At 40.3% G+C, this 72,089-nt stretch overlaps 3 protein-coding genes across 4 annotated transcripts; 2 read left to right on the top strand and 1 right to left on the bottom strand.

Moving 5' to 3' along the window:
* Positions 1 to 26,013: 26,013 nt before the first annotated feature.
* On the top strand, positions 26,014 to 27,680 carry ankrd34c (ankyrin repeat domain 34C). Its single transcript, XM_067390483.1, has one exon. The coding sequence runs from the start codon at positions 26,014 to 26,016 to the stop codon at positions 27,595 to 27,597; it is 1,584 nt and encodes a 527-aa protein (XP_067246584.1). The 3' UTR covers positions 27,598 to 27,680.
* An 8,577-nt stretch (positions 27,681 to 36,257) lies between these two features.
* idh2 (isocitrate dehydrogenase (NADP(+)) 2) lies at positions 36,258 to 52,911 on the top strand. Its single transcript, XM_067390484.1, has 11 exons — positions 36,258 to 36,466; positions 45,492 to 45,583; positions 46,884 to 47,049; positions 47,426 to 47,586; positions 47,679 to 47,822; positions 49,286 to 49,422; positions 49,628 to 49,779; positions 50,080 to 50,192; positions 52,056 to 52,153; positions 52,289 to 52,381; positions 52,541 to 52,911. The coding sequence occupies exons 1-11, from the start codon at positions 36,355 to 36,357 to the stop codon at positions 52,623 to 52,625; spliced, it is 1,353 nt and encodes a 450-aa protein (XP_067246585.1). The 5' UTR covers positions 36,258 to 36,354; the 3' UTR covers positions 52,626 to 52,911.
* Positions 52,912 to 53,001: 90 nt separating this feature from the next.
* znf710a (zinc finger protein 710a) lies at positions 53,002 to 61,335 on the bottom strand. 2 transcript variants are annotated; one of them, XM_067390480.1, is made up of 5 exons: positions 61,242 to 61,335; positions 57,677 to 59,242; positions 56,101 to 56,292; positions 55,792 to 55,966; positions 53,002 to 54,755 (listed from the first exon to the last, which is right to left on the bottom strand). In XM_067390480.1, exons 1-5 carry the CDS (start codon positions 61,284 to 61,286, stop codon positions 54,592 to 54,594), a joined length of 2,142 nt encoding a protein of 713 aa, XP_067246581.1. In that variant the 5' UTR covers positions 61,287 to 61,335; the 3' UTR covers positions 53,002 to 54,591. The 2 variants fall into 2 exon arrangements, with proteins under 2 accessions (XP_067246581.1, XP_067246582.1); XM_067390481.1 differs by having other exon boundaries at positions 57,707 to 59,242.
* Positions 61,336 to 72,089: the final 10,754 nt, after the last annotated feature.

Raw genomic sequence — 72,089 nt, 5'->3', positions numbered from 1 at the left:
CCAACAAACTCGTCTGTTGGAGTTTGTTGGATCGGTGTGAAACCCCTGTTGGCATTTGTTGGCGTTGGTCGGAGTCGGTTTTCACCTGACTGAACATGTTTAATCGGCGTTTGTCGGGTTGTGGAATGTCTGCGCGATGTGAACAGTTTTCCAACAGACGGCAACAAACTCTGACGTGATCTGACCTGGCTATGAACCGTTGCCATGACGATGAGGCAAGTCCCCTGCAAAGGCGGCTGTTTGATCGCGCCCGCGCCTCACACACAACAAAGTACTGGAAACGTGATATCGCAGCTTGTTCGTTATAAAAAAATAAAATCAGTTAAAAAATAAAAATATACAAAAGGTACAATAGTCCATAGTGCAATCCGTGCCATTCAGCGAGAGCAGCTGCTCCACTTCACCGAAAGAGAGAGGTAACGTTAACCAGAGCAACGCAGGTTTACCTTCGGTTTCGTTCTTAATAATTAGTTTTGGCTTGTTTAGCTACATGGTTGTATATGGTTATGGGTCTCGTTGATAAAAAGGGTCGCGCAAAAAAAAAAACGGTATATACCAACCAATATGTTACGATCGGATCGATGGCTATAGCGCTTCGGATTTCAGGTATTTTTGTTTTGCCTCAATACTTTAATACAATGAAAATATATATGATACTATATTATTAATATAATAAACTTGCCTGACAATATTTTTAACATGGTTTAATGTATGTAGTTGTGGAATTTTCCCAGTCAGACGTCACTCGTTGGTCGGTGTTTGTTGGGGCGGTGTGAACATGACAGTTTTTTCTCATAGAATTCTAAATCCAACGGCCAACTTGTTTGTTGGTGTTTGTTGGCGTTTGTCGGTGCGGTGTGAATTGGCCTTAAAGCCATTTGAAGCTGCACTGGAACTGTAATTTTGACCTTCAACCATTTGGGGTCTATTGAAGTCCACTATAAGGAGAATAATCCTTTTTCATCAAAAACCTTAATTTCTTTTCGACTGAAGAAAGAAGGATATAACCATCTTAGATGACATGGGGGTGAGTAAATTATCAGGAAGTTTTAATTTGAAAGTGAACTAATCCTTTAACCGATTCGAATGAGGTTGAGTGGAAATGACTGTCTGTTTTTCCTACAACCTTTCTAGTGTCCAAAGGGTGCAAATCTAAATCTGAAAATCTGATTACTGCACTCCTATCAGGGCTCTACGCTAACTTTTTTTGCACACAGCACTGGTGCTATAGAGGTTGAAAATTTTGTAGCACAGGCCACACAATTGACTGTTCGCAAAGACCCGCCCCCTTTAGTTACTGTTACAAGCCATGCCATTACAAGCAGGTTACTTTTGATATGAAACAGAGTCTCAAATTTTGTATTTTTTAAAGAAATGTAAACAATAGATACTGTTTTGTGTCATGACAGATCACTGTAGCGGCTCGTGAACCGATCATCTCTTCCTACTAGTTAATTTATAGCATCAAATAAACGTGAATGAACATCAGAAAGAATGTTGTTTCAACCGCAGAAAGTTCACTGACGGTAATTTACGAACTCCCGTGTCTGCTTGGTCAGCTTTATGATTGGTTAGATCGCCTGTCAATCAAACTCCCGCTATCGAACTGATCAATCTGCTCTGATCTCAGTGCTGCACATATACTTGATTATTTATTTTTATTTTTTTATTGTAGGTTAATCGTGCAGTTCTAGATTAACCTCATGTACAAACAAAAACACAACAAACGCTCACTCAATTCACACAAACAAAACAAATCTTTCTCACACACATGCAAAACACGTGTGCTACTATGTTATTCATCGCACAGATCGTTTTTTCGTAGCACGTGCAACATACAGTATACGACAGCCCTGCTTGTTGTGTCTTATATGTGTTTACATGCTCCTTTCAAATTAACAATGTGCCATCTGCATTAATAGCACTGAAATCATGCTCTTGGACTGCATCCACATCCATCTGTTGTGCACACTCTGGAACACAAACCAATGCTATGTAAAAATGTTTCTGTGTCAGATGCCAGGCATAAAATAGCAAGAAGCAGAAAAATATGTTTCTCGTGCACCCGCTTCTACAGTTGACATGTTGACATTACATGTGTCAACGTTCTTGCACAATATGGATAGGCTAAATCATGTAGGTCTGTTACCAAATCACATGAAAACAGCTGAGGAAGTTCATAAGAACACAGATAAAAGAAACCAAGGCATGTCATTATACTTATTCGTTGTGTTTGTGTGTGTGGATCAAGCTTGTTTTGAGGAGACATCACAGGGGATATTATAATACAGATGACTCATCCTTTTGTGATATTGAGATTGCTGTATGCAGAGTGTTCCATAGCTGTGTTTGCGACATGCACACATGCTCCTCCTCCTAACAATATGCTTCTTTCTCTATAGGCACACTGGAAGCAGAATGTGTGATACCATGTTGGTGCTGCTTCTAGTTCTCTGTCGAAAGGCAGCATTCTTAGAGAAGATTTCAAGCTTGACCTGTTAATGGATATCCGGCCTCCCTTTCATCCATGGTTTCGCTGCTTTAGGATAATTAAAACAAGATTGGATTTGAAGAGACCATCGGCTCGCTCCTGCATCTGTTTAGGAAACCAGATATTAATAAGCTAATAAAATAACATTCGGCTTCCCTTCTGAGAAATGAAGCTCAGTTTTATTTCCTGTGCTAATATATTTTCTATTAAGGGAATGTTTACACGACAGAGATGTACTAAAAATGGATACATTTTTACTTTGCGTTTTACGTGTACAGACAACAACATTGTCGAAATGAACCCCATTCACATTGATCCACAAAAACGACTAAAAACGCTGTATTATGCTGCCAGGCCAATAGTTGGCGACGTCACTTTGTAAAGAAACACTACACGCCTATAGACTGAACACGTAATACGCATGCACGTGACGTCACCGTTATCACAATTTCACGTTTTTGTAGTTTACATGTAGGTGGTAGTTTTCAAAAACCTGCCTGTTTTCAGGCCCCCGATATGGGGTTGTCATTTAAATGAATGGCCAAAATGCATAAAAAGTTTTAGTTCATTTTAGTTTATTTTGTGTGAATGGCCCCTAAAACAGGAAGTTTGGGTGGGGCATATAACATAATTCACTTGTAAATGTTTCTATGTGTGCGCAGCGCAATCTCTAATCTCTGTATGTGTGCGCTGCAGTCACTTCAATTAAAATATTAATATAGAATGGTGATTAAACTGACTGGAACTACTTGTCCATTAATAAAGCACTAAGCCCCAAGAAGCCGTGTGCTACATCCCAATTCGCCTACTTATACTACGCCCTAAAAGTATGTACTGATTTTGTGAAGAAAAAGTACATACTTTTGAGTGTGTAGCAGTATAGTATGCAAGCTTTGGGACATACTACCTTGTCATAATTGCGTTTTTAACAGACGTTCCCATTCAGTCAGTCACGTTTGACGTTACGTCGATACTGACGTAATGGGGTCTCGCTAGGGAGCCCCATCACCTCCAAGGATACAAAACAAGCCAATGGGAATTGGCCTGTGAGATTTACATGCCGGGCCCCTCCCCCGGCATCCGGGTATAAATAGGGCCGGCATACTCACCTTCATTCATACTTTTGCTTCGGAGCCGATCGGCTGATCATCCTTTCACCTCCTCAAAGAGTGAATTTCTGAACTAAGAGAGCAAACAGCAATTTTAATTGCTAAGGACTCGGTCCTGAAAACAGCAATTTTAATTGCTTTTACTGTCTGTTCTCTGGTGGCTGCTTGTATCTCTCCAGCTGGTTGGGAAGGCACGCTCAGCGGTGGGTGTGACGGTGCGCTGCCCACAGGACGGTGCTGCACTCATCCCTGTGTGCTTCGGTTGGTGAGGTATTCTAAAAGAGCAAGCATGGGCGATCAGCGTCTTTTTCAAGATGTCTTTTCGTCCGTGTGTTTCTGGATGCGGACGTTTCCTGACTTCCTCTGACGGCCACGATCACTGTCTCACGTGTTTGGGGAAACCCCACGCTGAGGCAGCGCTCGTGGATGGTACATGCCCTCATTGCGAGAGCATGTCCATGTTGGCATTGAGATCGCGACTCTCTTTCTTTAACAGAAATGAGAGTCCCCTCTGTTACTACCCCAGTGCCAGCGGCTGTAGCGGCCGCTGGCCAGGTTAGTACTCTGGGAGATCTGAGGGTTACAGTGGGAGCTACTTTGTCGGGTCCGTCCCCACAAACCTCCCACTCCTCTGCAATGCCATGTGCCGTCGAGCTGCCGGCTGCTGCCGCGGGGCCCTCCTCGGGGGTGCCTCGTGTCACTTTCGGCGCTCCGGAGGAGGATCAGATGTCGCTCGCTGCATCGGGGAGTGGGTTTGCTGGTTCAGAGGAAGACGAAGACTTCGAGCTTCCGCCCTCAGGGGCGGTCGCTCAGTCTGAGGCGGACTCTGAATTGGCGGCCATGCTTGCCCGGGCCGCCGCAGGCGTCGGTCTCGTGTGGAACCCTCCACCGTGTCCTGAGCGCTCGCGGTTGGATGATTGGTTTCTGGGCTAGGGGCGCGGTTCTCAGCCGCGTCCCGCCCCAGTGCCTTTCTTCCCGGAAGGGCATGAGGAGCTCCAGAAGACGTGGATGGCCCCTCACACGGCCAGAAACCGTTCTTCTGCCTCCTCCACTCTCACTACCCTCGATGGTGGGGCTGCCAAGGGGTACGCGGAGGTCCCGCAGTTGGAACGTGCGATTGCGGTGCACTTGTGCCCGCAGTCCGCGGCCACCTGGCGGAACCGTCCGCGTCTCCCGTCCAAGGCGGGTAAGACCACGGCCGCTCTCGCGGCCGAGGCTTACTCAGCTGCTGGACAGGCAGCCTCCGCCCTGCACGCCATGGCCATCTTGCAGGTCCATCAGGCGAAAGCTCTTAAGGAGCTGCACGAGGGTAGTGCTGATCCAGGGTTGCTGCAAGAGCTACGCACGGCGACCGACCTCGCCCTCCGGGCGACGAAGGTCACGGCGCGCGCCCTGGGTCAAACGATGTCCACCCTGGTGGTCCAGGAACGACATCTTTGGTTGGACCTGGCTGAGATGAGGGAGGTCGACAAAGCTCGCTTTCTTGACGCCCCCATCCTCCAGGCCGGCCTCTTCGGCGACACTGTCGAGGACTTCGCTCAGCAGTTCTCGGCAGTGCAAAGGCAGACAGAGGCCATAAAACACATCCTGCCCCGGCGTGATGATGCCACCAATCCGCCACGGGCTGCGCCTCCGTCTGCTCCTCGCCGAGGGCGTCCTCCTGCGGCTAAGGCTTCCGGGAGATCGGACTCGTCCCTTCCTCCCCGAGCTTCCTGCAGGAAGACCACGCCCCCCGCCCAGACCGCCAAGCCTTCTTCTAAGAAGAAGAAAGGCGAGAAGCGGCCCTGAGACGGGAGACCCGGTGGTTTTTGGAGACTGCTCTGTGGGAGACGGTGACCGCACCGCTCCTTCCCCCGGGAGAGGGCCCGGGGGAGAATCCTGTGTTCTGTTCCGCCGCTGGCCCCAGTGCCAGCGGTACCCACATTTTCACAAGAGCAATTTCCAAAAACCTCTGGGTCATATAAGAAGGTCTGCGCTGGGCTCCCGAGTCAGGCCACAGTGCTCCATGCTGCCCCCCCGTGGGTACTTCTGTTGTCCGGATGGTTCCACTCGTACGGTGCTTGGAGGCGTGGCTACGCCTTCCCAACCCGTCCCGTTGGCTCATTCGGACAGTCAGACTCGGCTACGCGATTCAGTTCGCCAGGCGTCCACCCAGGTTCAGCGGCGTTCTGTTCACCTCAGTGACAGGTCCCAATGCTTCTGTCCTGCGGGCGGAAATTGCGGTTCTTTTGGCGAAGGACGCAATAGAGCCTGTCCCTCCAGCCGAGATGAAGTCTGGGTTTTACAGCCCTTACTTCATAGTACCCAAGAAAGGCGGGGGGTTACGGCCAATCCTGGACTTGCGCGTCTTGAACCGGGCCCTTCACAGGCTCCCGTTCAAGATGCTCACGGTGAAACGCATTCTCACGTGTGTTCACACCCAGGATTGGTCTGCAGCTATCGACCTGAAGGACGCGTACTTTCATGTCTCGATCCTTCCTCGACACAGACCGTTCTTACGGTTTGCGTTCGAGGGGCGGGCATATCAGTACAGGGTCCTACCCTTCGGGCTGTCCCTGTCTCCTCGCGTCTTTACCAAAGTCGCAGAGGGGACCCTTGCCCCACTCAGGGAAGTGGGCGTTCGCATCCTCAACTATCTCGACGACTGGCTCATTTTGGCCCAGTCACGAGAGCAGTTGTGCGAACACAGGGACCTGGTGCTCAGGCACCTCAGCCAGTTGGGGCTTCGGGTCAACCGGGAGAAGAGCAAGCTCTGCCCCGTGCAGAGCATCTCTTTTCTCGGTGTGGAGCTGGACTCGGTCAATATGACAGCACGTCTCACCAACGAGCGTGCACAGTCGGTGCTGAACTGCCTGAACTCGTTCTCGCGGAAAACAGCGGTCCCACTGAAACAATTTCAGAGGCTCCTGGGGCATATGGCATCCGCAGCCGCGGTCATGCCGCTCGGATTGCTTCATATGAGACCGCTTCAGCACTGGCTGCACGACCGGGTCCCGAGGTAGGCATGGCACCGTGGCTCACTCCGTGTGGTCATCACACCGAGTTGCCGCCACACATTCAGCCCGTGGTCGGACATTGCTTTTCTACGGGCCGGGGTGCCCCTAGTGCAAGTGTCCAGGCATGTTGTTGTCACAACAGATGCCTCTGCCACCGGCTGGGGTGCCATATGCAGTGGCCAGTCGGCGTCGGGGTCCTGGACGGGATCCCATCGCCATTGGCATATCAACTGCCTCGAGTTGCTGGCAGTACTCCTTGCGCTGCGCCGGGTTCGACCGCTGCTGCAGGGCAAGCATGTACTGGTCCGGACGGACAACACATCGGCGGTAGCGTATATCAACCACCAGGGTGGTCTACGCTCCCGTCGCATGTCGCAACTCGCCCGCCATCTCCTTCTGTGGAGTCAGCGCCGACTCAGGTCGCTGCGCACCTCCTACATCCCGGGCGAGCTCAATCGTGCGGCCGACGCGCTCTCACGACAGCTCACGCTCCCGGGGGAATGGAGACTCCACCCCCAGGCGGTCCAGCTGTTATGGAGCCGGTTCGGGGAAGCACAGGTGGACCTGTTCGCTTCTCTGGAATCCGCCCATTTCCAGTTGTTTTATTCGCTGACCGAGGGGACCCTCGGCACGGATGCACTGGCACACAGCTGGCCCCGGGGCCTACGCAAGTATGCGTTTCCCCCAGTGAGCCTCCTTGCACAGACACTGTGCAAGGTCAGGGAGGACGAGGAGCAGGTCTTGCTAGTTGCGCCGTACTGGCCCAACCGGACCTGGTTCCCGGAACTCATGCTCCTCGCGACAGCCCATCCCTGGCGCATTCCCCTGAGGCAGGATCTCCTCTCTCAGGGGCAGGGTACCATATGGCACCCGCGTCCCGACCTGTGGAACCTCCACGTGTGGTTCCTGGACGGGACGCGGCAGACTTGAGTGACCTACCGCCCGCGGTAGTCGACACCATCACTTCGGCCCGAGCCCCCTCGACGAGGCGCGCTTACGCTTTGAAGTGGAGTCTGTTCGCTGAGTGGTGTTCCTCCCGCAGGGAGGACCCCCGGAAATGCCCGGTCGGTGTTGTGCTTTCCTTCCTTCAAGAGGGTTTGGAACGGAGGCTGTCCCCTTCCACCCTGAAGGTCTATGTGGCCGCCATCGCAGCACATCACAATGTGCTCGACGGCAAGTCACTAGGGAAGCACGACCTGATCATCAGGTTCCTCAGAGGCGCCAGGAGGTTGAATCCCCCTAGGCCTCGCCTCATTCCCTCCTGGGATCTCTCCATCGCCCTCTTGGGCCTTCGGGGAGCTCCCTTCGAGCCCCTTGAGTCAGTCGAGCTGAAACATCTGTCTCTTAAGACAGTGCTCCTGACCGCGCTCGCCTCCTTCAAGAGGGTTGGGGACCTGCAAGCATTTTTGGTCAGTGATTCGTGCCTGGAATTCGGGCCGGACTACTCTCGAGTCACCTTGAGACCCCGGCCTGGATATGTGCCCAAGGTTCCCACCACTCCCTTCAGGGACCAGGTGGTGAACCTGCAAGCACTGCCCCCGGAGGAGGCAGACCCAGCCCTTGCGTTGCTGTGTCCCGTTCGTGCTCTGCACGTTTACGTGGACCGCACGCAGAGCTTCAGAAGCTCTGAGCGGCTCTTAGTCTGTTTTGGAGGTCAGCAGAAGGGGAAGGCTGTCTCCAAACAGAGGCTGGCCCACTGGATAGTGGATGCCGTCGCCTTGGCGTACCAGTCCCAAGGCGAGCCGTGCCCTCTCGGGTTGCGAGCTCACTCCACTCGGGGTGTTGCTTCCTCTTGGGCGTTGGCGCACGGCGCCTCTGTTGCAGACATCTGCAGAGCTGCAGGCTGGGCGACACCAAACACATTCGTGAGGTATTATAACCTCCGAGTGGAACCGGTGTCCACCCGTGTGCTTTCTACTCGTAGTTAGCCATGGGTGTTCGCTTGCTGTGCCATTTCCCTCGGGAGAGGGAATGCGAGCACTTTTTCTGCTCCTCAGTTCAGTTCCCCGTAACGGCGAACCCTGTGGAGTTCCTCCTGCATCTTGCGGCGGCCAGACGTGGCGGAGGCGTCCGGCGCTAGGTCCAGTACTCGTGTGTATGCCCAGTTGGTCTGCCCTTGTACTGGGCTAGATGCCCATATGCTGTGATTCCCCTCGGGTAATCCCATATGAGATTGTCCACGGTAAGGTTTCCCTGACGGTAAACCCGTGTCTTTCCCTGGGCGGCTTCGCTTTTGCCCTGTCTCTGATTGCTAGTCGTTCCTCCCGAAAGGTAGGACCTACATCAGAGATCTTCCATATGCGTTACTGTTCTCAGACCAGTCCATATGTGTCTCCACACGTTACCTCCCTTCGGGCAGGGTGTGGTCTCCGTAGCTTTCCCCTCCTCGGGGAACGCTTTCCTGGCGTTTTTGTCGTTGCTGGAAAACGAGGGATTGAGTTCCGAAGCACTCTCCCCCGTGGGGTAGGAACAGCAGCTTCGACTTCTCCACGGTAATGCCCTGTCCTCTCCATCCCACCGGTATGGAAGACATTCCTGGGCTTACTCTGGGCGCTGGAGGGTTGCGAGTATGGGCCGCATTTGCACTTGGCACGCCTCAGCCTGCCAGCACCTGCCTCCCTAACACTCGTAACGTGGTTCAGTTGCTATGGCGTTTTCCACGGGACCCCATTACGTCAGTATCGACGTAACGTTGAACGTGACTGACTGAATGGGAACGTCTAGGTTACTAATGTAACCCCCGTTCCCAGAAGGAGGGAACGGAGACGTTACGTTCCCTTGCCATAGCTTTGTGCCACCGCTGAGCGGCCAGATACCTATCTCGGCTCCTCAGCAAAAATATGAATGAAGGTGAGTATGCCGGCCCTATTTATACCCGGATGCCGGGGGAGGGGCCCGGCATGTAAATCTCACAGGCCAATTCCCATTGGCTTGTTTTGTATCCTTGGAGGTGATTGGGCTCCCTAGCGAGACCCCATTACGTCAGTATCGACATAACGTCTCCGTTCCCTCCTTCTGGGAACGGGGGTTACATTAGTAACCTAGACGTTCTGTCACTTAGTTTTAACACAACCGTTTAAACTGCCCTGTCAATCATCTTGTCACATTTAAAATACTCCACAAATTAATTTAATTTCCTACCGTTTCAGAGAGAAATGTAGTCGTACGCTAATCTGCCAGTCATGGGTCTTTCATGCGGAGAACTCTCCTCATCTTTGCATAATGATGCATTTGAAAGTTACTGACCAAATGCATCATTATAAAAGTTCCCAATACTGTTGCAGATGAAATATAATGTGGATAACATTTAATAAATATCTTTTCATCAGGTTAGATACTGATTATTAATCACTCAAACCCCTTTATCTTAAACACTCTGCTTAACTGTTAGTCTCGCATATCAGTCATATTTGTAGTTTTTTAACACTTTTATGTGTATTTGTAGTTCTAATTGAATCCTCATCCAAAATGCAATATGTTATGGGCAATATTAGCTGTTAGAGTGTGCATGGATCTGCACTTTAGATTCTAACTGGAAAAAGTAGACCATCCGGGTTTCTTTGGAATACTCATTTCAACATACTACAATTTGGGACACACTAATTCGAATTTCGAATACTATTTAGGACGGATAGTATGCAAATTGGGACGCAGCAGTGGTTTACAGTGAATTTATAATGCGGAGCATAGTGCCTAAAACCCCCTTAGCTGTTATAAATTCACAGTAAACCACGGCTTGACAGGGCTTATAAAACGGTTTTTCCATATATACAAATATTAAAGCAAATATATGTATATATCAATGCAACTTTCATGAAGTAAAATCACTAAAAGCCTTCCTTCCGTTGGAAAAAATAGTCCCTGACCGTGAACAGCAACAGCATGCGTTGTCATCGCATGGAGATCAACTAAAAACAGACTAGGAAAAGTCAGATGGTGGCAAAGTCTGTTTGACTGAGTTGGTCAGTAGCGAAGACTTTTATTTTGAAAGGAATGAAACTGTTGTGAACACTAGCGCTGTCAGTGTCAGGGCATGGAAAAACCCTTTAATTGTTAAAAGGACAAGATATCGCAGCTGACATTCAAAATGATTTTTTTTAAATATAAACATAGGACTGACCTGAAGGAAAATGCTATATAGATGCAGGTAATTCAAGTTTCAGTGAACAGGTGAACAATATCAATTAGAACTAACATATGCTTACGTTGCTAAGGGTGTTGTGCAGTGATATATAAGACTGTTGGGTGACCATTCAGAATAAAGGACTGGAACTAACCGTGTTAGAAACTGTTTTATATAACAGTTCTGTCTAGTTCTCAAATCTGATTGGCTGAGAGCCATGCGATATTCTCCCAGTATCAGCACTGTACCATTTCACCTTTTGTATCACTCCACTTGTGGCGACTGTCATGGCGGTCGAGCAAATCTACCATATTTTTTTATAGATACTACTGTTATTATGTCACAGAATATAGTTTAAAGTGTTTTTGAGGTGTTGTTTAGACCTCAAATATGTAACTCATATTTAAACATAGCACCTATTTTACTATTTGTTTTGACGCTTTCGCAGATGCGAGCTCCAGGTCATCAGCGGCCGTTCAGTGCTCACGTACCCACAGAGAGCAGCTTCATCTCGGCCAATCCTTCGGGTATTTGCGGCTGGCTCTTATGTAGATAGTGGTTAAAAATATCATTAATTCGGGGTATATCAAATGGGCAGTCTTTGGTCTTATTAATCTATTACTTGTTCCAGAACAAAACGATTTGGGTTAAGGGGAAAATTAAAGGAACACTCCACTTTTTTGAAAATAGGCTCATTTTCCAACTCCCCTAGAGTTAAACAGTTGAGTTTTACCGTTTTCGAATCCATTCAGCCGATCTCCGGTTCTGGCGGTACCACTTTTAGCATAGCTTAGCATAGTTCATTGAATCTGATTAGACCGTTAGCATCGCGCTTAAAAATGACCAAAGAGTTTTGATATTTTTCCTATTTAAAACTTGACTCTTCTGTAGTTAAATCGTGTACTAAGACTGAAAGAAAATGAAAAGTTGCGATTTTCTAGGCTGATATGGCTAGGAACTATACTCTCATTCAGGCGTAATAATCAAGGAACTTTGCTGCCGTATCATGGCTGCAGCAGGCGCAATGATATTACACAGCGTCTCTCACATACGTCTCCATGGTTGCAAGGCACGTTCCCTGTGCAAGCAGGGGCTCACGGGCGCTGCGTATTATCATTGCACTGCTGCAGCCATGGAACGGCAGCAAAGTTCCTTATTACGCCTGAATGAGTATAGTTCATATCAGCCTAGAAAATCACAACTTTTTATTTTCCGTCGGTCTTAGTACACGATGTAACTACAGAAGAGTCAAGTTTTAAATAGGAAAAATATCAAAACTCTTTGGTCATTTTTAAGCGCGATGCTAACGGTCTAATCAGATTCAATGAACTATGCTAAGCTATGCTAAAAGTGGTACCGCCAGAACCGGAGATCGGCTGAATGGATTCGAAAACGGTAAAACTTAACTGTTTAACTCTAAGGGAGTTGGAAAATGAGCCTATTTTTAAAAAAAAGTGTTCCTTTAAATGTCATAGCTATATTTAGGCTATATTTGGCTATACAGCCAATCAGAATCAAGTATTCAGACAGACCATGGTAGGAAAAAAATAACAACATTTAATCGAAAACAGACAGCAATCGACTGCATCGCAAAAGTGGGAGTATAGCCAAATAAGATGGTGTTGAGTTATTTGACCTGACCGGATGAGAATTGGAGAAGAGCAGAGCTGAATGCTTCAGTCCCCTTTCGCCTCTCATGCTGCTATCTCTGATAGCAGACCTGCTTATTCCTGCTGGGCATGTCAGCAGGTGAGAATCCAGCCAAACTGAACGGTGGTCCTGAGCCTTGTGAATTATCAAAGACCAAACCGTGCTTCTATAACACAGTCATTAGGTATCTGGGTTGGATACTTGCAAGTAAAAAGCTTTTGATAACAAACATGCGTCAGCATCGAGTGTTTCAGGGGGTATTTTAGAATCACTAAAGCACAGATGCATTCACTGTTACACACACCACGCAAATGCACCCTTTGACACGGGAAGAACCGTAGTCTAAAAGGAGCGTGGGCACTGGGAGAAGGAAAGGGGCTTCTTTATGAAGTTTGGGCGCAGTGTAATGGCTCTTATTGTTTGGCCTCCACAGCACCTTACAGCTCAGGGCAACAATTACAGACTTCTCATCTGACTCCGACATGAACAAGGCTGTAGCTGTCATCTTTATCTACTCCTCCAAAGATGAGTTATTCAAAGACGGTTGCAGCAGATGGTTCTGCTTAAAGGGGACCTATAATGCCCCTTTTACAAGATGTAATATAAGTCTCTGGTGTCCTAGAATGTGTCTGTGAAGTTTCAGCTCAAAACACCCCACAGATCATTTATTATCGCTTGTCAAATTTGCCCCTATTTGGGTGTGAGCAAAAACACGCCTTTTTTGTGTGTGTCTCTTTAAATGAGCTGCTGCTCCCGGCCCGCTTTCCAAAAGAGGGTGGAGCTTTAACAGCTCGCGCTTCGGTTGCTCAACAACAACAAAGCTGGAGAATCTCACGCAGACAAAATGAGGATTGTCAGTAACGGTGTCCATTGTTCAAACTGGAGTCGACACTGATGGAGAGACTCAGGAAGAAATACAACTTTTAGAATGAAACTGGACGTTTCTGAATGGTTAGTGGATAAATTTATGTAGTTGCTGTGGAGTTGATTCAACTCATCCACTAGCATGTGCCGTCATGTTAATCTTTTGTGCAAATCCAGCGTTGAATTGACCCTCGTTTGTGAAGCAGTCCGGCGTAAACATTCTCACAACACTTTAACAACTCTTCCTCTTCTCTAAAGCAGCCCAACATGGCCTCACCCCCTTTGTTGCGTGTTCTTGGGGCGGGGTTTATGTACATTTTAGGGTTTGTGATGTCACTAACCCAGGAAGAAGCTTGTTGTAGTCCCTACCAGCCATTTGTTGTAGTCCTTAAACAGAGAATTTTTAAAAAGAAAATATCTCACTTTGCAGTGAACTTTGAGCGTCGCAACTTTGCAGATGTTGTTTATGCTCAAACAGCAACATTACACATTAGCTAAGGTTCCACATTAGTGCTATTCAGTTCAGTAAGATAGCTTTTCTGGATTTAGAAAATGATAAATGCCATATGAGGAAACACTTGATGTTGTTCATATACGTGTTAATGGATTATGAGGGCTTATACTGCACGGAAGATGCAAATGAGCTCTGACATCATCAAAGCCACGTACAAACGGTCTGTTGGTGCCTCAAACAGGAAAAACAGAAGAGAAAAAAATGACACTATACTCACATTCCCACTCTTATCAGCAGAGGAAGTGTGTTTTAGTCAGAGAGCACTTGCGCTGCCTAAGACGTCATAGCAACAGCTAAGGGTGTAAACCAAAGGCAGTGTGATGCTCTCTAACAAGCTGTCACACACACACATGTGCAACACACACAAACACACATGCACAGATTAAACAGCCTCAACTTCTCTTTTGTGAAAAAAGACATAATAAGGATAGTTCATTTATAGTCTTACACCATTTAAAAAAAAAACAGTGAGTTGATATATTTTTAAAAATGTAACAAACAGTAATATTTACAGTAACTTAAGACCTGCTACTTATATCAAAATATCTCACATTACATGTCAGTAATGGCAAATGGGATGGCAGTCAGTAGGACGACAATTAGATTCCAATATTTTTGAATAAAAAAAGGTTTACAAACAGTGACTGTAATAGAGCGTATCCATAATCATCCACTTTTTAGTCACCTTCATTTATATAGCGTTTTTTTACTATGCAGATTGTTTCACAGCAGCTTTACAGTGATAACAGAAACATCATTTTGGCTGTACAGCAGCTCTAGATGAAAATAGTGTAATTGTCCAGCTTAATAAGTTCAGTATTGATTCATTTCCGTTGTAAAAATCATTAGTTATGAATTTAGTTCATTTATCTACAGTCATGTCATCGTTCAGCTCAGTTCAGGTCTCATACAATGGTGTCAATGCAGGCAGATCAGTAATATTGTTGAATATTAAACTTCCCTGACTAAGCAAGCCAGAGGCGACAGCAGCAAGGAACCCAAACTCCATCTGGTGACAGAATGGAGAAGAAAAAAATCTTTGGAGAAACATGGCTCAGTTGGGGGGCCAGTTCTCCTCTCGCCAACGAACGAAGAGTGCATAATTTATGATTCAGGCAGCATTACAGATCAGAAGTCAGAATGGATCAGAACATTCAAAATATTTAATCCAGTTCCATCTGGTTGAAGATCGGATTCATCACACCAGTATGGAAACGGTTTTGTTGGGGATCTGTGCCACTGGCTGTCATGTTGATGAGGACTTAAAAGGGGATGATCTAATTGACACAATCTCTGCTGACACTTCAGGGATGTGTGGTGGTCGTGTTTAAGCACAGGTCCTCCTTCTGATCTGGATATGGCCAGGATCCGGCTGACTACGGTAAACCTTGGGATAAACAAAGAGACTAATATTAGCATAGATTCCATTCTTCAACAAGTGCACCGTGTGTTATAGGAAGTGTTCCCGGTTCTGGCTGACCTAATTTATACAGCCTAATAATCATTTAATCACCTATAATGCCCCTTTTTTCAAGATGTAATATAAGTCTCTGGTGTCCCCAGAAGTTTCAGCTCAAAATCCCCCACAGATCATTTATTATAGCTTGTCAAATTTGCCCCTATTTGGATGTGAACAAAAACATGCCATTTTTGTGTGTGTCCCTTAAAATGCAAATGAGCTGCTGCTCCCGGCCCACTTTCCAGAAAAGGGGCGGAGCTTTAACAGCTCACGCTTCGGTTGCTCAAAAACAACAAATCAGGAGAATCTCACGCAGCCAAAATGAGGATTGTCAGTAACGGTGTTCAGCCTTAAATTGTTCAAACCGGAGTCGACACTGATGGAGAGACTCATCTTTTGTGCAAATCCAGCGTTGAATTGACCCTCGTTTGTGAAGCAGTCCGGCGTAAAATGACGGCATGGCAACAACACTCTACTACAACAACTCTTCCTCTTCTCTAAAGCAGCCCAACATGGCCTCACCCCCTTTGTTTTATGTTCTTGGGGGCGGGGTTTATGTAAATTTTAGGATAAGTGATGTCACCAACCCGGGAAGAAGCTTGTTGTAGTCCTTAAACAGAGAATTCTTTAAAAGAAAATATCTCCCTTTGCACTGAACTTTGAGCATCGTAAATTTGCAGATGTTGTTTATGCTCAAACAGCAACATTACACACTAACTAAAGTTAAAAAAGTGAAATCATAAACAACCACCCCTTTAATGCAATAGAGTAAATGATAACCGTCCTGGTGGAACTTTCTATCTAGTTCATCACCTCAAATTGGCAATTAAATACAAATTTTTAAATGAAGTTGCAATAACGCTTTTCAGATTACTATCAATTTCTTTATGTATAAAACATTTTGTTAACGAGGAAGACATTACTGAGTACACTTTTGATGTTAATTAATCATAATAATAATAATAATAATAATAATTCCTTACATTTACAGTATATAGCGCTTTTCTGGGTACTCAAAGTGTTTTACATATGGAAGGGGGAATCTCCGCAACCACCAACAATGTGCAGCATCCACCTGGATGATGCCACGGCAGCCATATTGCGCCAGAACGCCCACCACACACCAGTTTATTGGTGGAGAGGAGACAAAGTGATGAAGCCAATCAGTATATGGGGATAATTAAGAGGCCTCGATAGACGGAGGTCAATGGGCAAATGTGGCCAGGATGTCGGGGTTACACCCCTACTCTTTTCGAAGGACATCCTGGGATTTTTAACGACCACAGAGAGTCAGGACCTCGGTTTAACGTCACATCCGAAGGACGGTGCTTTTTGACAGTATAGTGTCCCCATCACTATACTGGGGTGTTAGGACCCACACAGACCACAGGGTGAGCACCTCCTGCTGGCCTCACTAACACCTCTTCCAGCAGCACAACCTCGTTTTCCCAGGAGGTCTCCCATCCAGGTACTAACCAGGTTCAGCCCTGCTTAACTTCAGTGGGCAACCAGTCTTGGGTGATATGGCTGCTGGCCATTTGATAATGAAATACATTTATGCAAAGCACCACACATCACATTCAATGTATACATTTTTTTAGTAGCCTAAACTCCTCACATGAAAATCAAACTCATGACCTCCGTTGCTCTACTGTTTGAGCAACAGAATAAATATGTTAAGTCTTTGAGAAGCACTCAAAAGGTAAACAGCAATTAGAATCATTCATATTTACAAGCATTTTAAGTGGACAGTATTGAAACGGGGAAAAGTAGTTGGACCTTCTTCTCACTATGAGGGATCCCACTCTAATTTTCCAATCAAAGGACGCACTATGTTTTCTAATAGCCGGAAATGTCTCATAATCTACACCCTTCAGGCTTCCAGCTTCATTAGGAAGGAAATTGACGTGAATCTGGAAATGCAACAGAAAGACATCAAAGCACCCACTCTGCAAAATGAGCAGCAAACTCCTCATTAGATATTCACAAATCTCCTAGGATACGGCCCGCCACACAATAATCACCAAGCAAGATTGTTGCCTGTATTGTAAATGCATGCAACAGCGGCGAGAGCATCAGTCTGCATAAGAGGATCCGAAACCGTCTCCAAGCTCCAGCAAAGACAATCAGCATTCCTCGAAATAAAATGGCTTGAGGGCTCCATTTGAGGGCACGTACTGTACTTCAAGTACACGTGAAGATATTTTATGCATATCTCTGTATTATATGCGAGCACTGACACAGGGTATGGTCTACATGTGGGAGAGGAGACACAAGAGGAGGGCAAGAGAAGGCGACATAGTGCTGCAGTCAGGTTTGTGCCAGTTCATTGCTGTCACAGCCCACACATTCAGCTGATACAATCGTTGAGACACCAAATGCCATGAGAATGTCAGGCTCGCTTTTTAAAGAGACGCTAAGCTCAGGAGCACGCAATCAAAAGCAACATCCAATATTCTACACCACAACAAGAAGAAGGGGAAAGACCGCATGCTTCCAGCACAAGCATATTCATTTGATTATTTTGGTCTAGAGACGAGTAGAGATTAGTCACAGTGAGTTGGGGGTAAAGATGATTAAAAATTGTGTGATAGAACATATGCACAGCCTTTACTTGCCAGGATACAATCTGTGCAAGAGCAAAAGCCAACATTTTCCTTAGCGATAGACTATGGGGGCTTAAACAAACCTTGAGTAGACTTTCATAGCTGGTAAAATATAATAGCAAAGGTACATTATAGCAGATTTATAATTCAGAAATCAAAAACCACTTCTCCATGCAAAAGTGATGCAAAGCAAATGCATCAGTTGCAAAAGTAATTAAAGAATTGTTTCGCTTTTTACAAAGGAGGTGAAAGCATCAAGAGATGGCATTGTATTGCATTGTATTAACTCTTTCTCTGCACTGACACTGAAATTAATTGTACAGTATATAGTGGCTGATTCATAGATCAAAGATTCTCTAGATAATGTATCACTAAATACCTCGTTTAATCTTTGCGATATTTGTCTTTTTTCTCTATTCACACCAGGATTACATGTTGCCACTGGAGACAAAAATGATCTTTGATTTCCATAATTATATCTGTGGGTCCCTTTGATCATGTTCCACCCATTGCTATTGTTCCCATCACTGTGGTGAAATCAAATGCAACAGAATAGGCCAACATCTGCTACTTACACTATTCTACCAGAAAAAAAAGAATCATTATTTGGTGTTAGGAAAAGCAAAAACCAACATCATGTTACTATTTTAGAGGCTTTTTGTTTGGTGTTTAATTCACAAGCAGACTGCTTTTCAGGTTTATCATGATCTAATTGAAATAATCTTATCACCAAATGTGTTTTCATGATTTACACAAGCAAATGGAGCTCAGTAAATGGTTAGTACAAATGTAAGATGAGAAACAAACCAAAGGCATTATAATATGTAATTTTTTTTTTTTTTTTTTTCTGTGGAATTAGGACATTTTTTATCCTCTTCTGCTCTAATCAAGTGTGGGGTTCCGCAAGGATCGATATTGGGTCCAGTAAATTTTCTATTTACTGTACATGCTTCCATTGGCTGATATTTTTCAGGAACATAATATATATTATCATTTTTATGCTGATGATACTCAGCTTTATCTCCCTATAAAAAATGGGGGATAATTCGGCCGTAGAGTGATTGTTTTAATGATATTAAAAATGTGTGAAAATGTTTAAATGTCATAATCAAGCAAGGAGCCTTGGAGTTCTTTTTGAAGCCGAGTTCAAATTTGATAAACATATGAATTCTGTGGTTAGAAGTGGTTTTCTCCAATTAAGGAATATAACAAAATTTAAACCTTTTTTTGTCTTTTAATTTTTTGGAAGTTGTTATGCATGCTTTTACTACATCCAGATTGGACTATTGTTATGGTGTTTCTCATGCATCACTTTTAACTGGGACTAGGAAATATGCAAGTAACACCTGTACTAGCATCCTTCCATTCCAGTCACATTTAGGATTAAGTATAAAATGTTATTATTTGTTTTTAAGGGCTTAAATGGGCTGGCACCAAGTTACATTAACGAACTTCTTCAGCAACATACATCCTCTAGGCCTTTAAGATCTGTACAAAGGTTTCAGTTAACCATTCCCACACTGTAAAAAAGAATTTTAAAAAAGTAAGTTACCTGGTTGCCTTAAAGAGTTCACTGAAATTTAAAATTTGAGTTAATACAATGAAGGCGATTGGTTTAATCAACAGAAACTCAAAATATTGTGTTATCTGAACCACATTAATTATTTAAGTTGATTTGACAAAAGAAAAAAGAAAAAAATGTTGTGATAACAAATCATAAAATTATTTTAATCAAATCAATTAAATCAAAAGGAGACGGGTTTTTTCTGTTGCAGCTCCTCGTTTATGGAACAGTTTACTCCTCCATGTTAGATCTTGTGCCACCCTTGATGCATTTAAATCTCATTTAAAGACTCATCTCTTCTCTCTTGTAATTGTTTTAATTGTTTTATAATCATCTTAAATTGTATGTTAGGTATGTAAAGCACTTTGTCCAACGTGTGTTGTTTTTAAATGTGCTATATAAATAAATGCGATTGATAATAAACTATAAAGCAGAACTGCCAAGGTGAAAAATAAATAAATAAATTAGGGAAAAAAAAAAAAAATAATTCACAAGATCTATTTCAGGCACTAGACAGGCTTTTCTTCACTCCGCTGTTTGCTCTCTGCTATCGAGTGGTCCCCAATCAATGTTTGCCTGTTTCATTTTTGTTCTAGACACCATACAAGAGTCTAAGCTTGCTATTAGCTATAAATGCTAATTTTGACTGAGATTTGTTTTCTAAATCACTAGGATTTTGCCACTCAAGAATATGTAAATGCAGCAAGGGTTTGAAAATTGGCACACTCTAATTGGGCTTAGCCTCAGAAAGGTCACTCAGAGAGCAGACACTCTGGAACCCGAATCCTGAGATGATTAATTACTTGCAGTGACAAAACATTTGAATAGTGGTAGAAGGGGAGAACTGTTGGAAAAGAAGAATCAGAGAAACACACAAGAGCTAATAGAACTGATATGTACATTTGAAGAGTGTGAACCTGAAAATCACTTACATTTGTGTAGTACATGAAGGAAAACCCAACAATATTAATAAGACCAGATAACCAATGGCCATATAATTGATTAATTCATCTTTCTTATAAAGATGGTAAACATATTTTCAAAAGATTTAAAGGCTTAGTTCACCCAAAAATGAAATTTCTGTCAATAATCACTCACCCTCATGTCGTCAACCTCCAAACCCGCAAGACCTTCGTTCATCTTCGGAACACAAATTAAGATAATTTTGATGAAATCTGAGAGGTTTTTTTTTTAATCTCCCATTGAAAGCAACAAAGTTACCACATTCAAGGTCCAGAGAGTAAATACATCGTTAAAATAGTCAGAGTGACTACAATGGTTCAACCTTAATGTTTTGAAGCGACAAGAATACTTTTTGTGCACAAAAACATAAATAACAACTTTATTCATAAATTTTTCCTTTTCCCTGTCAGACTTGTATGCAGTTGGCGCAGTGAACGCAGTGAACGCAGTGCAGAGCTCCCGTGTTTATGTCCGAACACTGACTCTGTATTGGCCGGCTCCTGCTTCAGGCTCCTGAGTCTGACAGGGAAAAGGAAAAATTGCTTGCTTTCATGGGAGATAAAAAAACCTCTTGGACTTCATCAACATATCTTAATTTGTGTTCTGAAGATGAACGAAAGTCTTACGGGTGTGGAACGACATGAGAGTGAGTAATTAATGACAGAAATGTAATTTTTGGGTGAACTAACCCTTTAAGGTGATGGCTAAATGCATGTCTTATAGACCATTTGGGTGTTTGCAATCAGCGATGATGTTTTTTTTTTTTGTGGGTGGAGCCTACCTGGCAGCAAAAAATGACTAAATATAGATTTGGCCCAGAAAACTTGAAGTTTAAAGTTTTCTAATAGCCCTCAAAATGTTTTATTTTAATATACGTCTCCACTTGTTTAAAAGTGTTTATTTTTCCATTTTCTGTAGCATTTTTTTAAACAAAAATAAAATAAATAGACATCACAATTACGTCATTTGCAGTTGCATCTGCATTGTGGTGGCAGAAAAACAATGGTAACAAGTGTAAAACGAAAAAAAAAAAAAAAAAAACAGAATAAGAGAAAAAAAATGTCTTGTGCCTTTGGATGTCAGAATTGGAAAGCAAAAAAGATCTGTCTAAATTTGTATAGAAAAAAAATATAGTCAAAGACACCCCTTAAAGCTAAATGCAGACGTGTTGCACGCCATTAAACAGACAGACTGGACTGATAAAACCTTGGATAATTTGATGTAAACAATAGATCTACATAATATTCACATATGCAGTTCATATGGGACATAATGTACAGTCAAACCAAAATTTATTCAGACATCTTGAACATTTCATTCAATAATACAGTTTATTCACAATAGTTTAAAAAAACATGGTAATAAAATATGACAAGATCTCAGAGTTGAACTGTGTCAGAAAAAAAATCATCTTTATCATGTCAGATAACACTTAAACAAAACATGGACAGGTCAAAGTGTCTGAATAATTTTTGGTTCCAAATCTTTATCAGATTTACTGGTAGTCCACTCTATGAATTTTTGGGTATAATGTGTCACAGTTTACTTTATTTTGCTATCCTCACTTACATAAATGAACTATAGTGTCCTGCACCCACTAGTAAAAATATATCAAAAATACCAAAAATGTCTATTTTAATTTTTTTTTTCAATAATTTTTGGTTTGACTGCATGTGCCCTACAATTACGGCATAAAATAATTTTTAAACCTATAAAGGTAAAAAAAAAAAGACAAAATAAGCTTGTAGCTCATAATTCAGATTTTTCTTCTCAGAAATGTGAGATATAAACTCGGAATTGTGAGAAGAAAAAAAAAAAAAAAATTGTGAAACAAACTCAAAATTACCTTTTTTATTCTTTTATTCCGTGGCTTCCATATGCTTCTGCAGAACTGCAATGCTTTAACACAGTGTGATTTCGCTTCTTGTGTAAATGAAAGAGTGAGAGAAAGTGAGAAAGTTGGAGAGAGAGAGAGAGAGAGAGAGAGAGAGAGAGAGAGAGAGAGAGAGAGCGATGGGGGTTATATTTAGACAGAGGCAGCGCATCAGGTGCAATGTAAGATTTCTGAAAATGGAAACAGCTCCCAGGGGTGAGAGAGCTGAATCTCGGGCGCTTTCATTATTTATTTTGTATCTAAGGCGTTGCACTGGGAAAAGAAAAAAAAAGAAAAAAAAATTTGCTGGAAGAGTGCTGACGTCCCTGTAGTTCCCAAGTTAATGAACGCGTCTAATCAACAGAGCTCAGGAACCTTTCTGCTCCCCAGTCAGAAAGCGCATGCCTGAGGAAGCCATGCCTCGAAAGCACACTGTGATAGGCAAACTAGCACACTAGGCTCACATAAAACAATGCCAATTCACAGCATGGCACGTCTCTTTGTAAACCAGATAAGTAGTTCATGTACAAATATACCCATTATACTAAAATGCAGATTTATTGTCATTACCAGTGTCATGCCAAAGTAGACAATTTCTCATTTGCACTGCATAAAGCATGTTAAAAACTGGTAACCGACAACAGTGGGCATACTATCGCATCTGTTTTCCACACCACCATCCGCCCTTAATTCTGTTGCTTAACAACACTCATCACATGAGAGCTGCTCTATATGAAATGCTTATATTTTTCCTTACTTCCCTATCAAAACGATGTGACCCTCACGGCAGATATTGAACCCCCAGTTACTGTCCACCTTTCTGCGCTCTGGAAACTTTTGTAAAGATAAATGAAGCGTGGTCATACGGCTGGAGAAGCTCCAAACGACACCATTAGCCAGCAGGATGAACACAAACATGGAGATTGGCAGCTCCCTGCAGTTTCATAACTAGCCTCTGTCTCAGACATGATGGCTGGGTAAATAATAATATTCTCCTAAGTGATCAGAAGTGTCATCATCAGCAGATAAACGTGGGGACAGTGTGTGGGTAAAGTCATTCAAAAACCATTGTTTTGCTCCAGTGGAAAAAAAGGGTTCATGCGAGCAGTTTATCAGAAAGTAAATAGCCACAGGCCTTGTGTGATATTAAAAACATGAGGAAAGGAAAGACAAGGGTCATTCAAAGACAAAAGTCTGCCATTTTTATGAGACTTTATCATAAAAGCGATTTAGCGTCACAATATTACTAGGTGTAATAGTTTCATATTTTAAAAAATATTTATTAATATTTTGAGTTCATGCTCTCACCAGCACCACAGATTATATCGGTCTCAGTCAGAATATGATTCTGTGCTGTCTCATAGCAACCTAAAAATAGAACTGTCCCTATTATGCTATATATGACTGAAATGGCTAGAACAAGTTATGGGTGTTTAATTGCAATTCAAACTAATAGATAGATAGATAGATAGATAGATAGATAGATAGATAGATAGATAGATAGATAGATAGATAGATAGATAGATAGATAGATAGATAGATAGATAGATAGATAGATAGATAGATAGATAGATAGATAGATAGATAGATAGATAGATAGATAGATAGATAGATAGATAGATAGATAGATAGATAGATAGATAGATAGACTACTTGCATAAGAATGGGCATTTGAACAGGTGCACTATTATCAGCCTAATCAGTGCTATATGCAGCTATTGAAATGCTGAATATATTACATCAAAGAATTATTTTCTCTTGTTCATGACACAAGGCAATCTATGTAGTGAACAAGACTGTGGTATGCTTAATTTCAATTTGTGCTGTGACAAAGTTATTTAAATGTAGTAAGGGGTACATTTTTTTTTTGCTACAATTATTATATCATCATTTGTGCAGTATTATTGTAATATGCCAAAACATCAAATCCAGTAATCAGGTGCAATTTACTAAGTTTGACTGGTCAACTGGGTGGAAACGTTATGCCAGAGTCAGTATGGTTTGATGCTGATATTTAAAACAAACCGCTTATCTGTATTATTCTTTGAATGCTGTATGTATAAAAATATTTACATTTCAGATTTAACCATCATCCTCTAACTATGCACCATTACTGATTAGTACTGTATTACATACTGATTAGACTCCTAATCTCGGCGTACAAAACTGAAGATTTTTTTTTTTTTTTTTTTTTAAATGTTTTTGTTTGTTTGTGCTCATCATGACAACACAGGTTCACACCAGAACCGATTTATTTTTGAAGATTCTGACGTCAAACAGATTCACGTTTAATTCACGAAGTGAAAAGGGGGGAAGTTATTTATAACCTCAACGTCTTAGTGTGATCCTTGGGTGCGCAAATAGGAATGTAGCGATTGGACTGGTCTCTTGCGTTTCAGTAACAAAAGCGGTGGGGCTGGAGCGTCGTTGTGCCTCTGCACGGACTGAACCTAAAATAGGACAGTTCTGTTGGGTCTGAACTAAATAACTACACGAGCTGTGCTGAGAAACTATGCCTCTCTATAGCTTCTAGAATATTGGAGACCATTACCGTGGACTTATTCTACAATGGTAAACCTGTGCGTCAACCAGGTAAGGAAATTTAATAAGTTCATCTATTTGGGTGTTTAACTACCTGAGAAACGCATTAAACATTTAGACTATTTTTCATATATTTTGCCTATTTAATGATTATGATGCAATATGTTTGCTATTATTACAATGTTTAACGAAATTAAATTTTAGGGAACTCGTATTCACATGCACACAAATAAATGTAAGATAAAAGAAAATGCAGGTGGACAGACCAAAGTTGTGATTTACAGAGGTGGATGCAACTGGACCTGGAATTATAACTTATAAAATTATGAGACCATGTTTTATCTTCCAAGCGCAAATCGCAGATGTTTACTATTTTTCACACGCTCTCAGGACCATGGACAGTGCCAAATCGAGAACGCAGTGATTACATGAAAACGCAAATATCTGAATAAAACTCTATATGGCACGAAACACGTTTCATTTATTCACACTAAATATATAAAAGCGCATTATCAGTCCTTTCATTCCGTCATACTGTTCCATGTTCAAAAATCACATGCAATCAGCTAACCCTGATTAAAACCCTTCTTGGGTTTTTAATAAATCCATTTAATTTTAAACGATTATCAAATTATTTCAAGTAAGGCTAACTGATCTGAATATATTGTGTGGGTCGAGAACTGGCTACAAGACTATTCAAGACGACTATTCACGCCAAAGCAACTGCTTTTAAAGCAGCCTATCAAATAAATCTAAAAAAAAATACATACAAAATATAGAGGAAAAATAGAAAAACCGCGCAATTCATTTATTTAATAATGTCATTGATTCGATATTTATCCGTATTTTTTATCACCACATCACTATAGCACATTCAGATAAAACATTTATATACATCGAGAGAACACGCACTATTGATATAATTTAAGGATTCATAAGGAAATACATGTTGAAACAACACAAACACATTTTAGAATTTTCACGCAAATTCAAAGTTCCATTCGCACCTGATCCACCTGTCAGTTCGGCGTCTCTTTCAATATCTCATTCCTGCGCATTCAGGCTGCCACCTGGTGGCTCTTCAAAACAAACAGGCTAGTGATTTAATGCAGGGTTAAACACATCAACAGCACCTTTCCTTATTTCCAAAAAATTGAAGTGTTTGTGACATGCAAATATCTCTGAGATCTGCTTGATGGCTGTAGCAGCAGTCTGCTCTTGCCTTGCAGGACTGAGGCTGATTTGGGTCCAGTCTGGGTGATGGCTGACGTGCTGGAGCTCAGGACGGATGGGAACTCTCTGTTGAAAGCAGTATGGCTTCGCCGTTTGCGCCTTACAAGGCTTCTCCTAGAAGGTGGAGCCTACATCAATGAAAGCAATGATCGTGGAGAGACGCCACTCATGGTTGCCTGCATGTCCAAACACTCTGACCAGCAGAGTGTCAGCAAGGCTAAGCTTGTCAAGTACCTTCTGGACAACAAAGCTGACCCTAATATCCAAGACAAAGCTGGAAGGACAGCCCTCATGCATGCATGCAGCCACAGGGCGGGACATGAGGTGGTCTCACTTCTACTGACCAACGGGGCTGATCCAAGTCTGGAGGACCGTCATGGATCTTCTGCTTTAGTCTATGCCGTCAACGCAGATGATAAAGAAACCTTAAAAGTTCTCCTTGATGCCTGCAAAGCCAAAGGCAAGGAGGTCATCATCATTACCACCGATAAATCGCCGTCTGGAACCAAAACTACCAAGCAGTACCTGAATGTTCCTCCGTCTCCTGAGTTGGATGAGAGGACATCTCCTGCACCATGTGCCTCACCGTCTGAGATAGATCTTCATGCGTTGCCATCTCCCAGCAAAGAGGAGGAGAAGGACACCGTATTCAATTTTCAAACAAAGTTTAAGTCAACCTCAAACACAGCAGCCAAACTTCCCAATGGACTTACTTCCCCCAGTAAGAAGCCAGTGAACCCCAAGCGGGCTCGTCTACCCCAGCTGAAGCGACTACAGTCAGAGCCTTGGGGTCTGATTGCCCCATCTGTGTTGGCAGCAGCAAATGAAGAGAGCAAGAGAGCCAACTCAGATGAAGATGTTGTTGCAGGTGTCAACGGTCTGAGCCTGTCTAGAAGAGGCACTCTGTCCCGACATAACAGCGTGGACGGAAAGGACATCTTGTTTCCAATGGTCGGAGATCAGACTGCAAAAATCTCCCAAACATCATCTTCCAAGGCCTCCTACGAGAGATCGCTAGCACAGCACCAACCCCTGGCACGGCGTAGCACTGTCCCCACAGAGCAGGATGGCTCTGGAGGAAACTTGGGGCCAGCTAGCCTTAGAGACACACTGCACCGGAGGCGACTGGGGAATGAACACTACGACTCAGACTCCCAGCTGTACTCAGATTCCAGCATGCTAGACTCTCCTAAGGCACCCCTGGAGAGAAGGAAGCTCAATACATCCCCTCTTGCTATGCTTACAGGCTCACGAGAGTCCTTGGACAGCAATCCCAGTACCTCCTCCCCTAGCACAGCCAGATGCAGAGCACCTGGCCTACTGGAGCGGCGCGGCTCTGGAACGCTATTGCTGGACTATATATCCCACACCCGCCCAGGTCACCTGCCGCCACTAAATGTCAACCCCAACCCTCCGATTCCAGATATAGGGGCAAGCAGCAAGCCCTCATCCCCACTTGCAGCAGGTATCAGACCAATAGCTCCCGTAGCACCCAACTCACCAAAGAGAGGCAACCTCAGGACGAAAAAGAAGCTTGTGAGAAGGCACTCTATGCAAGTGGAACAGATGAAGCAGCTTTCAAACTTCGAAGAGCCCAACCATCAATCTTGAAACTCAGTCTATGTAGATGTAGCAACTTTGACATCATTAATATACGTCTGAGATCTTGGGTAATGGTGATGCTTAGGCAGGTGGAAAACAGGTGGTACCTGTAATAGAATTTAAAAGTAGTTAGCACTGAATGTAGCCATTTAGGGCAAAGGGATATTGTATCATGAGGTTAATCTACTTGTTAGTTTCAATTAGCAAAAAGACCATTTTTGAAACAGCAACTGAAAACTAATATATTTATCTAATGCCTACCAGAGGAAAAAATCAGATGTCGCAGGTGCATAAATAGCTTATGGTCTATAATAAGTGAAGAAATTTAGAGGATTAGTTCACTTCAGAATTAAAATGTCCTGATAATTTACTCACCCGCATCCAAGACGTTTATGTCTTTCTTTCTTCAGTCAAAAAGAAATTTTTGGTTTTTGACCAAAAAAAAAGGTTTTTGAGGAAAATATTCCAGGATTTTTCTCTCCATAGTGGACTTCACTGGGATACAATGGGTTAAAGGTCCAACTTACAGTTTCAATGCAGCTTCAAAGGGCATGACACCATCACAGACAAGGAATAAAGGTCTTAACTAGTGAAACGATAGGTCATTTAAAAAAAAAAAAATAATAATAATAATTGTGATGCTCTGCGCATTACGTAATCATGTTGGAAAGGTCACACGTGATGTAGGCGGAAGCATCGCGGTAGAAAATAATACAAAAAACTCCATCTAATTTTCTCCTCCAACTTCAAGATTGTCTGACATTGTTGTTTTACCTTTTTTTGTAAAGGGTGTTTCTTTGCATGTTCTTTTACACTGGATTGGTACTTCCGCATGACCTTTCCAACATGATTACGCAATGCGTGGTGTATCACAGAGCAGTGCAAGACGAGCATTTGTGGTTAAAAAAATATATATACACTTTTTTTTTTTTTTTAGAAAATGGCTGATTGTTTCGATAGATAAGACCCTTATTCCACTTCTGGGATCATGTAGAGCCCTTTGAAGCTGCATTTAAACTTCAATTTGGACCTTCAACACGTGAAGTCCACTATATGGAGAAAAATCCTGGAATGTTTTCCCTCAAAAACCTTAATTTCTTTTCGATTGAAGAAAGAAAGACATAAACATCTTGGATGTCATGGGGGTGAGTAAATTATCAAGAAATTTTAATTCTGAAGTAAACTAATACTTTAAAGATGCAACCTAGCGGTTAGTTTAGATTTAATATATGATGTAACATTATAGTGTAAGCTTATACAGTCGCTTCCTACCACCCACAAAACTGTTTTTCAAAATATATGTTGGTGGAAATGGGATTTACATCACAATCACAAAAACACAACAAAGCAGTGTGCAATTTTCCATTCTGCAACAAAGGTAGTGTTTGTCCTCTTAAAGAGGAGGTGAGAGAGTGTGCTATTTTTCTCTCGCGTATGAAGATTGAATTTGACAGGCTTGACTACAGCTAGTTCTAAGTGCAGATCTTCTGCTGCAAACAAAAACAGAGACAGAAATATCTGTATATCTTCAAAGTCTAGACATCTCTCCATGAGATTCATTAAAGCAGACAGGAGAGTGAATGCAAAACCAGACTGTCAAAATGGAGCAGAGAGGTCACCAGATCATACCCATTAAAAGAAAGCATTCCATTGGCTCCTGATTAAAAAGCTGTAAGAAAAGCAAATCCGGTTGAGAATTGTAGCAAGAGAGAGGAAATGCAAAAGAAATGTTCTCTGATCACTATACATATAAAATGTTAGCTTATTAATGTTGATGTTAATAATGCCTGTGTGCAGATGTATCATTACATGCATACCTGTTCTAGATTTTGTAAGAAATACTGTCCATCTGTGATCTGTCTCTTGTAATTGATTACATCTTACATCGATTGCAATAATAGAGGCAACATTGCAAATGTTATTATGACTTACTCCTTAACACAAAGATGATTTCTATAGTCATAGAGCCCTCAGTTAACCTTGCTAGGTTGGCAGTCTTATATATATATATATATATATATATATATATATACATATACATGCATATATATATAAATATATACATATATATATATATATATATATATATATATATATATATATATATATATATATATATATATATATACATATACATGCATATATATATAAATATATACATATAAAGTGCCAGTTCATTCCATGAGGAGTTCAAAAGATTGTATGTTTGTAGCTAATTAGTGTATAGTGCCTTTGAGGGAGTGTAAAAGGTGTTCTGCATCACAGATTACTTTCAATAAAATATAATTGAGCAGCAATTTAATTACAATATTAGATCTGCAAGTAAGAAATCATGACAAATATACCAATGACAACAATTGACAAAAATCACTAGGTAATACTTATATCATAATATATTTGGGTAAAGTCTGTAGCAGAACATACCTTGTGATAAACCAATGACTATTGTACAGACAAATGTAAACGTAGGTTTATCCATTTGTCAGCCAATGTTATGTGGTAGAACTAATGTGCCCATGTTACTTTTTGTGCAATTGCAAAGTGCTTCAGATTCATTGCTGCTATAATGTTTAATAGCCACTTATTAGCCTGCATAAGGCTGTCAAATAATATATGTTCCGTAGTACTAGAGTTAGCTGGCTAACTCCTCACTAATTTTCCCTGGGTTAAGACAAGCAATCAACAAACAAACAGATGCATTCAGGCTTTTGGTCTGTGATTATGAAATACGTGTATGACATAAAAATATATATGGGTCAATAATAATCATAATTTATAATTCATAACTGCTGGCCCTCAAGCAATTCAGTAGTAAAAAAAAGAACATATAAGAGTGACATTTAAATTATTAAATGAACCCCAAAATGAGACCATGTGAAAAGGTTTTATCACAACTCTTTATATGAAAACTGTGAGGCATACTATTGGTTGCGCTCATGTTTACATTGTTTGATGCATAGTATTTTTGTATGTAGTATCTTGTATATTTTGAATAAATGTCTGTATCAATCTTTCTAGTCTTTCTAATCTCAAAGTCTAAAAACTCAAATGACTATAAAAGCACCTGTAGCTCTTCAGATGTAGGTTTGATGAAGACAGACCCATCGTTGCAGCATTCAGATCCCCATAGTCTTCTCATAGTCTGTGTCATTCTTCCACTTATTTAGATTAGTAGTCACTATAGTCATCAAAAAGTAGAAATATGTGGGTTAAACTGATTGTAAATCATGTAACAACATGTAGACCAGTTTCTTTTACCAGATCTAATCCACTGTATAGAGTATAAAGTCGTCAGGACTCTTAATAAAGTACATTAAGGGATTATAAAGGGTTCCTCTTCCAAAGGTATAGTTTAGGCTAGACCTTTTTGTTCAATAGTGAACAGATGATACCAGGATGTACAGGTAAAAGCCAGAATAAGTGTAATGCTGAAAAATAAAATCTGTTGTCTTCCTCACAGCTTAAACCAGCATGTTCAAGACATATTAGATCTGCCACTCACTCGGGTACTCATTTAATTTTTGCTTGTTTTTCGTATTATTTTCTGTAAACTGTTTACTCTGACTGTTGTGTGTGAAAGTCCCTGGATATCCTGTGGTATTAGGTTTACCATTTACCATCAATGATACTTGTTGACTAAGCTTTCTCCTTGGATGTTCAAAGTAGTCTTCTAAAGCAACAATTGCATAAATAAGTCATTATAAAATAACTTCATAACTGTCATTTATTAGCCAAGGTAAAGGGGGTGTATGTTACGGATGATAAATGATTTCACTCAATACAAACAATTGGTTACAGACAGCTCACAATGCTGGAAGTATAAACATTTTGTGTAACAACATACTACAAGTGAACTAAAAATAATCACTGTAGGTGTAGGAAATTCTAGTATGTTACATATACTCACAGAAACTCAACAGGAAAACTCTATCAGCCTTCACTAAAGTGTAATGATTTATTACTGACCTCTGGTGGACATACAGTATAAGCATCTCTCCTCTCTAGATGAGTGGAAAACAAATTGGATGCATAAAATGGAATATAATTATATTATGATCTAAATGAGATCATTTGGCATTCATTCTTTCTATAATAACTTATAACTCACCACTTTAAAACAAGGAATATTAGTCAGAATATTACTTTTTGCTATCTATTAGGTTTTGTATACTGTCTATTTTAACTAACTAACAATATTTTAAATAATCCTCTCTGAACTAAAGCTTCCTGTAATGCAGGGTGAAAAACTAATTTAATTATTATATTATATTAATTATTTACTAACATTATAGACTTTACCTCCAGCAGGTGGCACTATGAAAAAATGCTTTAAAGGGTTAGTTCACCCAAAAATGAAATTTCTATCATTAATTACTCACCCTCATGTCCTTCCAAACCTGTTAGACCTTAGTTCATCTTCAGAACAATGTATCACACGTAACCTGGAAGCGCTGCAACGAAAATAGCATAGCTATTTGACAGGGGAATGATGCATTTGTTGAATAAAGTTGTTATTTTTGTTTTGTTCTTGCGCACAAAAAGTATTCTCGTCGTTTCATAACATTAAGGTTGAACCACTGTAGTCACGTTGACTATTTTAACGATGTTTTACTACTTTTCTAGACACTGAATGTGGTAATTACATTGCTTTCAATGGAGGATAAAAAAACCTCAGATTTCATGAAAATATCTTAATTTGTGTTCCAAAGATGAACGAAGGTCAAACGGGTTTGGAACTACGTGAGGGTGAGTAATTAATTTTTGGGTGAACTAACCCTTTAATAATAATAATAATAATAAAAATAAAAGTTGTTATTACATGAAACAATAAGGCTGTATAAGCCTTGATTTCATTGTAAATTTAAGTGGAAAAGGATAAAAATGTATGTACAGTATCTCACAAAATTGAGTACACCCCTCACATTTCAGCAACCATTTTAGTATATCTTCTCAAGGGACAATACTATAGAAATGAAACTTGGATATATTTTAGAGTAGACAATGTGCTGCTTGTATAGCAGTATAGATTTACTGTCTTCTGAAAATAACTTAGCATACCGCCATTACTGTCTAAATAACTAGCAACAAAAGTGAGTACACTCTAAGTGATAACAAGTCAAGTCAAGTCACCTTTATTTATATAGCACTTTTTACAATGCAGATTGTGTCAAAGCAGCTTTACAGTGATAACTGTATATAATTGTGGCTGCACAATGGTGAACAATGTGGCTAAACAATGGTCAACTAAGCAAGCCAAAGGAGACAGCGGCAAGTTGTATAACAGTTGTATGTTGTTTAACCATGCAAAGCCACAAGTCCTATTCATCATGTTCATGTTTTTGTCTGCTTGACAGGACCATACAAAAGTATGGATCTTGTATTAGAGCAGTTAACATTTGGTGCTTTGAGTACAATTCTCTCATACTGATCACTGGATGTTCAACATGGCACCTCATGGCAAAGAACGTAAAGTATTTGAGAATTAGAATTGTTGCTCTCCACAAAGATGGCCTAGGCTATAAGAAGATTGGTAACACCATGAAACTGAGTTACAGTACAGTAGCCAGGGTCATAGAGAGAGGTTTTCTAAGACGGGTTCCACACGGAACAGGCCAAAGAAGTTGAATCAAAGAAGTTGAGACCTTGTGCTATGCGTCAGGTGCAGAAGCTGGCTTCAAAAAACAGATGCATGAGTGCTGCCAGCATTGCTTTAGAGGTTGCAGAAGCAGAAGGTCAGCTTGTCTGCGCTCAGACCATCGGTTTGCATGGTCGGTTTGCATGGCCGTCGTCCCAGAAGGAAGCCTCTTCTGAAGCTGGCTCACAAGAAAGCCTGCAAACAGTTTGCTGAAGACAACCTGTCCAAGAGCATGAATTACTGGAAGCATGTCCTGTGGTCCGATGAGACTAAGATACACTTGTTTGGCTCAGATGGTGTCCACCCTGGTGAGGAGTACCAAGAAAATTGTGTTTTGTCTACAGTTAAGCATGGTGGTGGTAGCATCATGGTCTGAGGCTGCATGAATGCTGCTGGTACTGGAGAGCTCTGCTTCATTGAGGGAAACATGGATTCCAACATGTACTGTGACATTCTGAAGCAGAACATGATGCCCTCCCTTCAGAAACCGGGTTAAACAGCATGATAATGACCCCAAACACACCGCCAAGATAACTATTGCCTTGCTGAGGAAGCTCAAGGTGAAGGTGATGAAGTGGCCAAGTATGTCTCCAGACCTGAACCCTATTGAGCACCTGTGGGGCATCCACAAGCGGAAGGTGAAGAAGCGCCATGTGTCTAACATCCAGCAGCTCCGTGATGTCATTATGGAGGAGTGGAAAAAGATCCTAGCAACAACCTGTGCAGCTCTGGTGAATTCCATGCCCAGGAGGATTAAGGCAGTGTTAGATAACAATAGTGCTCACACAAAATATTGACACTTTGGACACAGTTTTGACATGTTCACTTAGGGTGTACTCACTTTTGTTGCCAGTTATTTAGACAATAATGGCTGTATGTTGAGTTATTTTCAGAGGACAGTAAATCTGTACTGCTATACAAGCTGCACATTGTCTACTCTGAAGTATATCCAATTTTAATTTCTATAGTATTGTCCCTTGAGAACATATAATAAAATGGTTGCTGAAATGTGAGGGGTGTACTCACTTTTGTGAGATACTGTAAAACAATCAATACAAAAATATGTTTATTATTATTACTATAAAAATATTTTTGTGTTTTTGTCATTTCTGTCCTAAAACGTCATTATAACCACATGACATAATGTTCTCATCAGTACCACACTGCTCTGTTGTACATATTAATTATAAGTACGCAGCAGTAATTCAGTTTTGGTGAACTAGATCCAGCTGTGAAAATAATTACATTTTTTTCATCTTTGACCTATGCAGAGTTGACTACTGTAAGCAGACAAACACTGTAGAGTAAACAGTTCACTGTGAACTACATGTTTCAGACCTCTGAATGATAACAGAGGTCATATTGACATGTAGGTCAGTGGAGCAATATTTGCACATTGAATTTAAGAAAGACAGCCTAGACTAACATGACAACAATACAGACATAAACAGAAAAGGTCACTGACATCAGTCTGTTTCCTTCACGTGAAGCATTTCAGGAATTTAAATTTGAATTGGCCTAGATTGCCAAAGCTGGGACGATTGAATTGTGAGGAAATTCCTTAAAGGATTAGTTCACTTTCAAATTAAAATATTCCTGATAATTTACTCAACCCCATGTCATCCAAGATGTTCATGTCTTCTTTCTTCAGTCGAAAAGAAATTAAGGTTTTTGATGAAAACATTCCAGGATTTTTCTCCATATAGTGGACTTCAATGGAGCCCAAACGGTTGAAGGTCAAAATTACAGTTTCAGTGCAGCTTCAAAGCGTTCTACACAATCCCAGACGAGAAATAATCGCTCATTTTCTAAAAAAATAAAATTAAAATTGTATATGTTTTAACCATAAATGCTCATCTTGAACTAGCTCTCTTCTTCTTCGTCTCTATTTGAATTCCGGCAGTGTAGACACTGCTAAGTGTAATGCTGCCCTCCTCAGGTTAAAGTTTGAACTAATTGTTATATACTTGCACTAGCATTTTGTATATGACAATTTAGTTCAAACTTTGACCTGTGGAGGGCAGTAATACACTTAGCAGCATCTACACAGCTGGAAATCAAATAGAGAAGAAGAAGAGAGCTAATTCAAGATGAGCAATTATGGTTAAAATGTATAACATTTTTTATTTTATTTTTTTCGAAAATGAGCGATGGTTTCTCTAGATAAGACCCTTATTTCTTGTCTGGGATGCTGTAAACTGTAATTTTGACCTTCAACCGTTTGGGCTCCATTGAAGTCCACTATATGGAGAAAAATCCTGGAATGTTTTCATCAAAAACCTTAATTTCTTTTCGACTGAAGAAAGAAAGACACAAACATCTTGGATGACATGGGACATGGGGGTGAGTAAATTATCAGGAAATTTTAATTTGAAAGTTAACTAATTCCTTACATGCATAAATTAACTCCATATTTAATTATACGGTACATTAACAAAAACTAAAGTTACCTATAACACAATGTTGTGAATTTTGTGAGACAGAACATAAAATGTGTATTTTGTCAACAACTCCTCAGCCTTCAAAAACAGACACTCGAGCTTTTTGGCACCTTGAAGTGACCTGCAGAAGCTCTACGGCGCATGCGCACTACGCACCTCCCATTCTTTCACCCAGTATGGTAACACAACCCAGCTAAAATTAGCGGAGCTGCTCAGCAACCAGACAACGGAATGTGAAGAGGTTATCTGCCTGTTAAGACAGTCTTATACCAAATAACACAAATAAAAGCGCCATCAATGTGTTTTGATGTTCACCGAAAAATCTTCTAAAAATTATATTTGTAAAAAAGATAAATGCAAATGAGGACATTCCCCAAGAGAACACAATCGGAAATAACTCCGGATGCCTGTGAAGGGTTAACTCAAAACGAAACAGAACGTGCAAACTGCGCGTTATCAAAAGTCACCAGATGGAACATCGATGAGCTGCGTATTCAAATATGATTGGCCATTCACCACTCCGCTGCTTTTCAGTCCTGACCTCATGTAACAGTGACGTCGGCCCTGACACGGAGGCGGAGAAGAGCTACGTTTATTGCCGTTTGCTCCGATTCATTCGACCCTTCCTTCGACCGGAGTGAAGTCGGGCAGCAACCTCTAGTGTTTTCGGCTAGAAAAAAAAAAAAAAATATGGCAGGTTACTTGAAGGTCCTCAGCTCTCTCACTAGGTCCGCGGCCACTCTATCAAAAAACCCCGCCGTTCTTGCTCCAGCTTCTTGCCAGAGTTTGCAACAGAGGAACTGTGAGTTTTCCACTTTCAGAATTGTCTGTAGATATGTCAGTAAAGCCGCATTAACCGGCGCTTAATGCTTATCTGAGACGATGGGCTTTAAATTTTTAATATCCTAACACTCCTGCCACATACCTGACACTTGTATCGAAAGACGCCGGCTCTTGTATTTCTTTCAATCCGCCAGCTTGCAAATTTTCCATCTCTTCGCGGCTTCACAGCTGAACGTTATTTCGCGGTGACGTTGTACGTGCAGCGGGAATCGCGCGGCCGTATAGGCAGAAGTCGCGCGCCGTGCTCGCGCTCCTTTGTTCGCTTGTTGGATTCCTTTTATAGAAAATAAACATAATACGATAGTTTAGTTTCATTTAATCAGTTGTGCCTAAGAGACCGTTTCTAAAAGGCTAATCCGACTTTATACACATCATTGAGTGTTTAAACAATTTGACGGCGTCGTAAGAGAGTCGTTTGGCTGTGAGCTTTTTTTTTTTAATCTCCCAAATGGTTTAACGTACACACACACACACACACACAGGCAGCGGGATGACTTATGAAACCAATTGCGCCTAAAATACTGCTGTAAATGATGTAGACATTTAATCGAACTGCTTTATGATTTATAACACCGATTAACGTTAAGTGTTCATTTAGGGCTTTGTCAGTGTTTTGCTTGTGCTGCAATGTGAATCATTTCAAGGTCAGTCGGCCTGGTCAGTAAGTTGCGTCGTATTTTACTAAAGACTGAGTGCTGACCATGAAGTGAAGGTGTAAATGATCGACATGCACATTATCTGTTTTAAGAAACGTCATATTTTTGACTATTACACTGTATCACATTATTTTCACCCTAGTTTTATTTGATATGGAGGATGCATTGAATTAAATGTACTGTTTGATGCTGCAACTGAACTATCGTGAAGACTTACTGTACTGATAGATTACTGGTTATCTTGTGAAACATGCGGTTCAGGTTGTTACTTTAAAACATGGGAGGACTGAAGGGCACAACTTCAAGCACAACTGAATGAATTAGTGTTACTGGTAACTGTCCTTCTGTAATCAGTTGTCATGGAGGATTGTCCAAATGTTAGAGGTTTACTTGGCATACACCAGCCCTCATGTCCTCCAGGTCACCTTTACACTTTACCCTGAATAGGTTAGTCCTAATTAGCAGCAGTAACGTTACTCATGCATGACATCTGAATGAATAAATGTAATGATATAACCAAGCTTTTGCACTTGAGGTGTGCCACATTAAACTGCATTGAGAAGTTTATTAGGAGATGTGATGCTTTGGCTCTGAACGGTTTTGTTGGTATGCCTCGTTCCCTAAGGCGGTTTGGGATTATTATGGGTCTTTCAGTGAGCTTCTAATATAGGTGAAGTGTCAGCCATATGCAATACGTTGTGTTCATGTATCAAGAAATCGTCTTGCATCTCATTTTGACTTAAGTTCTGGCACAATGCCAAGCGCAATTGCATGTTCTCTCTCATTAAAGTCACAAGGTTGGATATGACTTTTGCCAAGATGTTTTATGAGTTGTAATGAGAGCTGAGAAGCCCGCGATACTCATTTATAAATCTTTTTCTAAACTTAAATATAAATTTAGGCTATGAATATAATTTCCTTGTGTATAATTTCCTGAAAATATAAATATATATATATATATATTTCCTTTTTTATGATATATTCTTTGGATTAAAAAAATTGTACTTAAGTATTGCGTTGTCTTCCGCTATTTAGAGAAGCAGCTGAGCTGCTGTTGTCAACCCAGCTGGTTGGTTATTTCACTAATTTTAATTTTAGTTTCTCCATGGTGCAGCATCTTCATGAAATTGCTAATTTCAGACACTTTTTCTCTGTGTCACTCTTGAGCTACTTTTGAAGGTTGTCCGTAGGGAAGAGTGTAAGAACATTTGCTTGAATGATTTGCGAGGACTCCATGTGAACATGCTCACCTCATGAATTTTTTAACTACTGACCTTCTAGTGTGGAGCACAAGTGTACAGTGTTTGCACATGTCCTTGACAACTGAAAATCAAAGGGTCATCATGTGAGAATGATTGCCTGGTATATGATAGCCTGACCACATGCTTTGTGTAGAGACTTAGATACACGTGGGTTGACGGCCTTTTCCTTTCGTAGTTATAACGTTTAAAGGAATAGTTTGCACACATTCTGTCATTTTATTCTCATTGTTATTTGGAATGATTTGAGAGTTTGTAAATGACAATTAAAATTTTGGGGTAAACTTTTTATTTAATGTTGCATTGACACAGTTGACATGGAAATGCGTTATACCTTAAGGTTGTTTATATAAATATGGTAATAAATATAGCAATGTAAATGATAAGGTTCAAAAAGTTACTGAATGGCAAATAAGTCACTTTGGATTAATTGCACTCAAGTAATTGATGAAAGTTTGATTAATTCCATTCAGAGTTGATGGCAGGCACAGAAATGAAATACTATGGCTCTTGGAAACATGGTGTAGAATATGTAACCAAATTATACATTTTTAATACTTTTATTTATCAAGGATGCACTAAATTGATCAGAAGTGACAGTAAAGACATTTATAATGTTACAAAAGATATGTATTTCAAATAAATGCTGTTCTTTTTGAACTTTATTTCAAAGATTCCTGACAAGTATTAAATATTAATCAGCACAACTGTTTTAACATTGATAATAAGAAAAATGTTTCTTGAGCACCACATCAGTACAGTAGGTATGCACAATGTATCGGCCACCATATTGGTATCGGCTGATATGTTAATTTTTAATGTTATCATTATTGGCCCAATAAGAACATTTGCCCAATTTATCAAAGCTGATAATGGATTATTTCCTTCAGCTGAGACACTTCAGATGCGCACTGTTCACCATGATGGTTTTGAATTGCTTGAAATATGAAGTCACTTCAAAAATGAATATACAGTTAATTGCAACATGTCTTTCATATAGGCTACATAAAATTATAATGAGGATATTATAATTATGTGCTTGGGACATGGCTTTTAATAGTGAAACTTTTGTATTTGTAATCAGGCTCTTAAATTATACAAAAATGTGGATTTAGATTTACCGGCCAATATATTGGTTATCGGCTTTCAAATATAAAAAATGTTCACATCGGACAAAATTTTCATATCTGTGCATCCCTACAGTTTAGAAAAATCTCTGAAGGATTATTTGTCACTGAAGACTGGAAATGTATTCTTGGTCACATAAATGCATCATTAGTGAGCATAAGAGACTTTCAAAAACATTACTAACCCCAAACTTGAACAAATACTTCCAAAAATAAACTTAAAGGTGCCCTATGTAACTTTTGGCCCTCTAGCTGTTAAAAAACATTTATTGGGTCTCATTCACTAATAATTGCTTGGATTATTTCATATTTTTACGCACATGAGAATTCACAACATGAATACGCACATGAATTTGTTCGATCTTATTTTAGTGAATTTGGAGTATTCTAAATGAGTGTCCGTGTGCCCGAGGTTAGTCATTTGCATAAAACACGCCCAAACCATGTCCATATAAGGGCTTTCCTCTAATACAATTAATTTAACTTACTTTAATATAATTATAGTCTTGTTAGGATGAAATTTCATATTTATAGAACATGATTATAAGGCCGTACAGAGTAGGCTAAGTGCTTTCTTTTTACGTAGGAGTGCTTTCAATTGTTCCTATATTTTGTCACAAATTTAGAATGATTTTAGTACGAAATTTTTGATGTCTTAAAATTTGTGCGTACACATGCTTAGTAAACGAGACCCAATGTTTTGGTTGTGTTCCATGACTGCAGATGAATATGGTACTTTCTCACAAATAAGATTATCCTGCTGCTCATAAATCATTCACTACTAGGTTTAAGAGATGTAACCAGTTTAGATTGGAAAGGATCTCAAGCTGACTAGCTGAAGACTTTCCTGTATCTTTAATCGAAACTCTTGCTTAACCTAAGTTAAATAGACATTGTATTTCTTTGAAAATAAATTCCAGCACAACAACCATAATAAAAATGACTTCACAATAGATAATGCTTAACAATAAACTCTGTTAGAGAGCTACATATAGCAGTTTATCTGTTCAATAAAATACCTTACTCACATGTTGAGTAATAAAAACCTTTCTCGCTCACTATGACATCTAACCTATGCCACTCCCACACCATACACGTTCAAAGTAGCTGGAGCAACTTTTCTCCATTTACAGATATGATGCGACTCGCATAGACAAGTGATGTATGCATGCAATTTCCTGCAAAAACATGAATAAGGTCGAAAATATAAACATTTTATAATAGGCTTACCATTGTGAATCAGGGAAAGACAAAAACACAGTGTTACATAGTGTACCTTTTAATTTAGGTTAAACGAGAAATAGTTGTGTAGAACCCACTATTGTGTTTAAAAGGTTCTTAAAATAGGTGACGGCATCAACTGAATTCTAGTGCAGTAAATGCCAGAGTATCGTCTGTTGTGCAGTAGTGTAGGAGTAAAGTGGCTATGTGCCTTATGCTCACTGCATGTGAAGTATGTTGTTTGATTGCATACAATTTGCAGTAAGAATAACTTTTTGAAGTAAAAAACTAAATTGTTTTTGAAGGCCATTGGATTCTAGATCACAAGTCCTTGTTTGACATTGTGATATTTTTGCAGATTCTTTTTCTCAATGGATGGAAACGTGAGTATTTCCGCAGTCCATCATGGCACATTAGCTTGTATCTTAGCTCAGCATAAATGTATAATTCATGGAAGGATTCATGCCCTGTGCAGATGGCTGCAGTGTTGATAGAAACAGGGTATTGAAGCATGCTTACATAACCCTGCCCATATACTCCTCCTCCCCCTTTAGCATGCTGTCCCCAGCGCTCATGACTAGTGAGAGGATTCTTTACCCCAGGATTCCCTGTTTATGTAATTTCTGATTATGAACCCAGTCAGGTTTCAAGCGAAAGGCCTTACCCATAATGCAGTTTTGGTTGACACAGCTGTGCTGAGCGGTAACTCTATCTGATGGATTTTTCTGTCCCTTCTTTAACTTGTTGGTGTTGTTTTTGACCTGTGATACCTTGGATTTGCAGACATGAAATGGCCCAACCAAAGAAATGATCCCCATTTCTTTTATATAAGACTTTTGAGTTGGTACATTGCATTAAAATATTTAAAAACATTTGACGAATGTGAATTTATATGCCATTCTGCAATTTAAATATTCACAGTATCTGATCTGACTTGAAGGACCTGACCTGTGGCTACTGAAATGCAATGAGGATGTAGTTTATAAATTGTTACATCAGTGGATTCTAGTAAATGTATTACCCACAGTGCTTATAAAGGTCATTATGGCCAAGTTTTATTGACAGCATTTTGTCTTTAATGAACTCTTTTACTGATTTTGATGACTATTTAGATGGAGTGGTTCTGTAGCAGGGGCAGGAACTTGGCAAGTGGAATAAAGTCACTTGATTCTCTTCGTGACTCCCCCTCCTTCCTCTACTTTGTCCCCACTGAGAGAGGTGGAGAGTGAGATGACCTCTACTTGATCGCTTTAGTGGGAAGCAGTGGCATGAAAAGGTGCTTGAAACACTCAAGGAAGACTATAAGTTCTTGAAATTGCTGCAAGTTGGTCCTTGTAGCAGCAAGTGGGAGTGGTGTTATGAGTAATCTTATATCACAACATTTTATTGTCATTATAAAGTAAATTTGTTTTAGAATTCCCTCACCTCAAAGTTTTAAAACATCCTGGGCAAAGTGGGGTTGAACTATATCAGCAAAAATCCTTATCAAATTGTGATGACTGTGGCCAATGCAGACTAAAATAAAACATTTTATTAAATAATAATAATAATAATAATAAAAACTAATTCAGAAAAGAGAAAAGTTCTAGAACTATTTAAAGCATCTCTAAACTGTGTTCTAATTGGTCTGTTGTCTATTAAACTTAACCCCCCCTCGGGTCGGCGGTCACCTCAGTTTTTTTCTTATCAGTGTGAAAGAGACTCAAAATACGCCATCAATGTTGCACATACAATTAAGAGTTATACACCATTTTAATCTGTGGAATATCTTTTTATTTGTGTACACTCAGAGTAAAAACAAAATGTTGTGCTTTTTGTAAAATAAATAAAACTAACATGATGCGTGATCTGTCCACTCCCTCTGAACAAAGTCCAATCTGATAGTTCTCAGAAAATGAACTGTAACTTAGTGAATACTAATAAAAAAAAAAATAGACTTATGTCTAAAGAAACATTGAAATGTCAGGTTTTAAATTGTGTAAGTCAAATCGAAAACAAATATTCTGTTTATGTAATCTGTATGAAAAGAGACACATGTCAGAAGTCTGTGATTCAGCTCATTATCCGCTAATGCGGCCATGCCCACGGAGGGAGTGCTATTCAGACGCAAATTCTGAGGCAATACATGTATAAATCGTCTCAATCGTGTATTTATTGTCTTGAAAAGTGTTTATCTGTTTGTTAAAGTGATCTCTGGAAGCCTGTTAGTTCCTGAAATGTCACATGACCTTTTCTTATTTAATTTGTGGACTAAAGGTGCACAGAACGCCCTCCGGCTGCAAGTATGAATTGAAAACACCAGCGCTCATAGTGATGACAATAAATATTGAATAAATATTACTCCTCTGTATAGAAAATTGACAAACATGAGAATCCATCAATATTTCTCCAAATGTGCATGCTTTTAAGCTAAAAGGCTATATGAAATACCATAGATGTAACATAATTATTCAGACACTTTGCATCACAGAAATACATTATATTTTAAAGTATATAATAGAATACAATTATTTTAAATTGTAATAATAATTCACAGTATTGCTGTTTTTTCTGTATGTTTGACATACACCATGATGAGCTTGAGACATGATTACAGAGGGATTTTTCACAGCCTACCTGACTGAAAGGCCTCATTAATATGCAGATTACAACTCATTATGCGATTCTTTTGTCTACTCAGGTGTAAATGGCCTATTATTCATGATGATTCTCGCCTCCACGCATACTGTGTTTCTTGACAAAAAGTGTCTTACAAAAACTAAATCAATATATTGTTTTTATATGAACAAGTAGGCAGGATCATTTTAACATATTTTTGAAGCAAAAACTCTAGTCTAAATACCTCCAATACCCAGAAGTCTTGTCAACACAGATTTAATATATATTTTTTGGCTTTATTTCAGTGACTTTTTTTTGTTTTTTCAGTAATCACGCATAAACGTGTCCATATACGTGTGTTCAAAAACACAAACATACAAACATGTTCCTCACATATTATTGTAGCCTAGTTTGTGCTGAATACAGTGTAAAGACACTTTTTCATTAATATGTTAATGAACAACTGGAAAAAAGCACAAATGTCAGGGCATGTCTAAACTTCTCCAGGGCTTCGAAAATCCTCAGACCCCAGAGGGTTAATTGGCAATCAGCCGGTAAAGCAATAAAGGTGCACTGACCCAGTAATCTTTAAAAATGAAACCTGGGCCAGTTTAATCCAGTAATCAGTCATTACAGCTGCCAAAGGGCCATGCCTGGCTGTCATTTATATTGCCATTATTGTGTAATCAAGATGAAAATCATTATTGCTACTCTTATTGATAATTACAAGATACTTCAATGGATTTATGCGAAGAAATGATGAGGGTTTATGCTGATATTATTCATTATCAGGGTCATTATGCCTTAGAGGGCATTGCATATGTGAAATAACAATGTGCCAATGGCTTTTTTTTTTTTTTTTTTAACACTTGAGTTGAGATGGTGTATACAGTTGTACTGTCAAACCCTAGCAGGAAGTATAATGAAACCAAAGTGCAAACTGTGTTGCATATCTAAATATAAATAAGTCAACAGTAGGTTGCTATTTTCTTGTTTTCACTGCCATTCAAAAGTTTGGAGTTTATATAAAATATTTTTTTACCTTTTGAAAGAAGTCTATTCTCACCAAGGCTGCATTTGTTTGATCAAAAATACAGTAAAGCAGTAATATTTTGAAATATTACAATTTACAATTACTGTTTTCTATTTTAAACTGTATATTATTCCTGTGAAGGCAAAGCTGAATTTTATAGCAGCAATTATTTCAGTCTTTGTGATCCTTCAGAAATCATTCTAATATGCTGATTTGGTGCTCAAGAAACATTTCTGATTATTATCATCATCATTATCATGCTGCTCAATCTTATTTTTTGTGGAAATGGTGATGTATTTTTTCAGGATTCTTGCATAGAATTGAGTGGAAAGCTCAAAAGGACTGCATCTTTTTTTTTTTTTTTTTTTAATGGAAAATGTTTGTCTGTCACGGTCAATTTAATGCAACCTTGATGAACAAAAAAAAAAATCTTACTGATCTAAAACTTTTGAACAATAGTTTATGATGTGGTCAGATCTGAAGAATAACCTCAAATTACAAAAGTGGTTTAGATTAGGGAGCAGCTGTGTGTGTTGTAGTCTCATTTGCGCTGTAATTTCACCATTTTTATATATGTCTTTGATCATGTACAGGGACAATATTAAAATGATGATGCACGCAATGCATATCCCTGTTTTTACATGTAAGACAAAGTGTATGTAGACCCAGATAGCCCAGCATTTGCACGCTCTGTGCAGATAGATGGCTGCGGTGATAGAGCAGGTGTTGATGATGCATTTTGCATGGGTGTGATTTATATACAAGACTTTCCCCTCTAGAATACTCCCATTTAGCAGTATAAAAGCTGATCCAGTGTCAACATGAAAAGACATTTTTGTGGTAATGATGAGGTTCATAACTTTTTTTGGGCAACCAGAATTTGGAACGCCTATTAGCATCCAACAAGTACAGTGACTGGTGACATGCATCGACAAAGTGAATGTTCCTTTATATGTCTTTATTATCGTCCTCCTTGAGGAAGCACTACTTTCTGGGTGTCTGTCCCATGAGTGGGAAGAAAGACTGCCTTATTCAGGCCTGAAAGAAAAACAGACTCATAGAATGATTGTTTTGGGGTTTTTTTTGACAGATGCCGATAAACGTATCAAGGTGGCACAGCCGGTGGTGGAGATGGACGGAGATGAGATGACCAGGATCATCTGGGAGTTCATCAAAGAAAAGGTGCTTAAACGGCAAGCGTGTGAGTGAGTGAGAGAATGAGGGGGAGGGAAGCAATGTCTGTCTGGTCTATTTTTAAATCTGTGACACACACACACATCGAGAGAGAAACAGAATGCGGGAGGGAAAGATGTAGAGGGCAAAGGAAAGAGAGAAACGGGAGACTGAGAAGCCTAGACAGGCACAGACAGAATGAAAATTGGGTTAGACAAGAGTAGAAAGACAAAAGGAGACGGAAATTGGAAAGGGAATGTGACAGCGTCTCTTGGGAGAATTAAACAGACGAGGAGAGAGTGGAGGAGTGATTGGCGTGTTATGCAGATCTCCTTTTTTAAAAAGACAGTGTGATAGGCTTACTGGGTGAGTATTTACGTGCAAAGACCGGGAGATTACGACCGCGTCACGCAGGGGGCAGGGCCAGTGTTGGGGTCATTCTCACTGACTGGCCGTCTGCCTCCACGAGAGAAACGGCAGATGGTGGTGGCGCTCCATGCGCTGAAATTATTCTGACAATTCTGTGGAGAATCAGAATGGGCTCATTTTTATTAGCCAGCAAAACAATGCCATTAATCCAAAGATTATAATAACTTCTCTGTTTAGGTTCAGTTAGAATTTTAAAAATTCAAGTGTGAATTTTCTGCATTGTCAAACTGAATATTAAAGGGTTAGTTCACCCGAAAATGAAACTTCTGTCATTTATTACTCACCCTCATGTTTTTCCACACCCGTAAGACCTTTGTTCATCTTCGGAACCCAAATTAAGATATTTTTGATAAAATCTGAGAGGTTTCTGACTCGTCTATAGACAGCAATTTAACCAGCACTTTCAAGGTCCAGAAAGGTACTAAAGACATTGTTAAAATACGTTACTGCAGTGGTTCAACCTTAATTTTAAACCTGGAGGGGATGAACGTAAACCGCGTTAGAGAATGACACAGAAGAGAGGATATTGTTGAATAAAGTTATTTTTGTTTTGTTAAATTGCTGTCTATGGGTGAGTCGGATACCTCTCGGATTTCATCAAAAATATCTTAATTTGTTTTCCGAAGATGAACGAAGGTCTTACGGGTGTGGAACAACATGAGGGTGAGTAATAAATGACAAGTTTCATTTTCGGGTGAACTAACCCTTTGAGATTGGATAGGGGCAAGTATTTTGTAAAAAGAAAACCAGAAAAACATCACCTTTGAGACTAAAAACAAATGGGTAAATTGTCAAATTACTTGATTTACTGTAATAAATGTATCTGTGTTTAGTGAGAATGATACTGTTTTTACATTTAACATGAAACTTTTGTGTCCAGCTCATTCTGTCCAATGTGGATGTGGAGCTGAAGTACTATGACCTGGGTCTTCCTTACCGTGACCAGACTGATGACCAAGTCACAATCGACTCTGCTATAGCTACCCAGAAATACAATGTTGCTGTGAAATGCGCCACCATTACACCCGACGAAGCTAGGGTCGAAGGTACAGCACATCTCCGAAACACTTCCTCTGTGTGATTATATTGTTGTAATGACTTAACAATATATCAGCCATGCTGTTCAATTGGGCCATTTTGAAATGCTGATGCTGATAATGTAGTTGATTTAACAGTTGAAGTTTGTATCACTTTTTTCCAGCATATTTTTGTGAATTGAGCAAATGCTATGAAAGATTTAATTTAAAATAATCATTGAAATCTCTATTGATATCATCAGCTTTCTAGATAACAATTTAAAAATCCATAATGGTCATCTTATGATTTGTACAACTGCTTTTGCTAAAATAACCATGCTGTTTTCATATTTTCACAAAGTGCATTATGTAAATCTTTGTCATCATTTACACTTACACTTTGCAGAGTTCAATCTGAAGAAAATGTGGAAGAGTCCCAACGGAACCATCAGGAACATTCTGGGCGGTACTGTCTTCCGTGAGCCAATCATCTGTAAGAACATTCCCAGACTTGTTCCTGGCTGGACACAGCCCATCACCATTGGCAGACATGCCCACGGTGACCAGGTCTGGATATTTGTTTTTTGTTTTTTTTGTTTTTCCCCAGTATGTTCTGTTCTTATTCCTGCTGATCTGCAATCATCTTGTTACTTTTACAGTACAAAGCAACAGACTTTGTTGTGAGCCAACCAGGCAAATTCAAAATGGTCTTCTCTCCAGCTGATGGAAGCAAAACCAAGGAGTGGGAGGTGTTCGATTTCCCTGGTGGTGGCTGTGGAATGGGCATGTACAACACTGATGAGGTCAGTGAGCATATGCATATAATGCATTTTTAAACACTGAAGGAGAATCAAGATATCATAATCTGTTAAAAAAAGAATAACAACCCCCTCCTCCCCAAATGTAATTAATACCCACATTCTTGGAAATCCTGGAAGTATTAAATGGTGCTTTCCTGAAATAAAATAGTGTAAATTTAATATAAATATATCTATACTTCCATTCAAAAGTTTGGTCACTGAGATTATTATTTTTAGGAAATTAATACTTTTATTCAGCAAGGACACATTATATTAATAACAGTGACAGTAAAGACATTTATAATGCTGTAAAAGATTTCTATTTCAAATAAATGCGATTGTTTTGAACATTTATATTCATAAAAGAATCCTGAAAAAAATAAAAATAAAAATCCACAATATATTAATCAGCACAACTGTTTTCAACATTGATAATAAGAAGAAATGTTTCAGCATATTATGGTTGAATTGATTAAAATGATTGAAACAGAAAACTGTTAATTAAATTTTATTATCAAATACTCCAGTCACTGTGAGCATAAGAGAAGTCTTTCAAAAACAATACAAAATCTTACTGACCTCAAACTTTTGAAAAGTGTTGTGTATGAAATAATTTACCAAAAAAAAAAAAAAAATTAAACTCCTCAATCAGTTAGAAATAGTTTTTTGTGAGTGCAAATCAAGTTGATTTGAAAAATCCAGTAATCACAAATGACTGGAAAAGACATGGAAATTCATTGGTTAAGTTTTGCACTTCCTGAATTACAGCATCCAACAGAGCTAAAATGTTCATAGCATTGAAGTGAATCCAAATGTGACCTCAAAACAGCATATCTGCAGGGACCTTCCTATTTTCCACTGAAATAAAAAATTGGCAAACGGATATATGAATTTGAAAAAATATCTTTGTTAATGAGCTTGCACTCTGGTGATCTATCTTGAAGGTGTAAAAATAACACCTTAAATTAGAGACATTTTTAGACTGTCTCGTGTATTCTCAGTTTGTATAATTAAGGCCTTTTTGACTCAAATTCTGTTATTTTCTGCACTTACACCTCCGGAGGGATGAGGTCTAGATATAGATGACCTCCTTCAGCCCGTGTTCCTGCAGTGAACCCTGGTGGCCTGAAGTCTTTGTTTGTAGTGAGGGGAATGGTCTGTTTGGGTTTACAACAGAAGAGGTGTCTGCCTGTAGGCAGCTCCAGAGGTGGTGCTGGTGGTGGGCTCTTTTTTCCCCTCAGAAAAGATTGAATGAAGTCTCTGTTCAATGCAGGCCACCAATTGATGGTGCTGAAATAGATTTTTTACACCATTTCCACTTCACATTTGAAGTGAGGTTTTTTTCTTTTCTTTTTTTTTTCTCTTCACCAATTGGAAATACACAGCCAGCATTTCCAAATCCTAGCTGAATTCCCCATTGTGAAAGTGGAACATTTGTGTGACATTCTGTCTTTCGTCTCTAACAGTCCATCACTGGCTTCGCTCACAGCTGCTTCCAATATGCCATCCAGAAGAAATGGCCTCTCTACATGAGCACTAAGAACACCATCCTGAAAGCTTACGATGGCAGATTCAAGGACATTTTCCAGGAAATCTTTGAGAAGTGAGCAGGATTTATCAGTGTCTTTGGCATGCTTTTTATTTACACACTTCCACAGTGTGTTTTCTACGAGCATGTGTTGCTGTGTAATTATGAGATTAGCGCTTTGAGATGCTGTCACAGTGGTGACATGCGAAACTATACTTTTCTTCCAAAGTATTTTCAATGGCAAATCTTGATGCATCTTTTTTTGTTTTTCCATGGGCAGAAACTACAAGCCAGAGTTTGACAAGCTGAAGATCTGGTACGAGCACAGACTCATCGATGACATGGTGGCTCAGGTGCTGAAGTCTTCGGGTGCCTTTGTGTGGGCCTGCAAGAACTATGATGGAGATGTACAATCTGACATCCTTGCTCAGGGTAAAAATCATAGGAAAATATTCATTCAAACATTTCAGTCTTTTCTATTATTTTATCATGTTGTACCCATGTTCATCCAATTAGCCCATTTTTAAGTAAAAAAAAAAAAAAATAGTTTTAGCACTTAGAGACTTTCAATTCATGCTCTAGACTCTAGAGATTACATAATCATATTTAAGACTAAAAATTGGTAGCATGATTTTCCTTTTTCTGCCTTTTATATAAAGGCACATAGTGCTCATGAAGGATATTTGAAATGATCCTTTTAGCTGATTAAAGGATGTTGAAAATTGTCTACAGGTTTCGGCTCTCTGGGACTGATGACCTCAGTGCTGGTGTGTCCTGATGGAAAGACCATTGAGGCCGAAGCCGCCCATGGCACAGTAACCAGGCATTACCGTGAGCACCAGAAGGTTTGTGTATTTCAGTTATTTTTGTCTTGCTACGTTATCATATCCCGCATACAGATATAGGTTTGACACTGGATATTCAGAGTAGTTTGTTGTTGAATAAAATAATATGGTAACTTCATTTCGATGGTCCACTTTAGACATTCTACAAACTATAGAGGCTTTCGCACTGGAGGAACCTTTTCATAGTTCTTAGAACTATTGGCTAAAGTACCCCGATTTTGCCATGTTCACATTTTCAGAACGATTTTAGTTGTAGGAACTCCTTTTAAGGAACTAAATTAGCTCCTACTTTAGATCACTATAGCTAAACCAGCACTATAGGAACTATCAGTAACGTGAGTTTACGTTTTTTGGTTTTGGCATGCCAATCAACAGTACCAGTAAACATATTTACTTCACAAACATGGAAAACAGTGATAACGGCATTTACCTGTTGTCTGCAGAGTTGTGTTCTTTTGTCTGCCTCGATTGTATATAACACTGAAAGTTGTCATAGGAAATTTAGTCTCTTAGCCCCACTTTTTGCTCTTTCAGCCACGTAAATTATGCATTTACATTCCATCTTTATCATGAAACCCACGACACACAACAAACACAGCTATGATCACGGCGTCTTCCATCCACCGCTGTTTAGCGTTTGTAAATGGAGCACTTAAAGACGCTGCTGTCAGCAGCTTCACAGTTCCTATTCCCAGTGCGAATACAACCAGGAACATGGCCCGGGGGAGAAATTAGTTCTTGGGGAACTATCCTCGTGGCTAGTTCCTATAAGTGAGTTCCTAGAACTATTCGGTGTGAAAGCCCCTTATAAGTCACTTTACAACTGCTTGTCAACTAACTCTCATTAGAGTATTAGTGGACTGTCTGCTTAATGTCTACTAACACGTTATTTTGATGCTGCCCTAACAGACATTCTTCTGACTATAAATAATTTTGCAACTACATGTCAACTTATTCTACTAAACCTAAAACCTAAGTCTACTAACAGTCTACTTGTACTCTGAGAGTTAGTTGACATGTAGTTGCAAAGTTACTTATAGTAAGTAGAATGTCTAAAGTGGACCATCAAAAGTGTAACCAATAAGGGTAATTAAAAAAAAAAAAGCAATCAGGACGCTCCACAACTGAATTTAGATGCCTCCTGCCATCTTGTGGTGAGAGAAAAAAACGGCTGCCTTCAACATCAGCATTTGAACTTTGAACATTTTTTTTCATCAAGGATGCATTAAATTGCCTAAAATTGACAGTTACCAAAAAAAAAAAAAAAAAAAAAAACTTATTTCAAATTAATGCTGTGAAAACTTCAATTAATCAAAGAATCCTGTTTAAAAAACAAACAAAAAAAAAAAGGCAGCACAGCCCTTTTCAACATTGATGGTAATAAATCTTTCTGGAGCACCAAATCAGCATATTAGAATGATTTCTGACAGATCATGTGATGCATTGAAGACTGGAATAATGCTACTGAAAATTCAGCTTTTCATCCCAAGAATAAATTACATTTCAACATGTATTCAAATAGAAAACAATCGTTTTAAATTGTAATAATATTCCACAATAATAATTTTACTTTTTATTTATTGATCAAATAAATGCAACAATTCTATAATGTAACGTTTGGTCTTGATGTATGATCTTCTAGGAGGCGCACATACAATTCTTTTTATATACGTTTGTATGCTACAGTTGAGGCGCACCCATATATTTATTATATTCACACCTACCTATTTTCATGTGCTTGTTTTCTACCTATTTTCATGACATGTGCAATTGCATGTCAAATGCTTACAATGTAGAACCCTGAATTTACCATCAAGAATTATAAAAATGTATCATAATACTGAGTTTATCTTTATTGCACAGGGTAGGCCAACTAGCACTAACCCCATTGCCAGCATCTTTGCTTGGACCAGAGGACTGGAGCACCGTGGCAAACTTGATGGAAACCCAGACCTGATCAAGTAAGCTCATTTGTTACTGCCAATCATCTGTACTGAATGATTAGCAGTTTTATCTTTGATGTAGCAGCATTCCAGTCATACTGGTAATGTTTAAAAGGAAGTGGAACGGTTCATCATTATCCGGTTTCTTTGCAGGTTCTCTCAGACTCTAGAACGGGTGTGCGTTGAGACCGTGGAGAGCGGCGTGATGACCAAGGATCTGGCTGGCTGCATTCACGGTCTCGCCAAGTAAGTCAGCAAATTATTCAGAGCATATAACAAATGATCAAAGTGTAATGTCTGTTACCTCCATTAAATGACTAGCCCTAATGATAAAACTGCTGACATCAATTGTAATGTTTGCTCTAGCTATATACGTTATTAACATTTGTCTTTCTGTGACCACAGCTGTAAGCTGAACGAGCATTACGTCAACACCACAGACTTCTTGGATGCCATCAAGACAAACCTAGACAAGGCACTGGGCAAATGAAGGACAACGGGGCCCGGACACGGTGGAGAGTGTCTTTTTGTACCTCATTTTTAACTTAAAGGTCATGAATACCACATAATGTATGAAGGGAGGAATAATAAAAACATAGTGATGTTCCTCCTAGCTGTTCTGTTAGTGAATCCTGCTGATGGGTGATCCCATCTCTTCCCGCACCTCCAGGGGTCTATTTTTTTAAGATGAAGTACTGTATGTCAGATACTGTATAATACCATAGGAGAAAAAGAAAGATCAAGGGCCACATGAGAAACCCTCTAATAAATCGGTCACCTGGATTCCTGTTCTTGTGGTGTTTATCGCAATTCACACACTCCACACGTTTTAAAGGTAAATAAATGTATTAATTTACAGTAATGTCCAGAGCACAACGTTTAACAGACATTTATCAACATCATATTCACATAAGTGTGCAACAGAAGAATTGAAAGCTTATACAAAACTAAAACTCCTGCTAACAGCCCAAAATGCAAGGACACAACCATTTAAAACAATAAAAATGCACCAAATCTTTCACATTAACATTTTGAGTTTCTGAGCTAGATGGAGAATACATGGTGAATTTCCCCAATCAGTCTCTGCTGGGTCTCGAGCCCTGTCACATGTCGGCAGACTGTCGTTCATCACTCCTGAGCTCTGCGCAGGAATGATGGATGAGACACTCTCTTGCGCACACAAGGGCAGTTAATATTTTTGTCCAGTGTTTTTAGGGCATCCTCTTCAAAATTCAACCAGTATTGGTGACTTTGTGAAAGATGCAGTAAATGTTACAAGGTTTTATGTCAAATGGATGCTAAATTGGATTTTTTTTTTTGGAGTCTAATCCACACCCAAAAAATGTAAAATGAATTTAGCCCACGTAGTTAGCTGGTAGTACAAGAACACAAGTAGTAAATAACACTGCAAACTAAAAAAACATTTTTTGCTGATGCATGGCTCTGTGAAATATTAAACGCTTTAAAGGGACAAATCTTAGTATTATTACATTCATCAAAATAAAGATGGGAAAATATATAATTAAGATGGAAGATTCTTGTATTTTAGAGATGATGGACCAAACGATGCATTTGGGTAAATAATGCAATTACACACAAATATAACTAAACCCATGACTTAGCTTCTATATTTTAAATTTGAAATAAACTCTGCCCATCTGGAACATTGGCAATGTATTTACACTTGTGAATGCCAAGAAACATTGAACAATAAATACTATTTGCAATAATGTTAAAACAAACAAAATCTCCAGAAGGCCATACAGTGATCAAATGCCAAAAAAAAAAAAAAAAAAATAGGCACTGAAAAACCTTTCCACAAACTCAAATCAATCCACAATGAGCTACAAACAACATATGCCCATTGGAAAAATGCTGGAGAAGAACCTTAACAAAAAGTCACAGTATGCTTAAACTAAATGCTGGGGAAGTTAACATGTAATGAGACCTATTTGCACTTTGTCAGCTTTGGTTAACTCCTATAAAGTGGTATCTAATTTGCTGGACCGTAAAACCAGCAACAAGATCAATGGTCTAAAACAGCAGTATTGGTTTATCCGTTTAAATGAGCTGTGGATTGTCTGTATAGATTAAGTGCTTTCTTATATCTACATATTCCACTGCCCCATTGAATGTAGCTCAGAAATTATATACTTCTTAAAAACTGCATTCTGTGATAGGGAAAAAGTGGAACATTTGTTTCAAAAAGAACAGCACTTACACACACACAGTCCTTTATTCTTCAGGATGGTCCGTAATGTGAAATGACATTGTTAAAATGAAGCTTCAGTCTGCTATCACTTTTGTTTCACAGACCCAAAATGGGCTCCAGTGCACATCCACTTCATGATGGCTATTTCCTCACTGGCTCCTATCAGAGCCAAGAGTACTACAGAAATGATCATTGCAGTCTTTTTCACCCCCTCAAACCACATTTTAGTGTCTCAGTCCGTTGCTTAAGTCGTGTTGTAGCGAGCAGCAACCTTGGTGTAGTTGTAGTAGCTAATTTTGGCGAGTTTTGCCAAATCTTGTGCGTTGTTGCTGGCTAGATTTTCCCTCTCACTGTAATCAAAGCTCTCCTCCTCGTAATCTTCCTGACCCTCCGCATCAGGCAGAGCATCTGGGAAAGGAAATGGAGATTGGCATAATTAGCTTTGACGCTTCTTTTTGTCACAACGTCAATTCAGGGGTTTAACCAATGCTTTATAATGTCATGAATTTAAAGGGTTAGTTCACCCAAAAATGAAAATTCAGTCATTAATTACTCACCCTCATGTCGTTCCACACCCGTAAGACCTTCGTTCATCTTTGGAACACAAATTAAGATATTTTTTGATGAAATCCAAGAGGTTTTTTATTCCCTATAGAAAGCAACGTAATTCCAACTTTAATGGTCCAGAAAGATAGTACAGACATCGCTAAAATAGTCAACTTGACTATACGAGAGATATATACAACAGTGACATCCGAACGCCGACTCGGTATTGGCCGACGCTGTTCACGTGAGCAGCACGACGCATGCGTGTGATGCGGACGCAGGACAAGGCCAATAAAGAGTCGGCATTCTGACGTAGTCCACGGAAGCCTGCACTGTCGCAAAAATACAACATCAACTGCGTAGGAGAATGACGGGAGGGACAAAATAATTTTTGTTTTGTTTTTGTGCGAAAAAAGTATTCTCGTCACTTCATAACATTAAGGTTGAACCACTGTAGTCACGTTGACTATTTTAACTATGTCTTTACTACTTCTCTGGACCTGGAATGTGGTAATTATGTTGAAAAAAACCCTCAGATTTTATCAAAAATATCTTAATTTGTGGTCTGAAGATGAACAATGGTCTTACGGATGTGAAACGACATGAGGGTAATGACAGAAATTTCATTTTTGGGTGAACTAACCCTTTAAATCACTGATAAAAATCTCTGAATCAGTAAAATATATATCACAAGTCTTGGTACTTTTAGATAGCAAACTTTAACTAGCATTAGCATTTACTTTTTTCAACTTTCGCCCTATAAACCCACAGACAGGTGGAGTCCAGCAACTCTATAAACCTCTAGGCTATACCTGTCCTGTCGTTTCTAATTTTCGATAACATTGAGAACCACAAGAGTCACGAGTAAATATAATTTGAGGTATAATTTGCATGTTACCTTGCCCTTCAGTTGAGGTGTCCAGGATTCCATGTTTCACCTTCATGTGTCGACTTAAGTTGCCCTTCAAATTGAACTTGCTGGTGCAGTAAGGACACTTGAAGGGTTTGCTACCGGCATGAAGGTGCATGTGACCCAGCAGGTTATACATTCTGTTGAAGGACTTCCCGCACACCTACAAAAAATTAAAAATACAGGAACTATTAGAGGTCTATGTCTGATGCACAGCCATATAAAGTAGAAAAATATAGACTGCCTGGAGGACTCCAGCAGGGTTATACTGTGCATGGAAGAGTTCTTCATACCCACCTTGCACTTAAAAGGTTTCACAGGCAAGTGGACAATCATGTGCGTTTTAAGCGTCTGCTTCTGAACAAAGGTTTTGAAGCAGACGTGGCACTGGAAAGGGCGCACACTGGTGTGAATCAGCATGTGTCGCTTCAGGTTTGCAGAGAGTGTGAACTCACGAGAACACACGTCGCATTTGTATTCTTTCATACCCTGAGAGAGAAAGACAATGGCAATATGTTTAGATATGATTCAATCACTTTAAAAGTAACTTTTATAATTAGCCATATATTATTTTTTAATTCACTTCTGAGAGCAGGAGGAAAAATGATTTATCACTGGCATCAGCTGAATGAGAAAAAGTGGTTAGTTGTCATAAGCGCAGCTGAATCCATCAGCAGGGTGCCAGTCTAGCTTGCTCACTAGAATTCATAATACAGAGCAAGAAATTCACGCACACATACTTCATTCACTGTTGTTATCGCAATGCTGCAGGGTAAATAGACGTGTATACACTGCAGTGTGAGCGCTGATGCTCCACCAAGCTAAAACATTAACAAATGAAGAGGGTTAAACATTCGCCTTCCTTAACAATCTGACTATTCAGTGAACACTTCCAGTGTATCCAGGGAATACTGCTGTCCTAACATACATGGAAACATTCTTTTCATTTCAGAATGTGCTATGAAGAACTACACTACATGGCCATAAGTGCATTTAATTAGTGCGTTTGGACCCTTAATTTCAGTGAAGACAATTCTAGAGAACTAGTTTAGTGGAGATATAGCTTAGGGATGGTCCCAATGTCCTTGTGCACAAATCGTGGTTCGCCGAGTTTGATGCTGAAGAACTTGACTGGCCACAAAACTCAGATCTGAACCCCACTGAACTGCTGGGATGAACTGGAATGGCAACTTTGACTGGGCCACATCACCCAACACCCCTGATCTCACTAATCCTTTATTCGTGTTCCAACATCCCTATTATTGGCAATTATAAAGCACATACAGGTGCAGTATTCAGGTGTCCATTTACTTTTGGCCATACAGTGTACCCAACTAACTGAAATCACCCAGTGTTCTCATTCAGTCGTTATCTCTAATGGCAATAAATCTAAAAATAGATTCCAAACTAGACAACTGTTGATATATACGCCGAAGAAGTGACTAACTGCCGATGTGTTTTTTGTTTATAACCCTGCTGACCTGTGACACATTCTGTTTACTGACACTGCAGTCATGACGAGATGAATCACACTCATGGAGAGTGAGAAATGAAAGGAGGAAGTATCAGCATGTGAGACACACTTCACTGCACAAAGCACACACAAAACAAAACAGCTCCATACTATTGCAAGGGACAGAGTTAATGGCAGGGTTGGATGGCTGGAAGGGACTGACAGAGACAGCTCCATTTACACTGAAACTTGTTGCGGCAATACCCAAGACACAGCTGAAGATGACACAATAACCTACGGATTTATGGGAATATGTAGCGTTTGGAAATGTAGGTGGGGTCTGGATCTGAAAGTCACTGGCGAGTCAATTCTAATAGGATGGTTGCGGGAAGATTACAAAAACTAATGAGGTTTAAGTACCTTGTGTTCGAGGGCCTGCTGTGTCAGTACCTTGTGTGTAAGCATGTGCTGCTTCAGGTGGTGGATCTGCACAAACTCCATGCCGCACTCCGAGCAGACATAAGGCCGTACGTTCTGGTGCTTCATCAGATGGTTCTGGAGTTGGCTACGGTAGGCGAAGGACTTATGACATTCGGTGCACTGAAAGGTCGTCGGGCCCTGGTGGCTGACCTGGTGGCGCTTGAGGTGGGCGTGAGTGGGGAACTCCATGCCGCACTGTGTGCAGACGTGACAGTGGCCGCTCTCGTGCTTGGTCTCGTGAGTACGCAGCTCACTGGGGTAGGCAAAGCCTCGGCCGCAGAAGCGGCAGCTGTAAGGCTTGACGTCGCTATGCTGCAACATGTGCCGTTTAAGGTGACTGGTCTGGGTAAAGGCCTTCTTGCAGACGGTGCACTTGTGCGGCCGCGTGCCCTGGTGCGTCAACAGATGCGTCTGAAGGTGGCTGGGCTGCTTGAAGAGCTTTCCACAGTGCAGACATTCATGTGGCTTGATGCCATTGTGACCGAGGATGTGTGTAACCAAGTTGTACTTCGAAGTGTAGGACTTTTCACACATGCGACACTTCCAGCGTTTCAGGCCTTCGCCCACATCCACGCAGTACGATTCATCGATTTGCACGTTGATATCTAGACGGTCGATCTGCATCCGTCTACCCAAGGAGTTCTCACCCTCCGCCCACATCATGGCCTGTCCGCCCTCCTCATAATCTCCCGGCAGGCCCATCTCAGCAGCCTCGTACGCCGTCACGCTGGACTCATAGTAGCGCCTCATTGCTGGGCTCACATCCTCCTCTGTAGTTTTCAGGTTGAGCGCTCTCTCCTCCACTTCCTCCTCCTCTTCTTCTTGTTGTTCCTCCTTTCCCCGTCCTTCCTGGGGGGACTCCACCAGTGCCTTTCCATGCCCCACAGGGCTTTGGTGGCCTTGAGACTGAGTCTCAGAGTCTATCTGTTTGCTTGCTGGCTCCCTCGAGGACTCAGGGTAGCCTTTGTTACACTGCTCTTCTTTCATTGGCACTCTTTGAGGTGCTAGGTCCAACACTTCTGGCTCGTTGTCAGTTTGCTGGGGATTTGAGAGATAACAGGGGCTAGGGAACTCAGGCCTCTCTCCTTTCACCTCACTCGATGTGTCCAGAGACCTCTCCGTGGACTCCTCCGGTTCTCCTTCAATCAAGGGCCTCTTGGTCCTCCCGCGGGGCCCAGGTCGCCTGCGCTCTGCTCCGTAGAGCCCATCTGCTCTCCTGTTCTCCCCGTGAGGCTCGGACAGATAGTCTCCATTGGCTCCAATTAGCTGATCAGCATATTCATACTCCATGGATTCTGCAGGGGGAGCAGGGCCTTCACGTCCCTCTCCTGTGTAGAAACCGTTTGGGGCAATTGTGGCTCCGAAGATTTCGTTCTGAGATATGAGGCCCAGCACAGCAGCCTGGGCAAGGGACAGGACCACCACCGGGTCAGTCTGAGTGCCGACATCCACCGCATGCTCCATCACTTTAGAATAGCAGCGGACCAGAGGAACCTCCTGCTCTTCCTGTCAATGGAGAGAACAACAGGTCTTAGCAATATTTCATGAAATCAGAATCAGTGTATACATCTGTCATTGCACGCGTCAATACAATACACTCGTAGCAACAAAGTCTGGCTAACGCTGTCATGGCAACACTGTCATGGCAAGTCAGCGCAATAGCGTCACATCAACATGAGTGTCAGAACAACGAAGTTGACTGATGCGGGGCAACAAATAAAAGCTGTTGGGATAGAGTTTAAGGATTTGCTTTAGAGCTAAATGACAGCTTAGTCAGATCAGGCAATTTCTGGCAACATGGCAGGAATGTTTTTCTGAAATCTTTCCTCTACCTGATCTTTTTTTTTTTATCTTTGAAATAGTGAACATTCTCATCAAAGAAATAAAAATTATACTATATATAATACATTTATATTTACAGCAGTAAGCAAGAGACATATTCTGACAACGCCTTGCCTGTGTCCACTAGAGATTTCTTTAGATAAGACAGACATGTTTAAGCGCCATGCTTCCTTCCTTCACAGTCTTTAAAAGGACGCGAAGCACAAAGAGTGTCTGGGTCCGAGCGGGAAGCCTACATCCGTGGACTATCCACAGCATTTCCTGCGAGGTCAAGCACTGCCACTGCTGACTATGAAAAAGCTGGACAGTGAAGTTTTAGCAGTACCAGCAACATAAGTGAGTCCAGTCAATTTGCAGACTTCAGAGATTTGCTGAAGCCAACATGATTCAGTTCGCTGCAGCACTAAGGAGAAAAATTGTTCCTTTGAGGTTGATGATTATGTTATTTACATATGGATTAATTAAGGGGAACTTGGTTGAACTCTTAGTTTAGGATAACTTTACCACACCTGTGTTCTAGGTTACCAGAATGCTCAAATCACTGTCATGCTCACACAAGTAATTGTATGTGTGCTCAGAAAGTCATTAACGTGTATTATCACCTCTAACAAGCTGGTACCTTGATTTTTGCTGAAAAAAGAAAGCCATGAAATACAGATTTAAGCTTAAGCAAAAACAAGCATACACAAGGGAAAGAGGGAGGGAGAGACTGACAGCTGTAAAACCGAGAAAGAGAGAGAGACAAGCAGAGACAGAGGAAAGAAAACGAGAAGTGGGAGGGGGGGGGGGGGGGGGCATGAGAGATAGAGAGAGAGGAGAGAACGAGAAATGAGAAGGGGAACCTGGATGCCCTGATAACCATGTCATTTATAATTACTGCTTTTAAAGCAGTCAGACAGAGGGAGGGAGAAACAGACAGAAAAAAAGAGTGAGTGAGTGAGTGAGAGAAAAAGGGTGATTGAGGAAGCAACTGAAAGAAGGAAGAGAGAGGAAGGAGGGGAACTGGGGGATGAGAGACAGACTGAGTGACTGAGTGAGGGAGGGGAGTGAGGAAAGAAAGATAAAGAGAGATAAAGAAAGAGTGAGAGGAAAAGAAGAGGGAGAGGGAGGGGCAGCGGGGGATGAGAGACTAAGAGAAACTGAGTGAGTGAGAGAGTACAACAGAGAGATAAAGAGAGAAGGAGGGGTGTGGGGAGTGAAAGACTGAAACTAAGAAGGAGACAGAAAGAGAGAGAAAAGAAGAGGGTGAGAAATAAGAAAGAATGAGGAAAGGGAAAAGGAAAGAGAAGGAGTGTTAAGACAGAAAGACAAATGAAAGAGCCAGTCGGGCAAGATAGCAGCCGTGACTGTATGAGGAGAGCTGAAGTGAATATAAAAATAGATAAAAAACAAAAACGCTAGCTAGTGTAAAGACTAGCATAGAATGAAGCTGTGTGTGTTTGTGAGTGTGAGAGATAGAAAACAAAAGAGATATACCGCAAGGGCTAGACTGAAAAAGAGAGTAAGGTTCAAGTATAAATGACATTCTGTGAGAGAGAAAAAAGTTATTTCATTTCCACAGTTCAGAGTTACAAACTTTAACGCAGCAATAAACCAACAGTTCGAGTCAATATATCAACACAAGCCGCTTCGGGCAGCGTGTATGTTTGGGTTGAGCACTCACCACATTACTCCTGGTGTGATGTTTGAGATGTTTCAGGGACCTCATCCTTCAAGAGAAGTGAGAGGAGCAAAAAACACCAGCTCCTATTTATAATTGCGTGAGGCAGAGGGGGCGGAGCCAAGCTCATCCTCCTCCTACTGTTGCTGTTATCAGAACTGACTGTGCCTGCCTCTCTCACACACATACACACACAAACCTATTTCTTCCATTCTCTTTCTTTCTTTCTTTCCGTCTCTCTGCCCTCCCTTCCTCGCACTCCCCCATCTCTTTCTCCTTTCTTTCTTTCTCTTTCACTCTCTCTCGCACATTCACTATCTCTCTTTCTCACGCACACACTCCATACGGCGTGACCCTTCAACAAACATATTTCTCTCGTACTAACAAAAGCTCACTTCTCAGCACATGTACGTCCTCTCTTCGCTTTAGAGATGATAGCAAACACGTTTCAAGCCGGCATGCGCGCACACACACACACAGAGAGAGAGAGAGAGAGTGAGAGAGAGAGAGAGTGATCTCTAATCACTGGAGGTGTGTCTGTCGGTGTCAAGACAGACAGTGAGTGAGATACGCTGAAATGTTTTCCGGGAGGAGTTCTACAGGTCTGTTTATTTGCGCATCTCAAATAATTAAGCCGCAAGACGCCTGTGCGATGTCTGAGAGCCAGTGCGCACAAAAAAATGAGTGACAAAAGAAAGAAAAGCAGAAAGAAAAGCAGTTTGGAAAGAGAGGGAGGGAGTGAGACAGACATGGGGGAGAGAGAGAATAAGAGGAAGAGGGAGGGGGACTGAGACAGAGAGGTATAGAGAGAAAAGGGAAGGGGGGTGAATGGGAGAGAAATAGAAAGAGAGAGAGAGAGCGACAGAGAGAGAGAAAAGAGGTGGGGGAGGGCGAGAGAAGAAGAGAATGCAGCAAAAAAGAAGGAAGAGAGGAACTGGGGGAGGGAGAGCAAAGCATAAGAAAAGATGAGGTCAAAGAAAAGAGAGAAAGACAGAAAGAAAGAGAGAAGAGGGAGGGAGAGCGCTCGAGAGGGGGTGGGGGGACTGAAAGAGAGGTAGAAAAAGAGAATGCAGTGAAAGAGAGAGAGTTTCAGCAGCCTGAGAGAGAGATAGTGAGGAAAAAAAAGGGGGATGGTGGAGTGTGAAAATAAAAAAGAGGAGTTCATCAGCAAGAGAAAAAGAGGGGGAGTGGATGAGTGAAGGGGGGGCAGGGGAAAAGAGAGGAAAAGGGAAAAACAGCAAGGAAAGATATTAACTATTGAAGTTCTGGTTCGCTCTTGTCAGGAGGAGCGCGTGATAGGCTACCTGCGCGCTCCGTTGCCGGGTGTGTGCCGAGGTGTTCCCGCTCACCCTCATTACGGAAAAGGTATGGGATTACTCTAACACTTCCCGTGAGCTTATTAACGCCGGGATATAGGCTGGCCGTCCCACAAAAGAGCCTCTATTATGGAATGGAACACACCTGAGTGAAGGACTGTGCTGCTGTGTGCCGTCAGTGTGTGTGAGAAGAGTGGAGGACATTTTTCATCAGTGAGCAGGAAAGGGCAATCCATGAAGGAGAGAGAAAATCAAGCATTGTAGGAGAGTCAGTATATGTGCGTCTGAGTGAGAGAAAGATGTGTGTGCGTGTGAGAGATCGTGAGAGGAAAGGAGGGAGGGAGGGAAAAGAGAAAGGACAGGGAGCGAGAGAGAGAGCGAGAGAGAGAGAGATAGGGAGCGAAGGGAAACAGACAGAGATAAAGAGAGATTGAGGGAGGGTGTGAGTGAGGGGGAGAGATAGCAGGAAGTTGAGAGAGCGAGAGAGGAGAGAAAATAGAAAGAGTGCAAGGGAAGAAACAAAGAGATAAGACGCAAAAGACAAAGAATCCACATGGAAGAAGAAACAACGGCCAGGGACGTGTACATAAAACAACACAGAGCTGCCCGCCTGTGGGGAAAACGAACAGGGGGAGACAACAAAAGTTAGGGGAAAGAAAGAATACCCATCCAGGCCCATGGGTTTCCCCCCTCCCTTGGAAATGGCTTGAAACCTGTCCTAACCTCATTTGCCCAGAAGTGTCAGACTTGTGTGAACCAGTCCTAACACACACACACAGGGAAGAATACATGATGAATAATGAACGCCTACTAGTTTCTTCTGCACGTGTGTGTCTTTGCTTCTCCACAGGTTTGTGTAGCTGTGTTTTAGAGGGGTGTGTGGTTTGGGAATCCATCTACAGGTTTTAACCGACAAGCGTATGTGTGCGTGCGCATGTCACTTGACATTTGTACTTATGGTTTGTGTATTTCTCTTCTGCCTGAAGAGAAGCAAGGGAACTTTTGTCTGCATCAGTGCATTGTTTTCTGCGGCAGTGTGAATGTATGATACTGAGGGAAGTGGGATTGAACCGGTTGGGTTAGTGGCTGAGATCTGACTGGGATGTGAGGTCGTTTTTAAATTCCAAAACTCTCAGTGCTAACGTGACCTGAGCGGAGATGCCACGGGGAAACTTGAAACCCTCCACCAGTACATACTAACGTTTTCATTATGACGCGATGACGGTGAAGGGGTTTGGCACAAACAAGTTATTCGACTCTTAATGCAATTTGTGTGTGTGGGAGAGGTTAATTCAAAAGGAGAGAGTGGGGTAAACTGTGCCATTTTTTATGGAAGTTGTCCTCTAATACATTAAATACTAATACATTTAATATATTTCTGTTCTCAATTGAAATTAGAAAAATTTGACCTTAGATATTTTACTTTAAAAATGTGAGCTGTATCATTTCAAGGGGCAAGATGAATCAAAAGGGACTATGTGAACAATTTATATTTCAAATAAAAATGTGAACATAAATTATTATTTTTTTCTTTACAAATGCACAATACCACTCTGAAGTCTTATTTTGATGCACATTATTCACATTTTCTTAAGACAGCAAGGAAAAGTTTAATATTCAGAATATATGACATTCAAACATTTCATTTAACAGTATTTGAAAGAGTATTTTTTTCCTGAATTTGGAGACAAATCCCACTATTAGTTAAATCACTGACACAGCATATCCTAAAGCTTCTGGCACACTTTACCCCACAGGTATGATTTTGGGGAAACTCTGCATTTACAGTAATATTTTACGACTAAATAATTACATGATTTTATAATAAATTTACCAACATAAAATATGTGTAGCTGACATGAAATACTTTTAGAAAGGTTACAAGTCTTGTGGTGTGATAAGCTAAAATGCATTTTGCAAATTATTATGCATGCAGCGTTTAAGATATTTTTAAATGAGAGATTATGGGATTTATTTTAAAATTCTGTTATCAAACCACACAACCTCAGATAAGATAAGATGAATCCCTTATGCAATCACATACATTTTAGTATATGATTTAGTATATTATATATATATATATATATATATATATACATATATATATTAGGGCTGTCAAACGATTAATCGCGATTAATCGCATACAAAATAAAAGTTTGAGTTTGCCTAATATATGTGTGAGTACTGTGTGTAATTATTATGTATATATAAATACAAACAAATTAATGTATATAGTTAAGAGAAATATCTTATTTATGAACAAAATATTTTTATTTATATATAATATAAATTATATAAAAAATATAAATAAATACATATACTTGTAAATATTTCTCAAATATATACATGAATGTGTTTGTATTTATATATACATAATAATTACAACACTAGTATGCGATTAATCGCGATTAATCTTTTGACAGCCCTAATATATATATATATAGTCAAAATATTTGCTTTTTACACACAAAAAAAAGAACTTTCATTGTTGTTAGTTTTACTCAAACCATACTTGTTCACATACTTAAACTCATGTAACTACATAAACTTAATTTAACTGAGTTGTTTCTACTAAAAATTAGTTTTGTTAGCTTTACTTAAGCGTTTGTTCAGTCAACTTAACATTGCTGAGTGAAACTCACAAATGAATGTTGACATAACTAAGTGGGCATTGGATACGTAGTTCCCACCATGCTTTGCAATGGACTGCATTAGGAGAGTAAATTAAAGTGTTATTTTATGTGTTTTTCAGTAAAGGCAAAGATGTTGTTTGTTTATGTTAGAGTTTAATGTTCAATGTTCAGTTATGTTGGAGTTTCTACAAGTTTCCCTCTGTAATGTTTTTGAATTTTGTGGTTAACATTATGCAGAAGAGTGGCACATGTGTTCAGGCTGTGAGCACTCATATACCCATGTTTAGGATGGAATTCCTGCCCTCAATTAAATTGAGTTTGTTCAATGAGTTATCTTTGGAGTGCATTTTGTAGAGCAAATAGTTCATTTAAAAGATTAGTTCACTTTCAAATGAAAATAAGCTCTACTCACCCTCAAGCCATCCTAGGTGTATATGACTTTCTTCTTTCTGATGAACATAATAGAAGAAATATTAATAAATATCTTGACGCATCTGAGCTTTTTTAATGGCAGTGAACGGGACCCGCGAGTATGAGCTGAAGCTTCCATCCACATCCATCCATCATAAACGTACTCCACACAGCTCTGGGGGGTTAATAAAGGACTTCTGAAGCGACGCGTTTGTGAAAGAAAAATACCCATATTTAGCTTCCACCAGACTGCCTTCTGTATTCAAATTACGCAAAAACGGAACTGGCGCCGTGAAGGCGGTCTGGCGGGAGCACTTGCAAGGTGAGCATTTGTGTTTATAAAGCTAGGGCTGTGACGGTGGCAAATTTTTACTACCGCGGTGGTAAATCACCAACAACCGCCGGTGTTGCAGTGGTGGGGTCCAAAAGGGGGTGTGTGTATATATATATATAAAATCAGAGGTTGTGTTAGACTTGCGTTTCACCGTCATTTTGATGGACAGGATCGTAAAAAAATAATCATAATCAATAATTACCCGTAATTTGAATTTATATATTTTGATAAGTCATTTAATAGCTTCTGATTTCGTCAACATTTTCATTTATATTCATGAACTTACAGGATAAGCAAATAGGCATAGGCTATGCATTTATTTATACTATGAAAAGAAAGTTGATCAAATACTGCGTCACTTTTCAGTTATCTTGAACACTTGTCACGGATTGTGAGTGAATGCGAACACCATTTCCTCTTTACTACTGTACAGAACGAAATAAACATGAATAAAAATGAAAAAAATATGTTGAAAGATGCAAGTTAGCTTACCGAAATCTGTATCACATCAGTCATCAGTGTTGCAAACAATTTCAAGTAACAATATACCTCAGAAAAGCCATTCGTTGACCATAAACTTATAGTCAGTAAGAAAAATAACAAAACTTAATTATGCAAGTAAACATAAGTAACTTTATTATTATAAAATTGACTTAAACTCGGGTGCTCGTCTGTTTTCATTTTATTCTCGCGCTCTGCTGCCACACTGGAGCGCGCTCACCACCTACTGGACAGGGGTGGGAATTACAGTTACAAGCTACATAATCTGTCAAAATGACGGACGGGCTGCAGATTTTTTCCGTCACTACAAAAAAAAAATTCATCAATGACGGAAAATTTTCGGTTAACGCGACCTCTTATATATATTTTATACATATATATAAAATACACACTACCGCCGGTGACACTCCACGACGGTGCGGTTGTCATGCCTACCGTCACAGCCCTATATAAAGCATATACATTTTTATTTTTTTTTAGAAAATGACTGATTATTTCACTAGATAAGACCCTTATTCCTCGTCTGGTATCGTTTAAAGCCCTTTGAAGCTGCAATGAAACTGTAATTTTGACCTTCAACCGTTTGCGGTCCACTAGGAGAAAAATCCTGGAATGTTTTCCTCAAAAACCTTAATTTCTTTTCGACTGAAGAAAGAAAGACATGAACATCTTGGTTGACATGGGGGTGAGTAAATTATCAGGAAATTTTAATTCGAAAGTGAACTAATCCTTTAATAAAGTAAATTAAGTCAATAAATGTGTTCACCTCATGTAATAAACTTTTATAAATAAGTTAACTGCACATAAATATTATGTAACAGTGACAAATTCAAATGATTTGTATGTACTCAAAGAAATGTACTTGAATTTCTTTTGTTCATACAACTAAATTTGTATTTGTACAAATGATTTAAAGGGATAGTTCACCCAAAAATGAAAATTTGATGTTTATCTGCTTACCCCCAGGGCATCCAAGATGTAGGTGACTTTGTTTCTTCAGTAGAACACAAATTATGATTTTTAACTCCAACCGTTGTCGTCTGTCAGTTGTATAATGCATGTCAATGGGAATGCCATCTATAGGAGTCAAAAAACATGCACAGACAAATCCAAATTAAACCCTGAGAGACGACACATTGATGTCCTGAGACATGAAAAGATCAGTTTGTGTGAGAAACCGAACAGTATTTATATAATTTTTACCTCTAAAACACCACAATGTTCAACTTCCCTGCGCATTCCGATGACAGAAGTGATGTCTCGCGCTTTGCTTCAATGAGTGCGAGAGATCACTTCCGTTGTCAGAGCGCATTCAGACCTCACTAACCGGATGCGCAGGGCAGTTGGAAAAGTAGTGTTTTAGAGGTAAAAAATTATATAAATACTGTTCGGTTTCTCACACAAACCGATCGTTTCGTGTCTCAGGACATCAATGTGTCGTCACGAGCCGCAGGGTTTAATTTGGATTTGTCTGTGCATGTTTTTTGGACTCTTATAGATGGCATTCCCATTGACATGCATTATACAACTGACAGACGGTAATGGTTGGAGTTGAAAATCATCATTTGTGTTCTACTGAAGAAACAAAGTCACCTACATTTTGGATGCCCTGGGGGTAAGCAGATAAACATCAAATTTTCATTTTTGGGTGAACTATCCCTTTCATATAGTTGCATGGAACCATTTGACACTGCTTTTTTAAGTAAATCCAAGTATAAATAGGCCTATATCATGACAAAAAACAGATTTAAGGAGGTGGCCCATCTTACCCCACTATGCTGTCATGTTAATCTAAACATGTCTCCATGATAAACAATCTTTTCAAAAGCTTTTAATATGGGCAGAACCAAACAAACATGAATTAGCAGAAAGCCAGATCTTGTCATCCAAACCTGTCACCAAGCTACCAGATTATTACTCTGTGCTTCCTCGAAACTGGGTTTATTGGAGATCTTGTGAGGTGTTAAAGCGCATACAGCCAGCCTTCAGCCCCCCCCCATCCGAGCCCAAAACACACACACCAGCACTGCCACTTATTAACCACAGAAACTCAATGGACATAACCTTTGACCCCAAGCCAGACACTACTGCCAGCAGTTAGTTCCTTTCTAAATTAACTTCTAAATCATCTGTCCACTTGTGTAAACGTGTTATGAGGTTAGACAGCGGCAGCTAGTATATCCAAACACCAAGTTACAGTCCTACAGCACTTCACTGGAAGTCTTAATCTCATTCACGCAAATTCGCATCTCGGCCCTGATGATCCTGCGCTCTTGATTTCAATGTTTGTGTATTTTCATTGCAGCTTGTCCGAGAAAAATCACACTAAGATACGCACACACACAAACACAAACAGAAGATGCAAAGAAGAGAGGCTCTCCAAATCCTGAATAAAAGATTACCCCCCTCATTCAGCATGGGGGTTACAGATAAAATGTTGGACAGAATATTGGGCAAGAAATGTTTCTACCAAGAGGAAATAGAGTGAATAGAAAAGAGAAAGACAGTTGAGGGAGGAGAGCATTCAGCACAGGATATAAAAGGAACAGAGAGAGAAAAGAAAGAGGAGAGTGGGGGAGAGAGCGAGAGAAGGAGAAAGAGGAGAGAGAGAGGGGGAGGGAGAGTGAGCGAGAGAGAGAGAGAAACAGAAAGAGGAAAGGGAAAGAGACAGTGAGAGAAAGACAGGAGAGAAGGGGGAAGGGAGGGAGGGAGGGAGATAGAAAGAAAAAGAGACACACAAGAGACTCAAAAACCACAGAATAATAAAAAAGAAGAAGCAATGTCTGGCTTCGGCTCCATGAAGATAGACAAATTTGAATGAACATTGCAGGCTATATTGTATGCATCTGAATGAGGCGGGAGTCCACACCCTGCAAAAACTCAGCTGTGAAGGCACAAGTTCATTGTGTCGGGCCTAGAAGCATTCAGGAGCGCCACTCCTCTGCATGTGTGCGTTTCCCTGCGGTCTGAGGTTGGGAGGTCAAAGCCTCGACTGACTCCCGCCGCTGCCTTCAAGAGAACAGTTGCCTCCTGCCTCCCGTGCCGTTTCATCTCATAATCCTGCTAATGGCAGTTAAATGGACTGACGGCACGAGTCTGACCGCCTAGTTTCACATCCAATTTCATATACGCTCAAATGAAGAGGCCTGTAAATACTAACGCGCCTGACCGTAGGCAAAGTCTCATTTGCGGGGTCTCATAAATAGCACGGGAAAAAGTGGCCGTCCTTCCGCGCGAGATCGTGATCTTTTGTATTTCTCCCTCACCTCACGGTAACAAATTTCAACCTGAATTACTTTTTCTTTCTCCCAAGTTTCATTCTTTTAAATCAAAACCCCTTTGTCTCTCTCTTCTTTTGTACCTTCTTCTTGTTTCCATGGTTACCCCTCTCTCTGCGCTGTACACTATCTATCTCTCCCTCCGTTTCCCTCTCTGTCTCTCTCACTCTGTTCTTATCTTTCTCATTTTGCTTTCATCTCTGCCTCCCTTCCTCCTGCTTTATCCCACACCCTCCTCACTCCGGCTTTTATCTCTTTTCACTTTCATCTGTCTTTCACCTTTCTCTCCCCTTCAAGCCTGCCATTCCATCATGCTGTTTTTTTTTTTCAGTTTCTTACTTATGAAGAGCGAGAGAGAGAAAAAAAAAAGTTTCATCTGTTGCCCTATCAATTCTGCATTTTTAATCACCTTCCAGTCGTCCAATCCCGTTTCATTTCCACTGGCACAATCTCTCATTTACATGTGTGCTAGACAGAGTGGTCAGTTCTTCAATGCTCATCCCTAGGCTGCTTCTCTGTTCTTCGAGCTTTCGGAAGGTTCTGGCGTGAAAAGAATTACAGGATGAATCAAACCTGATATCATGTGTCCTCATCTCGCTATGGTTACTTCAGCATGGTGCAGATGTCTATGTGATGTGTTTATAATTAAATTCAAAGTGAACTATTTGCAACCCATTTCACTTTCATAATGTGATGCCTTTCTGTGTGAAATGGGATATTCGATGAGAAAAGATATAGGATGGAACATTGGGAATTGATTGGAGTGTGAAAAGTTGACATTGCATATAAGAATTGCATATTTAAGTAGATATTTGGATGTTTGTTAAAGGGTTAGTTCACCCAAAAATGAAAACTTTGTCATAAATTACTCACCCTCATGTTGTTACAGACCCATAAGACTTTTGTTCATCTTCTGAACACAAATGAAGATCCTTTTGATTAAATCTGAGAACTTTATGTCCCTCCATTGACAGCTATGCAACTGACACTTTGATGCTTCAAAAAGGTCATTAAGAGATTGTAAAACTAATCCATATGAATTGAGTGGTTTAGTCCAAATTTTCTGAAGAGATTTGATCGCTTTATATGATGAACAGATTGAATTTAGGCTTTCATTCACATATAAACATTCATCAACTCACACATCAGTTGTGGTAAACAGAAGCTCCAGCATGTTTGCTTGACATGCGAGAAAACAACAAGGTTCATTTTTGTGTTATGCAGCACATTTGACATTTGAACTTCCGGAAGAACCAATGAGGTTCATTCTCATGTTACGCAGCACGTTTGAGCTTCCAAAAGAGGTTTGTTCTCGTGCATCAAGCAGGATCGTTTGAGCTTCTGTTTATGTACACTGATCAATATTTATATGTGAATAAAAGCCTAAATTAAATCTGAATACATATGGATTAGTTTTACGATCTCTTTATGAACTTTCTGAAGCATCAAAATATCAGTTGCTTATGTCAACGTAGGGACAGAAATCTCTCAGATTTCATTAAAAAATATCTTAATTTGTGTTCTAAAGATGAATGAAAGTTTTACAGGTTTGAAATGACATGAGGGTGAGTAACTGTTGACAGAGTTTTCATTTTTGGGTGAACTAACCCTTTAACTTTATCCAATAACTCATGTGGTATAAATAATGTCAGGGGAAATGTAATTTCAGCAAGTTGCTTACAGATTATGAAGCCAAACTATTTTTTAAAGGGGTCATGATTTGAGAAATCAAATTTTCCTTGATCTTTTGACATTTAAAAGGTTGTTTTACTATAAAAAAAACTTTACAAAAAACACCCTGCATATACAAACCTGATTCCAAAAAAGTTGGGACACTGTACAAATTGTGAATAAAAACAGAATGCAGTGATGTGGAAGTTTTTAAATTTCAATATTGTATTCAGAATACAACATAGATGACATATCAAACGTTTAAACTGAGAAAATGTATCATTTTAAGGGAAAAATAAGTTGATTTTAAATTTCATGGCATCAACACATCTCAAAAAAGTTGGGACAAGGTCATGTTTACCACTGTGTGGCATCCCCTCTTCTTTTTATAACAGTCTGCAAACGTCTGGGGACTGAAGAGACAAGTTACTCAAGTTTAGGAATAGGAATGTTGTCCCATTCTTGTCTAATACAGGCTTCTAGTTGCTCAACTATCTTAGGTCTTCTTTGTGGCATCTTCCTCTTTATGATGCGCCAAATGTTTTCTATGGGTGAAAGATCTGGACTGCAGGCTGGCCATTCCTCCTTCTACGCAGCCATGATGTTGTAATTGATGCAGTATGTGGTCTGGCATTGTCATGTTGGAAAATGCAAGGTCTTCCCTGAAAGAGACGACGCCTGGATGGTAGCATATGTTTTTCTAGAAC

This window comes from Chanodichthys erythropterus, chromosome 7 (assembly GCF_024489055.1).
Source record: "Chanodichthys erythropterus isolate Z2021 chromosome 7, ASM2448905v1, whole genome shotgun sequence".
Taxonomy (NCBI): domain Eukaryota; kingdom Metazoa; phylum Chordata; class Actinopteri; order Cypriniformes; family Xenocyprididae; genus Chanodichthys; species Chanodichthys erythropterus.
Note: the sequence above shows the minus strand (reverse complement) of the source record. Positions and strands in the feature narration are given on the sequence as shown.

Bases quoted from the DNA above. Each gene is read 5' to 3' on its own strand.
- ankrd34c (XM_067390483.1), top strand. From the start codon at position 26,014: ATGGCTGACGTGCTGGAGCTCAGGACGGATGGGAACTCTCTGTTGAAA.
- idh2 (XM_067390484.1), top strand. From the start codon at position 36,355: ATGGCAGGTTACTTGAAGGTCCTCAGCTCTCTCACTAGGTCCGCGGCC. The intron at 45,584-46,883 runs GTGCTTAAACGG...TTTTGTGTCCAG, and splicing joins GGGAGTTCATCAAAGAAAAG to CTCATTCTGTCCAATGTGGA. The intron at 49,780-50,079 runs GTAAAAATCATA...AATTGTCTACAG, and splicing joins ATCTGACATCCTTGCTCAGG to GTTTCGGCTCTCTGGGACTG.
- znf710a (XM_067390480.1), bottom strand. From the start codon at position 61,286: ATGAGGTCCCTGAAACATCTCAAACATCACACCAGGAGTAATGTG. The intron at 56,293-57,676 runs GTACTTAAACCT...TTTCTCTCTCAG, and splicing joins AGCAGGCCCTCGAACACAAG to GGTATGAAAGAATACAAATG. The intron at 55,967-56,100 runs GTGGGTATGAAG...AATTTTTTGTAG, and splicing joins TGAAACCTTTTAAGTGCAAG to GTGTGCGGGAAGTCCTTCAA.